General features: G+C 36.6%; 2 long non-coding RNA genes across 3 annotated transcripts; both read right to left on the reverse strand.

The window, feature by feature from the left end:
- Positions 1 to 28,388: 28,388 nt before the first annotated feature.
- On the reverse strand, positions 28,389 to 29,583 carry LOC133547378 (uncharacterized). The gene is made up of 2 exons (XR_009805475.1): positions 29,322 to 29,583; positions 28,389 to 29,227 (listed from the first exon to the last, which is right to left on the reverse strand). It is a non-coding gene; the product is annotated as an uncharacterized LOC133547378 (long non-coding RNA).
- An 8,173-nt stretch (positions 29,584 to 37,756) lies between these two features.
- LOC133547374 (uncharacterized) lies at positions 37,757 to 55,279 on the reverse strand. Of its 2 annotated transcripts, none has more exons than XR_009805468.1 (4): positions 55,190 to 55,279; positions 49,173 to 49,239; positions 47,406 to 47,579; positions 37,757 to 39,656 (listed from the first exon to the last, which is right to left on the reverse strand). It is a non-coding gene; the product is annotated as an uncharacterized LOC133547374 (long non-coding RNA). The 2 variants fall into 2 exon arrangements; XR_009805470.1 differs by lacking the exon at positions 37,757 to 39,656 and adding an exon at positions 47,154 to 47,336.
- Positions 55,280 to 72,089: the final 16,810 nt, after the last annotated feature.

Here is a 72,089-nt window from a genome sequence, read left to right on the forward strand (position 1 = left end):
TCACACATCATGTATCACACATCATGTATCAAACATCATGTATCACACATCATGTATCACACATCACGTATCACACATCATATATCACACATCATGTATAAAACATCATGTATCACACATCATGTGTCACACATCATGTATCACACGTCATGTATCACACATCATAAATCACACATCATGTATCACACATCATATATCACACATCAGGTATCACACATCATGTATCAAACATCATGTATCACACATCACGTATCACACATCATGTATCACACGTCATGTATCAAACATCATGTATCACACATCACGTATCACACATCATGTATCACACATCATGTATCACACATCATGTATCACACATCATGTATCACACATCATGTATCACACATCATATATCACACATCATGTATCACACATCATGTAGCACACATCATGTATCACACATCATGTATCACACATCATGTATCACACATCATGTATCACACGTCATGTATCACACATCATGTATCACACATCATGTATCACACATCATGTATCACACATCATGTATCACACGTCATGTATCACACATCATGCATCACACATCATGTATCACACATCATGTATCACACATCATGTATCACACATCATGTATCACTCATCATGTATCAAACATCATGTATCACACATCACGTATCACACATCATATATCAAACATCATGTATCACACATCACGTATCACACATCATGTATCACACGTCATGTATCACACATCATGTATCACACATCACGTATCACACATCATGTATCACACATCATGTATCACACATCATGTATCACACATCATGTGTCACACATCATGTATCACACATCATGTATCACACATCATGTATCACACATCACGTATCACACATCATGTATCACACATCATGTGTCACACATCATGTATCACACATCATGTATCACACGTCATGTATCACACATCATGTATCACACATCATGTATCACACATCATATATCACACATCGTGTATCACACATCATGTATCACACATCATGTATCACACATCATGTGTCACACATCATGTATCACACGTCATGTATCACACATCATGTATCACACATCATGTATCACACATCATGTATCACACATCATATATCACACATATATCACACGTCATGTATCACACATCATGTATCACACATCATGTATCACACATCATGTATCACACATCATATATCACACATCATGTATCAACCATCATGTATCACACATCATATATCACACATCATGTATCAAACATCATGTATCACACATCATGTATCACACATCACGTATCACACATCATGTATCACACATCATGATGTATCACACATCATGTATCAAACATCATGTATCACACATCATGTATCACACATCATATATCACACATCATGTATCACACGTCATGTATCACACATCATATATCACACATCATGTATCACACATCATGTATCACACATCATATATCACACATCATGTATCACACATCATGTAGCACACATCATGTATCACACATCATGTATCACATATCATGTATCACACATCATGTATCACACGTCATGTATCACACATCATGTATCACACATCATGTATCACACATCATGTATCACACATCACGTATCACACATCATGTATCACACATCATGATGTATCACACATCATGTATCAAACATCATGTATCACACATCATGTATCACACATCATATATCACACATCATGTATCACACGTCATGTATCACACATCATATATCACACATCATGTATCACACATCATGTATCACACATCATATATCACACATCATGTATCACACATCATGTAGCACACATCATGTATCACACATCATGTATCACACATCATGTATCACACATCATGTATCACACGTCATGTATCACACATCATGTATCACACATCATGTATCACACATCATGTATCACACGTCATGTATCACACATCATGTATCACACATCATGTATCACACATCATGTATCACACATCATGTATCACACGTCATGTATCACACATCATGCATCACACATCATGTATCACACATCATGTATCACACATCATGTATCACACATCATGTATCACTCATCATGTATCAAACATCATGTATCACACATCACGTATCACACATCATATATCAAACATCATGTATCACACATCACGTATCACACATCATGTATCACACGTCATGTATCACACATCATGTATCACACATCACGTATCACACATCATGTATCACACATCATGTATCACACATCATGTATCACACATCATGTGTCACACATCATGTATCACACATCATGTATCACACATCATGTATCACACATCACGTATCACACATCATGTATCACACATCATGTGTCACACATCATGTATCACACATCATGTATCACACGTCATGTATCACACATCATGTATCACACATCATGTATCACACATCATATATCACACATCGTGTATCACACATCATGTATCACACATCATGTATCACACATCATGTGTCACACATCATGTATCACACGTCATGTATCACACATCATGTATCACACATCATGTATCACACATCATGTATCACACATCATATATCACACATATATCACACGTCATGTATCACACATCATGTATCACACATCATGTATCACACATCATGTATCACACATCATATATCACACATCATGTATCAAACATCATGTATCACACATCATATATCACACATCATGTATCAAACATCATGTATCACACATCATGTATCACACATCACGTATCACACATCATGTATCACACATCATGATGTATCACACATCATGTATCAAACATCATGTATCACACATCATGTATCACACATCATATATCACACATCATGTATCACACGTCATGTATCACACATCATGTATCACACATCATGTATCAAACATCATGTATCACACATCATGTATCACACATCACGTATCACACATCATGTATCACACATCATGTATATCACATCATGTATCACACATCATGTATCAAACATCATGTATCACACATCATGTATCACACATCACGTATCACACATCATGTATCACACATCATGTATCACACATCATATATCACACATCATGTATCAAACATCATGTATCACACATCATGTATCACACATCATATATCACACATCATGTATCACACATCATGTATCACACATCATGTATCACACGTCATGTATCACACATCATGTATCACACATCATGTATCACACATCATGTATCACACATCATATATCACACATCATGTATCACACATCATGTATCACACATCATGTATCACACATCATGTATCAAACATCATGTATCACACATCATGTATCACACATCATGTATCACACATCATGTGTGAAACATCATGTATCACACATCATGTATCACACATCATGTATCACACATCATGTATCACACATCATATATCACACATCATATATCACACATCATGTATCACACATCATGTATCACACATCATGTGTCACACATCATATATCACACATCATTTATCACACATCATGTATCAAACATCATGTATCACACATCACGTATCACACATCACGTATCAAACATCATGTATCACACATCATGTATCACACATCATGTATCACACATCATGTATCAAACATCATGTATCACACATCATGTATCACACATCATGTATCACACATCATGTATCACACATCATGTATACCACATCATGTATCACACATCATATATCACACATCATGTATCACACATCATGTATCACACATCATGTATCACACATCATGTATCATACATCGTGTATACCACATCATGTATCACACATCATATATCACACATCATGTATCACACATCATGTATCACACGTCATGTATCAAACATCATGTATCACACATCACGTATCACACATCATGTATCACACATCATGTATCACACATCATGTATCACACATCATGTATCACACATCATGTATCACACATCATATATCACACATCATGTATCACACATCATGTAGCACACATCATGTATCACACATCATGTATCACACATCATGTATCACACGTCATGTATCACACATCATGTATCACACATCATGTATCACACATCATGTATAACACATCATGTATCACACATCATGTATCACACATCATGTATCACACATCATGTATCAAACATCATGTATCACACATCACGTATCACACATCATATATCACACATCATGTATAAAACATCATGTATCACACATCATGTGTCACACATCATGTATCACACGTCATGTATCACACATCATATATCACACATCATGTATCACACATCATATATCACACATCATGTATCACACATCATGTATCAAACATCATGTATCACACATCACGTATCACACATCATGTATCACACGTCATGTATCAAACATCATGTATCACACATCACGTATCACACATCATGTATCACACATCATGTATCACACATCATGTATCACACATCATGTATCACACATCATGTATCACACATCATATATCACACATAATGTATCACACATCATGTAGCACACATCATGTATCACACATCATGTATCACACATCATGTATCACACATCATGTATCACACGTCATGTATCACACATCATGTATCACACATCATGTATCACACATCATGTATCACACATCATGTATCACACATCATGTATCACACGTCATGTATCACACATCATGCATCACACATCATGTATCACACATCATGTATCACACATCATGTATCACACATCATGTATCACACATTGTGTATCAAACATCATGTATCACACATCACGTATCACACATCATGTATCACACATCATGTGTCACACATCATGAATCACACATCATGTATCACACGTCATGTATCACACATCATGTATCACACATCATGTATCACACATCATATATCACACATCATGTATCACACATCATGTGTCACACATCATGTATCACACGTCATGTATCACACATCATGTATCACACATCATGTATCACACATCATATATCACACATCATGTATCACACATCATGTATCAAACATCATGTATCACACATCACGTATCACACATCATGTATCACACATCATGTATCACACATCATGTATCACACATCATATATCACACATCATATATCACACGTCATGTATCACACATCATGTATCACACATCATGTATCACACATCATGTATCACACATCATATATCACACATCATGTATCAAACATCATGTATCACACATCATATATCACACATCATATATCACACATCATGAATCACACATCATGTATCACACGTCATGTATCACACATCATGTATCACACATCATGTATCACACATCATATATCACACATCATGTATCACACATCATGTGTCACACATCATGTATCACACGTCATGTATCACACATCATGTATCACACATCATGTATCACACATCATGTATCACACATCATGTGTCACACATCATGTATCACACGTCATGTATCACACATCATGTATCACACATCATGTATCACACATCATATATCACACATCGTGTATCACACATCATGTATCACACATCATGTATCACACGTCATGTATCACACATCATGTATCACACATCATATATCACACATCATATATCACACGTCATGTATCACACATCATGTATCACACATCATGTATCACACATCATGTATCACACATCATGTATCACACATCATGTATCACACATCATGTATCACACATTATGTATCACACATCATGTGTCACACATCATCTATCACACGTCATGTATCACATATCATATATCACACATCATGTATCACACATCATGTATCAAACATCATGTATCACACATCACGTATCACACATCATGTATCACACGTCATGTATCAAACATCATGTATCACACATCACTTATCACACATCATGTATCACACATCATGTGTCACACATCATGTATCACACATCATATATCACACATCATGTATCACACATCATGTGTCACACATCATGTATCACACGTCATGTATCACACATCATGTATCACACATCATGTATCACACATCATATATCACACATCGTGTATCACACATCATGTATCACACATCATGTATCACACGTCATGTATCACACATCATGTATCACACATCATGTATCACACATCATGTATCACACATCATATATCACACATCATATATCACACGTCATGTATCACACATCATGTATCACACATCATGTATCACACATCATGTATCACACATCATATATCACACATCATGTATCAAACATCATGTATCACACATCATATATCACACATCATATATCACACATCATGTATCACACATCATGTATCACACATCATATATCACACATCATGTATCACACATCATATATCACACATCATGTATCAAACATCATGTATCACACATCATGTATCACACATCATGTATCACACATTATGTATCACACATCATGTGTCACACATCATCTATCACACGTCATGTATCACATATCATATATCACACATCATGTATCACACATCATATATCACACATCATGTATCACACATCATGTATCAAACATCATGTATCACACATCACGTATCACACATCATGTATCACACGTCATGTATCAAACATCATGTATCACTCATCACTTATCACACATCATGTATCACACATCATGTATCACACATCATGTATCACACATCATGTATCACACATCATGTATCACACATCATATATCACACATCATGTATCACACATCATGTAGCACACATCATGTATCACACATCATGTATCACACATCATGTATCACACATCATGTATCACACATCATGTATCACACATCATGTATCACACATCATGTATCACACATCATGTATCACACATCATGTATCACACATCATGTATCACACATCATGTATCACACATCATGTATCAAACATCATGTATCACACATCACGTATCATACATCATGTATCACACATCATGTATCACACATCACGTATCACACATCATGTATCACACATCATGTGTCACACATCATGAATCACACATCATGTATCACACGTCATGTATCACACATCATGTATCACACATCATGTATCACACATCATATATCACACATCATGTATCACACATCATGTGTCACACATCATGTATCACACGTCATGTATCACACATCATGTATCACACATCATGTATCACACATCATATATCACACATCATGTATCACACATCATGTATCAAACATCATGTATCACACATCACGTATCACACATCATGTATCAAACATCATGTATCACACATCATGTATCACACATCACGTATGACACATCATGTATCACACATCATGTATCACACATCATGTATCACACATCATGTATCAAACATCATGTATCACACATCATGTATCACACATCATATATCACACATCATGTATCACACATCATGTATCACACATCATGTATCACACTTCATGTATCACACATCATGTATCACACATCATGTATCACACATCATGTATCACACATCATGTATCACACTTCATGTATCACACATCATGTATCACACATCATGTATCACACATCATGTATCACACATCATGTATCACACATCATGTATCACACATCATGTATCACACATCATGTATCACACTTCATGTATCACACATCATGTATCACACATCATGTATCACACATCATGTATCACACATCATGTATCAAACATCATGTATCACACATCATGTATCACACATCATGTATCACACATCATGTATCACACATAATGTGTGAAACATCATGTATCACACGTCATGTATCACACATCATGTATCACACATCATGTATCACACATCATACATCACACATCATATATCACACATCATGTATCACACATCATGTATCACACATCATGTGTCACACATCATATATCACACATCATGTATAACACATCATGTATCAAACATCATGTATCACACATCACGTATCACACATCATGTATCAAACATCATGTATCACACATCATGTATCACACATCATGTATCACACATCATGTATCAAACATCATGTATCACACATCATGTATCACACATCATGTATCACACATCATGTATACCGCATCATGTATCACACATCATGTATCAAACATCATGTATAACACATCATGTATCACACATCATGTATCACACATCATGTATCAAACATCATGTATCACACATCATGTATAACACATCATGTATCACACATCATGTATACCACATCATGTATCACACATCATATATCACACATCATGTATCACACATCATGTATCACACATCATGTATCACACATCATGTATCATACATCGTGTATACCACATCATGTATCACACATCATATATCACACATCATGTATCACACATCATGTATCACACGTCATGTATCAAACATCATGTATCACACATCACGTATCACACATCTTGTATCACACGTCATGTATCACACATCATGTATCACACATCATATATCACACATCATGTATCACACATCATGTATCACACGTCATGTATCAAACATCATGTATCACACATCACGTATCACACATCATGTATCACACATCATGTATCACACGTCATGTATCACACATCATGTATCACACGTCATGTATCACACATCATGTATCACACATCATATATCACACATCATGTATCACACATCATGTATCACACGTCATGTATCAAACATCATGTATCACACATCACGTATCACACATCATGTATCACACATCATGTATCACACATCATGTATCACACATCATGTATCACACATCATGAATCACACATCATGTATCACACGTCATGTATCACACATCATGTATCACACATCATGTATCACACATCATATATCACACATCATGTATCACACATCATGTGTCACACATCATGTATCACACGTCATGTATCACACATCATGTATCACACATCATGTATCACACATCATATATAACACATCAAGTATCACACATCATGTGTCACACATCATGTATCACACGTCATGTATCACACATCATGTATCACACATCATGTATCACACATCATATATCACACATCATGTATCACACATCATGTATCAAACATCATGTATCACACATCACGTATCACACATCATGTATCACACATCATGTGTCACACATCATGTATCACACATCATGTATCACACGTCATGTATCACACATCATGTATCACACATCATGTATCACACATCATATATCACACATCGTGTATCACACATCATGTATCACACATCATGTATCACACATCATGTGTCACACATCATGTATCACACGTCATGTATCACACATCATGTATCACACATCATGTGTCACACATCATGTATCACACGTCATGTATCACACATCATGTATCACACATCATGTATCACACATCATGTATCACACATCATATATCACACATCATATATCACACGTCATGTATCACACATCATGTATCACACATCATGTATCACACATCATGTATCACACATCATATATCACACATCATGTATCAAACATCATGTATCACACATCATATATCACACATCATATATCACACATCATGTATCACACATCATGTATCACACATCATATATCACACATCATGTATCACACATCATATATCACACATCATGTATCAAACATCATGTATCACACATCATGTATCACACATCATGTATCACACATCATGTATCACACATCATGTATCAAACATCATGTATCACACATCATGTATCACACATCATGTATCACACATCATATATCACACATCATATATCACACATCATGTATCACACATCATGTATCACACATCATATATCACATATCATGTATCACACATCATATATCACACATCATGTATCAAACATCATGTATCACACATCATGTATCACACATCATGTATCACACATCATGTATCACACATCATGTGTCACACATCATATATCACACATCATGTATCACACATCATATATCACACATCATGTATCACACATCATGTATCAAACATCATGTATCACACATCACGTATCACACATCATGTATCACACGTCATGTATCAAACATCATGTATCACACATCACGTATCACACATCACGTATCACACATCATGTATCACACATCATGTATCACACATCATGTATCACACATCATATATCACACATCATGTATCACACATCATGTAGCACACATCATGTATCACACATCATGTATCACACATCATGTATCACACATCATGTATCACACATCATGTATCACACATCATGTAACACACGTCATGTATCACACATCATGTATCACACATCATGTATCACACATCATGTATCACACATCATGTATCACACATCATGTATCAAACATCATGTATCACACATCACGTATCACACATCATGTATCACACATCATGTATCACACATCACGTATCACACATCATGTATCACACATCATGTGTCACACATCATGAATCACACATCATGTATCACACGTCATGTATCACACATCATGTATCACACATCATGTATCACACATCATATATCACACATCATGTATCACACATCATGTGTTACACATCATGTATCACACGTCATGTATCACACATCATGTATCACACATCATGTATTACACATCATATATCACACATCATGTATCACACATCATGTATCAAACATCATGTATCACACATCACGTATCACACATCATGTATCAAACATCATGTATCACACATCATGTATCACACATCACGTATCACACATCATGTATCACACATCATGTATCACACATCATGTATCACACATCATGTATCAAACATCATGTATCACACATCATGTATCACACATCATATATCACACATCATGTATCACACATCATGTATCACACATCATGTATCACACATCATGTATCACACGTCATGTATCACACATCATGTATCACACATCATGTATCACACATCATGTATCACACATCATATATCACACATCATGTATCACACATCATGTATCACACATCATGTATCACACATCATGTATCAAACATCATTTATCACACATCATGTATCACACATCATGTATCACACATCATGTGTGAAACATCATGTATCACACATCATGTATCACACATCATGTATCACACATCATGTATCACACATCATATATCACACATCATATATCACACATCATGTATCACACATCATGTATCACACATCATGTGTCACACATCATATATCACACATCATGTATAACACATCATGTATCAAACATCATGTATCACACATCACGTATCACACATCATGTATCAAACATCATGTATCACACATCATGTATCACACATCATGTATCAAACATCATGTATCACACATCATGTATCACACATCATGTATCACACATCATGTATACCACATCATGTATCACACATCATGTATCAAACATCATGTATCACACATCATGTATCACACATCATGTATCACACATCATGTATCAAACATCATGTATCACACATCATGTATCACACATCATGTATCACACATCATGTATACCACATCATGTATCACACATCATATATCACACATCATGTATCACACATCATGTATCACACATCATGTATCACACATCATGTATCATACATCGTGTATACCACATCATGTATCACACATCATATATCACACATCATGTATCACACATCATGTATCACACGTCATGTATCAAACATCATGTATCACACGTCATGTATCACACATCATGTATCACACGTCATGTATCACACATCATGTATCACACGTCATGTATCACACATCATGTATCACACATCATATATCACACATCATGTATCACACATCATGTATCACACGTCATGTATCAAACATCATGTATCACACATCACGTATCACACATCATGTGTCACACATCATGTATCACACATCATGTATCACACATCATGTATCACACATCATGAATCACACATCATGTATCACACGTCATGTATCACACATCATGTATCACACATCATGTATCACACATCATATATCACACATCATGTATCACACATCATGTGTCACACATCATGTATCACACGTCATGTATCACACATCATGTATCACACATCATGTATCACACATCATATATCACACATCATGTATCACACATCATGTATCAAACATCATGTATCACACATCACGTATCACACATCATGTATCACACATCATGTGTCACACATCATGTATCACACATCATGTATCACACGTCATGTATCACACATCATGTATCACACATCATGTATCACACATCATGTATCACACATCATGTGTCACACATCATGTATCACACGTCATGTATCACACATCATGTATCACACATCATGTATCACACATCATATATCACACATCATGTATCACACATCATGTATCAAACATCATGTATCACACATCACGTATCACACATCATGTATCACACATCATGTGTCACACATCATGTATCACACATCATGTATCACACGTCATGTATCACACATCATGTATCACACATCATGTATCACACATCATATATCACACATCGTGTATCACACATCATGTATCACACATCATGTATCACACATCATGTGTCACACATCATGTATCACACGTCATGTATCACACATCATGTATCACACATCATGTATCACACATCATGTATCACACATCATATATCACACATCATATATCACACGTCATGTATCACACATCATGTATCACACATCATGTATCACACATCATGTATCACACATCATATATCACACATCATGTATCAAACATCATGTATCACACATCATATATCACACATCATATATCACACATCATGTATCACACATCATGTATCACACATCATATATCACACATCATGTATCACACATCATATATCACACATCATGTATCAAACATCATGTATCACACATCATGTATCACACATCATGTATCACACATCATGTATCACACATCATGTGTCACACATCATCTATCACACGTCATGTATCACACATCATATATCACACATCATGTATCACACATCATATATCAAACATCATGTATCACACATCATGTATCAAACATCATGTATCACACATCACGTATCACACATCATGTATCACACGTCATGTATCAAACATCATGTATCACACATCACGTATCACACATCACGTATCACACATCATGTATCACACATCATGTATCACACATCATGTATCACACATCATGTATCACACATCATATATCACACATCATGTATCACACATCATGTAGCACACATCATGTATCACACATCATGTATCACACATCATGTATCACACATCATGTATCACACATCATGTATCACACATCATGTAACACACGTCATGTATCACACATCATGTATCACACATCATGTATCACACATCATGTATCACACATCATGTATCAAACATCATGTATCACACATCACGTATCACACATCATGTATCACACATCATGTATCACACATCACGTATCACACATCATGTATCACACATCATGTGTCACACATCATGAATCACACATCATGTATCACACGTCATGTATCACACATCATGTATCACACATCATGTATCACACATCATATATCACACATCATGTATCACACATCATGTGTCACACATCATGTATCACACGTCATGTATCACACATCATGTATCACACATCATGTATCACACATCATATATCACACATCATGTATCACACATCATGTATCAAACATCATGTATCACACATCACGTATCACACATCATGTATCAAACATCATGTATCACACATCATGTATCACACATCACGTATCACACATCATGTATCACACATCATGTATCACACATCATGTATCACACATCATGTATCAAACATCATGTATCACACATCATGTATCACACATCATATATCACACATCATGTATCACACATCATGTATCACACATCATGTATCACACATCATGTATCACACGTCATGTATCACACATCATGTATCACACATCATGTATCACACATCATGTATCACACATCATATATCACACATCATGTATCACACATCATGTATCACACATCATGTATCACACATCATGTATCAAACATCATGTATCACACATCATGTATCACACATCATGTATCACACATCATGTATCACACATCATGTGTGAAACATCATGTATCACACATCATGTATCACACATCATGTATCACACATCATGTATCACACATCATATATCACACATCATATATCACACATCATGTATCACACATCATGTATCACACATCATGTGTCACACATCATATATCACACATCATGTATAACACATCATGTATCAAACATCATGTATCACACATCACGTATCACACATCATGTATCAAACATCATGTATCACACATCATGTATCACACATCATGTATCACACATCATGTATCAAACATCATGTATCACACATCATGTATCACACATCATGTATCACACATCATGTATCACACATCATGTATACCACATCATGTATCACACATCATATATCACACATCATGTATCACACATCATGTATCACACATCATGTATCACACATCATGTATCATACATCGTGTATACCACATCATGTATCCCACATCATATATCACACATCATGTATCACACATCATGTATCACACGTCATGTATCAAACATCATGTATCACACATCACGTATCACACACCTTTTATCACACGTCATGTATCACACATCATGTATCACACGTCATGTATCACACATCATGTATCACACGTCATGTATCACACGTCATGTATCACACATCATGTATCACACGTCATGTATCACACATCATGTATCACACGTCATGTATCACACATCATGTATCACACATCATATATCACACATCATGTATCACACATCATGTATCACACGTCATGTATCAAACATCATGTATCACACATCACGTATCACACATCATGTATCACACATCATGTATCACACATCATGTATCACACATCATGTATCACACATCATGTATCACACATCATATATCACACATCATGTATCACACATCATGTAGCACACATCATGTATCACACATCATGTATCACACATCATGTATCACACGTCATGTATCACACATCATGTATCACACATCATGTATCACACATCATGTATAACACATCATGTATCACACATCATGTATCACACATCAAGTATCACACATCATGTATCACACATCATATATCACACATCATGTATCACACATCATGTATCACACATCATGTATCACACGTCATGTATCACACATCATGTATCACACATCATGTATCACATATCATGTATCACACATCATGTATCACACATCATGTATCACACGTCATGTATCACACATCATGTATCACACATCATGTATCACATATCATGTATCACACATCATATATCACACATCATGTATCACACATCATGTATCACACATCATGTATCACACATCATGTATCAAACATCATGTATCACACATCATGTATCACACATCATGTATCACACATCATGTATCACACATCATGTATCACACATCATGTGTGAAACATCATGTATCACACATCATGTATCACACATCATGTATCACACATCATGTATCACACATCATATATCACACATCATATATCACACATCATGTATCACACATCATGTATCACACATCATGTGTCACACATCATATATCACACATCATGTATAACACATCATGTATCAAACATCATGTATCACACATCACGTATCACACATCATGTATCAAACATCATGTATCACACATCATGTATCACACATCATGTATCACACATCATGTATCAAACATCATGTATCACACATCATGTATCACACATCATGTATCACACATCATGTATCACACATCATGTATACCACATCATGTATCACACATCATATATCACACATCATGTATCACACATCATGTATCACACATCATGTATCACACATCATGTATTATACATCGTGTATACCACATCATGTATCACACATCATATATCACACATCATGTATCACACATCATGTATCACACGTCATGTATCAAACATCATGTATCACACATCACGTATCACACATCTTGTATCACACGTCATGTATCACACATCATGTATCACACGTCATGTATCACACATCATGTATCACACGTCATGTATCACACGTCATGTATCACACATCATGTATCACACGTCATGTATCACACATCATGTATCACACGTCATGTATCACACATCATGTATCACACATCATATATCACACATCATGTATCACACATCATGTATCACACGTCATGTATCAAACATCATGTATCACACATCACGTATCACACATCATGTATCACACATCATGTATCACACATCATGTATCACACATCATGTATCACACATCATGTATCACACATCATATATCACACATCATGTATCACACATCATGTAGCACACATCATGTATCACACATCATGTATCACACATCATGTATCACACGTCATGTATCACACATCATGTATCACACATCATGTATCACACATCATGTATAACACATCATGTATCACACATCATGTATCACACATCATGTATCACACATCATGTATCACACATCATGTATCACACATCATGTATCAAACATCATGTATCACACATCACGTATCACACATCATATATCACACATCATGTATAAAACATCATGTATCACACATCATGTGTCACACATCATGTATCACACGTCATGTATCACACATCATATATCACACATCATGTATCACACATCATATATCACACATCATGTATCACACATCATGTATCAAACATCATGTATCACACATCACGTATCACACATCATGTATCACACGTCATGTATCAAACATCATGTATCACACATCACGTATCACACATCATGTATCACACATCATGTATCACACATCATGTATCACACATCATGTATCACACATCATGTATCACACATCATATATCACACATCATGTATCACACATCATGTAGCACACATCATGTATCACACATCATGTATCACACATCATGTATCACACATCATGTATCACACGTCATGTATCACACATCATGTATCACACATCATGTATCACACATCATGTATCACACATCATGTATCACACATCATGTATCACACGTCATGTATCACACATCATGCATCACACATCATGTATCACACATCATGTATCACACATCATGTATCACACATCATGTATCACACATCATGTATCAAACATCATGTATCACACATCACGTATCACACATCATGTATCACACATCATGTGTCACACATCATGAATCACACATCATGTATCACACGTCATGTATCACACATCATGTATCACACATCATGTATCACACATCATATATCACACATCATGTATCACACATCATGTGTCACACATCATGTATCACACGTCATGTATCACACATCATGTATCACACATCATGTATCACACATCATATATCACACATCATGTATCACACATCATGTATCAAACATCATGTATCACACATCACATATCACACATCATGTATCACACATCATGTGTCACACATCATGTATCACACATCATGTATCACACGTCATGTATCACACATCATGTATCACACATCATGTATCACACATCATATATCACACATCGTTTATCACACATCATGTATCACACATCATGTATCACACATCATGTGTCACACATCATGTATCACACGTCATGTATCACACATCATGTATCACATATCATGTATCACACATCATGTATCACACATCATATATCACACATCATATATCACACGTCATGTATCACACATCATGTATCACACATCATGTATCACACATCATGTATCACACATCATATATCACACATCATGTATCAAACATCATGTATCACACATCATATATCACACATCATGTATCACACATCATGTATCACACATCATATATCACACATCATGTATCACACATCATATATCACACATCATGTATCAAACATCATGTATCACACATCATGTATCACACATCATGTATCACACATCATGTATCACACATCATGTGTCACACATCATCTATCACACGTCATGTATCACACATCATATATCACACATCATGTATCAAACATCATGTATCACACATCACATATCACACATCATGTATCACACATCATGTGTCACACATCATGTATCACACATCATGTATCACACATCATGTATCACACATCATGTATCACACATCATGTATCACACATCATATATCACACATCATGTATCACACATCATATATCACACATCATGTATCACACGTCATGTATCACACATCATGTATCACACATCATGTATCACACATCATGTATCACACATCATGTATCACACATCATGTATCACACATCATGTATCACACATCACGTATCACACATCATATATCACACATCATGTATAAAACATCACGTATCACACATCATGTGTCACACATCATGTATCACACGTCATGTATCACACATCATATATCACACATCATGTATCACACATCATATATCACACATCATGTATCACACATCATGTATCAAACATCATGTATCACACATCACGTATCACACATCATGTATCACACGTCATGTATCAAACATCATGTATCACACATCACGTATCACACATCATGTATCACACATCATGTATCACACATCATGTATCACACATCATATATCACACATCATGTATCACACATCATGTAGCACACATCATGTATCACACATCATGTATCACACATCATGTATCACACATCATGTATCACACGTCATGTATCACACATCATGTATCACACATCATGTATCACACATCATGTATCACACATCATGTATCACACATCATGTATCACACATCACGTATCATACATCATGTATCACACATCATGTGTCACACATCATGTATCACACATCATGTATCACACGTCATGTATCACACATCATGTATCACACATCATGTATCACACATCATATATCACACATCATGTATCACACATCATGTGTCACACATCATGTATCACACGTCATGTATCACACATCATGTATCACACATCATGTATCACACATCATATATCACACATCATGTATCACACATCATGTATCAAACATCATGTATCACACATCACGTATCACACATCATGTATCACACATCATGTGTCACACATCATGTATCACACATCATGTATCACACGTCATGTATCACACATCATGTATCACACATCATGTATCACACATCATATATCATACATCATGTATCACACATCATGTATCACACATCATGTATCACACATCATGTGTCACACATCATGTATCACACGTCATGTATCACACATCATGTATCACACATCATGTGTCATACATCATATATCACACATCATATATCACACATCATGTATCACACATCATGTATCAAACATCGTGTATCACACATCATGTGTCACACATCATGTATCACACATCATGTATCACACATCATATATCACACATCATGTATCACACATCATGTATCACACATCATATATCACACATCATATATCACACATCATGTGTCACACATCATGTATCACACATCATATATCACAAATCATGTATCACACATCATGTATCACACGTCATGTATCACAAATCATGTATCACACATCATGTATCACACATCATATATCACACATCATGTATCACACATCATGTATCAAACATCATGTATCACACATCATGTATCACACATCATGTATCACACATCATGTATCACACATCATGTATCACACATCATGTATCACACGTCATGTATCACAAATCATGTATCACACATCATGTATCACACATCATATATCACAAATCATGTATCACACATCATGTATCACACGTCATGTATCACAAATCATATATCATACATCATATATCACACATCATGTATCACACATCATGTATCAAACATCGTGTATCACACATCATGTGTCACACATCATGTATCACACATCATGTATCACACATCATATATCACACATCATGTATCACACATCATGTATCACACATCATATATCACACATCATATATCACACATCATGTGTCACACATCATGTATCACACATCATATATCACAAATCATGTATCACACATCATGTATCACACGTCATGTATCACAAATCATGTATCACACATCATGTATCACACATCATATATCACACATCATGTATCACACATCATGTATCAAACATCATGTATCACACATCATGTATCACACATCATATATCACACATCATATATCACACATCATGTGTCACACATCATGTATCACACATCATATATCACAAATCATGTATCACACATCATGTATCACACGTCATGTATCACAAATCATGTATCACACATCATGTATCACACATCATATATCACACATCATGTATCACACATCATGTATCAAACATCATGTATCACACATCATGTATCACACATCATGTATCACACATCATATATCATGTATGACCACATGGTGGCGATAGTTTCAAAGAACTATGAAGTTGTTGCAGGTATGACCACATGGTGGCGATAGAGTGCAGTGGGCGAACTGCAGATGGGAACTACTTCAACATGAGAGGAATAAACATCAAACATGTTGTGAACTCAATTGATGACTTGTTTATTGCTGCAGACAAGCTGGCAGGTATGACAACAACAGGTATGTCACACCTGAGAGACATGGCACACACCAACAACAGGTATGTCACACCTGAGAGACATGGCACACACCAACAACAGGTATGTCACACCTGAGAGACATGGCACACACCAACAACAGGTATGTCACACCTGAGAGACATGGCACACACCAACAACAGGTATGTCACACCTGAGAGACATGGCACACACCAACAACAGGTATGTCACACCTGAGAGACATGGCACACACCAACAACAGGTATGTCACACCTGAGAGACATGGCACACACCAACAACAGGTATGTCACACCTGAGAGACATGGCACACACCAACAACAGGTATGTCACACCTGAGAGACATGGCACACACCAACAACAGGTATGTCACACCTGAGAGACGTGGCACACACCAATAACAGGTATGTCACACCTGAGAGACATGGCACACACCAACAACAGGTATGTCACACCTGAGAGACATGGCACACACCAACAACAGGTATGTCACACCTGAGAGACATGGCACACACCAACAACAGGTATGTCACACCTGAGAGACGTGGCACACACCAATAACAGGTATGTCACACCTGAGAGACATGGCACACACCAACAACAGGTATGTCACACCTGAGAGACATGGCACACACCAACAACAGGTATGTCACACCTGAGAGACATGGCACACACCAACAACAGGTATGTCACACCTGAGAGACGTGGCACACACCAACAACAGGTATGTCACACCTGAGAGACATGGCACACACCAACAACAGGTATGTCACACCTGAGAGACATGGCACACACCAACTACTCAACAACAGGTATGTAACATTGGTATATTGATCCAGATCATGTAGCAACATAACCCAAATAGCCCAATGGTTAAGGCTGCTGCCTCTCACACGGTACTACTGGGTTCAAATCCACAAGATCTTTTTTTTTTGTTTCATCTCTATCATTGTTAAATGATTGCATTTGTATATGAGTGAAAATCATGTCTTGATGGAACCCAGGATACCTCAATGGTCAACACTGTGAGCTTCAAATATGGGGGTACTGGGTTTGAATCCCAATTGGTTTGATATGTAACTTCAGTTCAAAATTGAGCTCCACCTCAATCGTAGTTTACTGGGACAGATGTCACGATTCCATTAATGAAGGAGCCAGACTACACTTCCAACAAGACTCAGGATAGCTCAATGGTTAACACTGCTGCCTCTCATGCAGAACTACTGGGTTCAAATCCATTTGTAGGAAGAGCTAGTTTTTTGTTTTGCCTTGATCATAGTTCACTGATTACATTTGTATATGAGTGAAAAACAATACTTAGTGGGACCTGTGATAGCTCAATGGTTAACACTGCTGCCTCACACGCAGTACTACTGGGTTCAAATCCACATCTGGGAAGTTCTTGTTCTTTGTTTTGCCTGATCATAGTTCACTGATAAAATTTGTATATGAGCGAAAACCAAACTTTGTTGGGACCCAGGATAGCTCAATGGTCAACACTGTGGGCTCCTAATACAGGAGTAGTGAGTTCAAATCCCATACATGGAGTCAGTAATTTGGCAGTATGGCGTCAAGACGACATACATTGTGGGCTGCTTCTTCTCCCCCACACAGACTAATGTTATGTGCTACTTCTTTGACTAACATATAGTTGAAAAATTAAGTCAACACTAAAGCTAATAATAATCCAAAATAAAATGTCAAATAGTCAATGATGACACCTCAGGGGTTACCTGTGTGTGTGTGTGTGTGTGTGTGTGAGAATGAGTGCGCGTGTGTGTGTGTGTGTGTGTGTGTGCGAGTGAGTGTAACTCCTGAGGTGGGTGGGAATAGGATAAATAAAGAGCGTTGACCAATGAGCTCTCCTGGGTACAAATAAAATAAAATAGGTTAATTGTAATTGGAAAAAAAAAAAGTAAATTAAATTATTATTTCTAACATTACATGGGAGAAATGACACAGTTACAATGTTTGTCAACTTGCAGCCTCCAGCTGATCTTTTAAATTACACATTGACCCAGGCAGGAGTCGAACCCCACACTCTTCAACAAGAGTCAGCAGTCTCAACCACTGGGCTATCCTGGGTCTTGATGACACAATTTTTTTTCATACACAAATGTAATCGAGGACTGATGGCCCAGTAAAGTTTGATGAGGTAGAACAAAATACAGTCAACCTGAGTGGGATTTGAACCTAGTACCTTCCATTCCGAGTCAGATGTCTTAACCCCTGGTCTATCCTGGGTCTTGTGAATACAAGATTGTGTTCTATACACAAATGTAATCGAGGACTCCTGGCTCAGTAAAGTATGACAAGCTTAAACAATATTTTGTCAACATGAGTGGGATTCGAACCCAGTACCTGTCATTCAGAGTCAGCAGTCTTAACCACTGGGCTATCCTGGGTCTTGATGAGACAATTTATTTTCATACACAAATGTAATCGAGGACTGTGGCCCAGTAAAGTTTGATGAGGTAAAACAAAATACAGTCAACCTGAGTGGGACTTGAACCCAGTACATTTCATTCCTAGTCAGATGTCTTAACCCCTGGTCTATCCTGGGTCTTGTGAAGAGAAGATTGTGTTCTATACACAAATGTAATCGAGGACTCCTGGCTCAGTAAAGTATGACAAGCTTAAACAATATTTTGTCAACATGAGTGGGATTCGAACCCAGTACCTGTCATTCAGAGTCAGCAGTCTTAACCACTGGGCTATCCTGGGTCTTGATGAGACAATTTATTTTCATACACAAATGTAATCGAGGACTGTGGCCCAGTAAAGTTTGATGAGGTAAAACAAAATACAGTCAACCTGAGTGGGACTTGAACCCAGTACATTTCATTCCTAGTCAGATGTCTTAACCCCTGGTCTATCCTGGGTCTCTTGAAGAGAAGATTGTGTTCTATACACAAATGTAATCGAGGACTCCTGGCTCAGTAAAGTATGACAAGCTTAAACAAAATTTGGTCAACATGAGTGGGATTTGAACCCAGTACCTGTCATTCAGAGTCAGCGGTCTTAACCACTGCGCTATCCTGGGTCTTGATGAGATATTTTTTTTTTCATACACAAATGTAATCGAGGACTGATGGCCCAGTAAAGTTTGATGAGGTAGAACAAAATGCAGTCAACCTGAGTGGGACTTGAACCCAGTACTTTTCATTCCGAGTCAGATGTCTTAACACCTGGTCTATCCTGGGTCTCGTGAAGAGGAGATTATGTTCTATACACAAATGTAATCGAGGACTCCTGGCTCAGTAAAGTATGACAAGCTTAAACTAAATTTTGTCAACATGAGTGGGATTCGAACCCAGTACCTGTCATTCAGAGTCAGCAGTCTTAACCACTGCGCTATCCTGGGTCTTGATGAGATATTTTTTTTTCATACACAAATGTAATCGAGGACTGATGGCCCAGTAAAGTTTGATGAGGTAGAACAAAATGCAGTCAACCTGAGTGGGACTTGAACCCAGTACTTTTCATTCCGAGTCAGATGTCTTAACACCTGGTCTATCCTGGGTCTCGTGAAGAGGAGATTATGTTCTATACACAAATGTCATCGAGGACTCCTGGCTCGATAAAGTATGACAAGCTTAAACTAAATTTTGTCAACATGAGTGGGATTCGAACCCAGTACCTGTCATTCAGAGTCAGCAGTCTTAAACACTGGGCTATCCCTGGTCCTGTGAAGAGAGGATTTATTTCCATACACAAATGTTATCTACGACCCCTGACTCACTGGAGTAAGATGAGGTGGAAAAAATACTGCTGACCGGAGTGGGGTTTGAACTCTGTACAGTTTGTTCCCATGCAACAGTCTTAACCACTAGGCTACTTTCAGTCTTGTAAAGGTAGGATTTTAGTCCATACACAAATGTAATCGACGACTCCCGGCCTTAGTAAAGTATGATGAGGTAAAAAAAAAAATACTATCAACCAGAGTGAGGTTTGAACTCGGTACTTTTCATTCAAAGTCAGCAGACTCAACCCCTAGTCTACCCTGGGTCTTGTGACAATAAGATTGTGTTCCATACATACATGTAATCGAGGACTCCTGGCTCTGTAAAGTATAATGAGGTTGGGAATGGGTGAAAAAAATAGAATATTAATATAAAATAAAATATACTAAAAAAAAAATGGTCTAAACCTGGGCCCTGGAGAAGGGGTCCAGACTGAGGCCAAGGGAAAAAACAACAACAACTCATAGCCATAGTACACATCCCTCTCACATGTGTGTAAGAGGTAAACATCAAAGAAGACAAAGGACATGAAAGACATTAAAGCAGCGGATACAAGCAGACACTTCTACATCCAGCTATGAATAACAACTAAAAGAAACATAGACACTGTGGTGGTCTCTGCGCTGTTCCACACCATCGTCCACTGGGGTGGAGGGAGCGTGGCCACAGCAAAAATGTGCTTGCTCATCTGTTGCTTAATCTCGAATCTTGAGAACGTTTTGAGCTTCTCATATCTGTCTCATTTTGTGATCAATTGCTTCTCCTTTATTGCTCCTAAGGGACCCTTAGGAGCAATAAAGAAGCTAAAAAGAGACAAGACGTCACTGAGACAAAGGAGGTTGATTTGAGACAACCCTTTGAGCAATATTTGAGAAGTGGGATACACTGACGAGAGCTCCATTGTTCTCAATCATGTCTCATTTATTTGGAAGGATGATCAAAAGAGAAAGAAATGAGATGTGTGAGCAATAAAAGAGATCTTATGTATGTCTTTTTCATGTCTTGATTATTTCTCTTCAATTTATTATCATATCTCAAATTTGAGAATCATGAGAACAAATTGAGAGTGCAATTTAAATATTCATCTGACTTCATTAGAAATAACACTAAACAAATACTCAAATATTGAAAGGTGTATCACTTTATTTTAAAATATAATTTAAAAATAGATGAAATAACAAAATGTAAATGTAGTAAATTAGTACATACATCATGTACATATTGTCATTAACAATACTTAAAACAACATAGAAAACAATATAGAGAAAAGAAAACAAATACAAAAATAAATGAATTTGACCTGAAGTACTCACTTTGTTATTGTGAAAAAGTCAGGTGTAGTTTTTTGAACTCCTTGTTGAGCAAAGCAGGTACCTTAGTTCAAAAAACACTTGACTTCATCTCAGTAAGAAGGTGAGTAAATGACAACATTTCCATTTTTGAAATATTCCAAGCAAAAACTGAAATACATTTATAAAATTGTAACCGTGCTGTCTGGAACTGGTCTACATACCAAAAAATAATCACACATTGAAAAGCAGGGATTCTTAACATTTTTAACCTTGGGGCACGACCAACTTTTCCACCACAGAGGGGTCTCAGAATGTTCCACTACAGAGGGGTCTGGGGCCAAATGAAATATAAACACTGAATGAGTCCTTCTACACTAAAGTGGATTACAAGCGAGTACCATTGCGGCCCATATGGACGGACCACAGCTAAGAAACAGATATTTATTGGCGGCTTCCAAGGGGTACTCGCAGCCAAACAGTGGGCCCCAGCCCTAGGATTAAGAAACACTGTTGTAAACAATAGAACAGCCTCCTGCCATAACAATAGAACATTTGCTACACAAATGATCATTGAAACATGTTGAAATTGGTTACAAAAGCTACTAATATACCTGATTATGTAAGCAGTAACGTACTGCGTCATTTTTTGGGGGATTTGGAAACAACTTTGAACTGTAAAAGGATATTAGCCGCTAGCTTGTTAGTGAGGTTGCATCACTGCCAAATTTGCTTGGCACAGCACAGCTCAATATGCATTATCACAGTATAACCTGGTACTAAAAGCTACATCATAGGGCCATTTTTGACAACATATACTGCGCAAACCTAGACCAAAATATTGAACATCCTACCATAGAATGAACTTGACAGGTACAAGGGCCTACTTCAAACCCTCTCTGGCCTGACTTTTGTTTACCAAAGCTTTCTTGAGCTTGACCTCCTCAATATCGTCCCAATCAGGAAGGGTACTGCATCTCAGGACATACGCTGCAAGGCAAGAACATAATCATCAGCCATTCGTCATTTTGCCACATCAGTTTCTACAGCTATCAATCAATCAATGTTTATTTATATAGCCCCAAATCACCAATGTCTCAAAGGACTGCACAAATCATTACGACTACAACATCCTCGGAAGAACCCACAAAAGGGCAAGGAAAACTCACACCCAGTGGGCAGGGAGAATTCACATCCAGTGGGACGCCAGTGACAATGCTGACTATGAGAAACCTTGGAGAGGACCGAAAGCAATGGATGTGGAGCGGGTCTAACATGATACTGTGAAAGTTCAATCCATAGTGGCTCCAACACAGCCGCGAGAGTCCCGTCCACAGGAAACCATCTCAAGCGGATCAGCAGCGTAGAGATGTCCCCAACCGATACACAGGCGAGCGGTCCATCCTGGGTCTCGACTCTGGACAGCCAGTACTTCATCCATGGTCATCGGACCGGACCCCCTGTGGAGGGGGGGACATAGGAGAAAGAAAAGAAGCGGCAGATCAACTGGTCTAAAAAGGAGGTCTATTTAAAGGCTAGAGTATACAGATGAGTTTTAAGGTGAGACTTAAATGCTTCTACTGTATCAAATCTATGCAATGCAATAACAATAATAATGCAAATCAAATGTAATGCTTTTTAATGCCATTTTGTTGCTACTTCAAAAAATGTAATGCCCATGTGCGACTGCATTTAGTTGTTTTTTTTACATCATCAAAAGCTTCCAATGATCTGTATACACACAGTTGCAAGCATTAGACAAGTAAATGAGTTGAAAAGTTGACATGAACTGTTACTATCTAGTGTATTAGAATTGGATTACAAAGCTGTTTCATTGGAGAATGTATTTTTATTGATTTATTTTTGTGGAGTAGCATCTGGTGTTTTGACTGTGTGCGTGGCCGTAGACAATCGCTCATTAAAAGGTTCGACTATCCAAAATATTAAAGGAGAACTGCACTTAAAGCCTCTAAACAAACATCCCATTCTGCATCAGATGATCAATATAATATACCCATTAGCCATTTATTTAGTTGTGTCTGTTTGAAACATGCTGTAAGTATATATATATATATATATATATATATATATATATATATATTCTCTGAAATGATGACTTATAACAGCCACAAAGCATTTTTAATCAGGATACAATTTGTTTTCAAATAGTTCAAAGGTTTTATGGAAAAATAAATGAACATCATACTAGGATTGCAAATGATGCATGTGTTTGGAAATGGATGATGGATTTAAACATTTGAGAAAAATACAGAATAATATTGGTAAAAATGCCAATCAAATGCATTTGAAAAAAGCTATAGCAATGAAACATATTGCATTTCTTGTATTTACACCCTCTCTGTTGTTTCAAATGTTTACAGTAAACAGCAAGTATGTATCAAGTGTCCGGCAGCTGAAGGAACTTGTATTCATTTATTGTGGGAATGTCAGAGAATGAAATAGTTGTGGTCTGCTGTGAAAATGGCCTCTTTTGTCCATCCTAGGCTAGCGTAGATCACTTGAGGGAATTGCGTCACAACAGTTGCTAATGTTAGGCAAGTTAGCTCATATGTGTTGAAGTGGAGATGATTGAAATAAACGACTCCGTGTCGGCTCAGCTTCTCCATTATCCTGACATGGTGTCACAGTTAAGGACTACACGCCTACAGTGACCAAAGAATGGAAAAGTTGATGTTTCATTTTGCTTGATTGAAGCAGTGCTTTTGTCGTGTTCCCACCTTACAATACCTCTTGTATGCAGTTCAAAAAAGAAACGACTGTAACCTTCTTAAGTTCATTTTCCTTTACCGTTTGACATATTGACTGTCCGCCATGTCCTACAATCATATTCCCTTTTTTAAATGCCTCATTTAATGCTTTTTTATTGCCCTTTAAAGCCTTCATTTAGGCAAAACCATTAATACACACAACCACACTTCAAGTTGATGGACATCAGACTATATTGCTCATCATAACGCTAGTTTGGAGTGGATAACAAATTGTAATGATGTAACATTCAGTTATGCTTCCAGTCTGCTGTAATCGAAAAGGGATCAACATTTCTCATATTGAACTTCTATTTCATTATTGTGACCCAATTTTGGCCTGAAAACACCCTCTGTTTGGGAAAACTTACTAAGGATTCCTTCCACTTTTTTCCGCTTAAGGATGCGCTTTGGTGTTCCTGCAGGTTTGTTTCCAGGGCGTCAAAAAGGGACAGCATTTTGACACGTAGAAAAAAGAGGTCCAAATAAAGGCATACATTTGGGCTCTGCAGCATGTCTCATGGCAGCAAGGCGGAACAATGATATGAATACGCCGCTCTCAGGAAAGAGCTCTTGCTGGCCCGATTGTTGAGGAGGGCCGTCGCTGTATTTGTCTCCAACCAAGTCGCAGAGAGTTTGAAGTACTCTGACTTGGACCGGATCTGAAAGGGAAAAAAGAGCACAAACAATAGCAGAAGGAGAAAATGTGTTCAAAGTTGAAGTCAACAAAACAATGACATCATGAATGCTACTTACCTATTTTCAAGAGGACTTCTTCAATTCCTTCTTTTTCTGCCCACATTTTTTCCATCACATGGCGTCCATGATTTTTCTGCCTGTGGTTGATAACAGATAGTGTCCTCAATAGATGGGTTGCCTGCATCTCTCCTGTCTGGTGCCAGGAAAGCTGCCTTTTTATTCTCAGGTGGATTCAGGTAGCAAGCTATTGTGTACGCCGGGTGAAGGACCATAGGTGTGGACATTTGGTGATGGGCCAGCGGTGTGGGGATGGGAGGGGTGTACATGCATGGGCTGCCCGGCGGCCGGGCAGACCCTCGCTGCTGTTGCCCGGAGGGCAACAGCATGCATGGGCTGCCCGGCGGCCGGGCAGACCCTCGCTGCTGTTGCCCGGAGGGCAACAGCATGCATGGGCTGCCCGGCGGCCGGGCAGACCCTCGCTGCTGTTGCCCGGAGGGCAACAGCATGCATGGGCTGCCCGGCGGCCGGGCAGACCTTCGCTGCTGTTGCCCGGGCTCCTTGTGTTTTCTTTCTACTTACTAAATATATCATTTCTGTTCCAAACAGCATCCCTGATGTCAACGGCGACATTTGATGATTATTTGAAAAATTAAAAATCCTTCGGTATAGGCATCTTTGGCAGGAGGTGTCTTCTGCCAAGGCATTTACTCTCCTGAAAGAATAAATAAAGTAGTATCTAATCTAAATTTATTGATGTCTTGGACAATTTTTCAATCGGTGGAGAATTATTGAAGTAATAACAGGTTGAAATGACAAATTGTAATACGGAATTTCGGGAAAACAGAGAATTTTTCCACTTCTTATGCAGAAGAAAGCTTCGACGGTGGAACAGTTAAAACGCGTTGAAAAATGTGGAAGGTGTAGTCGCCAGAAAAAGCTATAGCACAAGTATTGTGCGGCTGAATCAAGTTCGTTTTTGGGAATTTTTGCGTAAGGCCCCCCCCTTACGACATTCTCGAGAATTTTTTTTTTCCAAAAATATGCATTTTCTGCCCTTTTTGGGTTTTATCGGCACTTCTGAAGAGGTTTTGAGACATTTCCTACAACTATAGCACAAGTATTGTGCGGCTGAAGCAAGTTCGTTTTTGGGGATTTTTGCGTAAGGCCCCCCCCCCCCCCCCTTACGACATTTTCGAGAAAAAACGTTTTCCAAAAATATGCATTTTCTGCCCTTTTTGGATTTTGTCGGCACTTCTGAAGAGGTTTTGAGACATTTCCTACAACTATAGCACAAGTATTGTGCGGCTGAAGAAAGTTCGAAGGTGGAATGGTTTGAATAGGTTAAAACTTCGAAATGTTGTATTGTTGTATCTTTATTTGTCATTATTTATTTTTTATTAAACATTAAAAACTAGATGAGGCGATTCCTGAAGGAATTGCGTGTGATTGCTCCAATGCTGATGATGAACTGAAATCCCGGAATTATTTTAGCATTGTTGAAATCAAGCACACAATTCCTGAAGAGTCTGAAAATGTTGAAGTTGGAACAGTTGGAGTCAGACGGAATAAGAGGAACTTTGAAGGATGTCCCATTGATTTCAATAGGAATTTCCCCAAAACTTAGTCCATGAGTACTGTGCTTACCAGCAACATTAGCAATGACCTGCTAGTCGTTATAGTTGTTCAACCAACCCTTTTAAGTTACGGTTTGGTAGTTAACATGGACTACGATTGAAACCGTGATTCAGGATGGTGTGTGGAAAAGTTAAATTCCTGTGTCAAATGTCCAGACCACAAACAACAAGATTAAATAAATGTCTGTTGAAAAGTAATACTGAATTTGTCATTTGACTGGGGGATCTGTTTGATTGATTTGTCAAAAAGTCTTTGACAGTAAAGAAGACTGCCTATGTCCAGTGTAGATTAAAGTCTTGACATTACCTGACCTGTGTGATTGTTAGTGATGGGTTGATGAGGCGTTGCACAGCCTTTTGACACATTTATAGACAGTATTGATCCTGTGTCACTAAATACTGACATCTGCTGGACATTAAAATTCCCTACAGGAAATCTATGGACCAACTCAACTGACACTGATTTTATGACCTAGTATATACAATAATATAAACCAAGTCATTGAATTTCATTTAGGATTATTTCATAAAAAAACTGTAGTAGTTAACATAAAAACTATAGTAGTTAATAACATAAAATTGTTGTAGTTAACATAAAAACGATAGTAATTAACATAAGAAACGATAGTAGTTAACATAAAACTATAGTAAACATAAAAACAATAGGAGTTAACTTCAAAAGTCTAGTAGTTAATAACAAAACTATAGTAGTTAACATAAAACTATTATTTCACACAAAACTATAGTAGTTAAAAACTATCATAGTTAGCATAACTAATAGTTAATAACAAAACTATAGTAATTAATAACATACTGTCAAGCTATAGTAGTTAATAACATAAAATGTATAATAGTTAACATAAAACTATAGTAGTTAAAAACAAAACTATTCAATAGTAGTTGATATAAAAACGATAGTAGTTTACAGAAAAACGATAGTAGTTAACATAAAAAAATGTAATAGTTAACATAAAAACTATGAGTTAACTTAAAAAGTCTATAATTAATAACAAAACTCTAGTAGTTAACATAAAAACTATAGTAGTTAATAACATAAAATGTACAATAGTTAACATAAAACTATAGTAGTTAAAAACAAAACTATACAATATTAGTTGATATAAAACGATAGTAGTTAAGATAAAAACGATAGTAGTTAACATAAAAAATGTAATAGTTAACATAAAAACTATAGGAGTTAACTTAAAAAGTCTAGTAGTTAATAACAAAACTATAGTAGTTAACATAAAAACTATAGTAGTTAATAACATAAAATTGTTGTAGTTAACATAGAAACGATAGTAATTAACATAAAAACGATAGTAGTTAACATAAAACTATAGTAAACATAAAAACTATAGGAGTTAACTTCAAATGTCTAGTAGTTAATAACAAAACTATAGTAGTTAACATAAAACTATATTATTTCACACAAAACTATAGTAGTTAACAAAAACTATCATAGTTAGCAAAACTAATAGTTAATAACAAAACTATAGTAAATAATAACATACTGTCAAGCTATAGTAGTTAATAACATAAAATGTATAATAGTTAACATAAAACTATAGTAGTTAAAAACAAAACTATACAATAGTAGTTGATATAAAAACGATAGTAGTTAACAAAAACGATAGTAGTTAAAATAAAAAAAATTTAATAGTTAACATAAAAACTATAGGAGTTAACTTAAAAAGTCTAGTAGTTAATAACAAAACTATAGTAGCTAACATAAAAACTATAGTAGTTAATATAAAATGTAAAATAGTTAACATAAAACTATAGTAGTTAAAAACAAAACTATACAATAGTAGTTGATATAAAAACGATAGTAGTTAACATAAAAACGATAGTAGTTAACATAAAAAATGTAATAGTTAACATAAAAACTATAGGAGTTAACTTAAAAAGTCTAGTAGTTAATAACAAACCTATAGTACTTAACATAAAAACTATAGTAGTTAATAACATAAAATTGTTGTAGTTAACATAAAAACGATAGTAATTAACACAAAAAACGATAGCAGTTAACATAAAACTATAGTAAACATAAAAACTTGGAGTCAACTCAAAAAATATTTTAGTTAATAACAAAACTGTAGTAGTTAACATAAAACTATATTATTTCACATAAAACTATAGTAGTTAACAAAAACTATAGTAGTTAACATAAAAACAATAGTAGTTGAAAACAAAATTTTAGTAGTTAAAACTATAGCAGTTAACATAAAAACTATAACAATTAATAAAACTAGAGTAGTTAATAACAAAACTGTAGTAGTTAACATAAAACTACAGTAGTTATTAACATAAAAACTATAGTAGTAAACATAAATCTATAGTAGTTAACATAAAAACTATAGTAGTTAATAACATAAAAACTATAGTAGTTAATCACATAAAAACGATAGTAGTTAACATAAAACTACAGTAGTTATTAACATAAAAACTATAGTAGTAAACATAAATCTATAGTAGTTAACATAAAAACTATAGTAGTTAATAACAAAAAACTATAGTAGTTAACATAAAAGCTATTGCAATTAATAACATAAAGCTATAGTAGTTAATAACCAGAGGTGGGTAGAGGAGCCAGAAATTGTACTCAAGTAAGAGTACTGTTACTTTACAGATGTATTACTCAAGTAAAAGTAAGGAGTAGTCACCCAAATATTTACTTGAGTAAAAGTAAAAAGTATGTTGTGAAAAAACTACTCAAGTACTGAGTAACTGATGAGTAACCTGTTCCTTTAATGATGACGGCAACAAGTAATGCACAAAAACATAAAAATAGCAATAAGCAAATTCAGAGCCAGGAATATCTCTTAAGCAACTAAAACAATGATATATATTAAATAATAGTACATTAAAATAAGGCACAATAAATTAACATTGATTGAGACTTTTATTATTAGATAGCACAGTACAGTACATATTTTGTACAATTGAGCACTAAATGGTAACACCCCAATAAGTTTTTCAAGGTGTTTAAGTCGGGTCATGTGACCGCCTGGCTCTGTTTGATTGGTCCAAGGTCACCAGTGACTGCATGTGATTGGTGAAACGCTGGCATGTGTAGATTCTACTTGGAAAAACCAAAACAAACATTAACAGATCCATTCCAAAAAAGTAGCGAGTAGCGAGCTGAATGTAGATAAATGGATTGGAGTAAAAGTAGCCTTTCTTCTCTATAAATATACTCAAGTAAAAGTAAAAGTATGTTGGTAGAAGTACAATGGATCCCAAAAGTTACTCAAGTAGATGTAACGGAGTAAATGTAGCGCGTTACTACCCACCTCTGATTATATTAGACTACAATTATTTAACATCAGATATTCTACTCAGAAATATTTATGGAGGAACATTTTGTGTGTTTTCCCTTGAACAAAAAGTTGTTTTAATGACAAAAAATACAATCGAATGAAAATCTATAATTAACTAACTATAATTACATCTGAAGTTGATTTAGATGTGTGTATTTTATATATATATCAAATAGAATGGACTTTGTCATTTTATTTGCATATAAAGAGATGAAGGACTCCAACATAAGGTACAGTAGTGAGAACAAATATGGGCAGAAGAGGTAATAAAGGAAGAACTAACAATTGAAATAAACAGACTACTATCCAATCAAAATAATGAGCAATCCTGTACAATATACAACATTTTATAGGAATACAAAATACTGTACAATACACAGAACAAGACAAGAGTACCCAAGTAATAAATAACAATCATTGTCGGACATATTGCACTGGAAAGGTAGTATTGTAGGATATTGGATAGGGCTGATTTATTATTATTATTATTATAAGTTAGAGTTCAACATGGTGAAAGCTCTGGTAAAGAAGCTGTCTCTAAGCCTGTTTGTTCTGCATCTGATCATGTGGAAGCCATACATCCATATATATATATATATATATATATATATATATATATATATATATTAGGACTGGGCAACGATTAAAAATGTTAATTGAAGTTAATCGCACTATTTCTCAGATTAATCGCGATTAACTGCATTGTATACGCAAAGCCCAATAATGAATTCAAAAGTAGTGTGTAGTGCACCTTTATTGGAATATTCTCCCACATGAACAAAAGCGCCAAAAATGTTGTTGTGCAAACACAATTTAAATCAGTCCTTGTTAAACAGTAGCAGTTAAATAGCATATTTGATGAAAATCAACTCCAAAAATGTCAATACAAACATTTAAGCTTATTGCCACTGCCAGGGTATTTAAGTTATCCTGTTTGTTATGGAAAATAAATATAATCTACATACAAATCTCTGAGCCACAATCATAACATCTGAACAGGCAATTTCTGAGGTAACAGCAGAAACATTTTTTTTTATCAGGGATCTTATGTTTAAAAAACCTATATTATAGGTAGTGGGCTGTTTTAGGGAATTTTGGATCAAATGATCCGTAGTAGCAATATTAATAATGTTGTGTTTATTCTGCGTAGTGCACTTAAAATAATTATGACCATATCTAGGAATTGATATGATGGGAATTTTGCTTGGTGCTTTGATAAACTGAAGGCATCATATACATGGTACTATATTGTGATGTTATGAGCCAGGGAATAAAAGAACTACCCTACCCAGCATGCAACAGGAGTGAGGAGCATGTATAGGTTGTGTCGCCATGACGGCATCTTGTATGTTGTGATATGCACGCTCTGAAAGCAAACGTTAAGAACTCAGCCAACACTCCTGGTCTGCATTATTCATAAATAGACAGACAACACATATACTCCGCTGCTTCACAGGCCGCTGGATGTAGCCGGCAAAGTATTCCCATGCTAGCTAGCCGCTCTAGCAAGCACGCCTCATTCAGTCCAAAACGGCCCGATCTATCCACATCCAGAATTGTCTGGCGGTCGTAAGTGATCCCGGAGTGACCACGCTGTAAGCCAGCCAGGACATTTGCAGAATTGTCCGGTATTTTTGCCAAATGTTCCATCTTTACCAAGAGCCCCTCCACGCCGAAGTACATCCGGGAGATGCCATCTTGTGAAGAAAAGGCGTTAACAAAATAAAAGCATGTAAACAACATACGCTAATGTGCGATAAAATAATTGTCGGCATTAATAGATTGAGGAGTTAACGCGTAATTAACGCATTAATTTGCCCACCCCTAATATATATATATATATATATATATATATATATATATATATATATATATATATATATATAAAGATGATTTGTAGCTGGTTCACTAAAATGATCAGGGATTCAAATCAAATATTCCATCTTAAATATATTTGGAGGAACATTTTGCGTATTTTTGTGTGTTTCCTGTAAAATGAATTACAAATTAAATATTCCCCTCAAGGTGATATATATAATGCATATTTCTTCCATGAACAAAACATAAAAGGCATAAAGCAAAAATATTAAAACCTTATATTGACGGAGCCAACGTTAGATAAGAATTTAAGCATTAAAAAAACACTTTAATGACTGAGACACCTTTGGGTCCTCGGGGCAAAACTTGAGGGAAGCCTTGAAGCTTACAAAAAAAAATAATAATAATAAATAAAAAACATTGGTTTTGAAAATGAAAAAGTTTGAGATGCTTTGATTTCTAAAAAGGTTTAGAGAGCCCTAGTTTAAGTTCCTGTTTCTATGAGCCAACATTTGACTTCCTGGCATAAACAACACATGACTACTGCTGTTATTAGCATCATTATTAATATTATTATCATGATCTATTTCATTCTTTTCTCCCTTCCTTGCACACAAACTGTAGCATCATGTGTGCACACTTCCTGCTCGCACTCTAAATGTTGTTTTACACTTAAGCAGACACCCGCGGGATCATTAGTCTGATTAGCAACAAATAAACTCACAGCCACAACAACCAATTGACTTGTGCTGCACACACACACACACACACACACACACACACACACACACACACACACACACACACACACACACACACACACACAGGAGGTGTGGCGAAATTATTATTAATTATTTTAAAAAATAATTATATAATGGAACCATTGAAATAAGCTTAGATTATATTAAATTAATCAAATAGTTAAATCAATCATAAATAATTATTTGAATCATTAAATAATTTGATTCACTAAATTAAATATTAGATCATTGAATCAATACTTAAATGAATCAATAAATAATCAAAGTATTCATTAAACAAGTATTTGAATCATAAATTAAATATTAATACTTAAATAATTAAATATTGATACTTAAATAATTAATATTAATAATATTTAATACTTACTTAAATCATTAAAATAAGTGATTTAATTGTGAAATTTAATTAAATACATAACGCATTAAAATAATCATTATTTGATCATTAAATTAAATGTAAAAATGTAATGTAATCATTACTTGAATCATTAAATGATTAATTATTTAAATCATAATAAATAAATGAAATCGTGAAATATGCTTCAATTTTTAATTTAATCAAAGAGTTAAAGCATGTTTGAATCATTAAATAATTTGACCCATTAAATTAAATATGACATCATTGAATCAATACTTAATTTGATCAATAAATAATTAAATTAAACAATTTGAATCATTAAATTAAATATTACACCATTAAATCATTAAATAATTAATTAAATTGTGAAAATACATATCACATTAAATTAATCATTATTTGTATCATTAAATATTAAAACCATAATTTAATCATTACTTCAACCATTAAATAATTAAATCAATAATTTCTTAAATCATTACATAAATAAATCATTAAATTGTAATTCATAATTAAATAAATTAATGTTTCCTATGATACAATTTATTTAATAACAATAATTAATGACACATTTAACAAATTATTTAAATGTGTTCAGATTTATTCAACATTTAGATTATTTTGTCTCTTCTTTTGCAGTTTTTCAGCCATGAATATTATTCCTTTAAGACTAGTTGTCCTTCTTCTTGTCTCCGAGACATCTTTCATTGCATGTCACTCATTTAAACGGGTGTACTGTCGCTTTAAGACAAGTCACCTCTTTCACAGTTTGCACTCACCTCAGGTATGACGTCACTTCTAGTCCTTCTTCTTGTTGGAAGTGCTGCCTCAAACATGTCCTCATCTTCTTCTTGTTGGAAGTGCTGCCTCAAACATGTCCTCATCTTCTTCTTGTTGGAAGTGCTGCCTCAAACATGTCCTCATCTTCTTCTTCTTGTTGGAAGTGCTGCCTCAAACATGTCCTCATCTTCTTCTTGTTGGAAGTGCTGCCTCAAACATGTCCTCATCTTCTTCTTGTTGGAAGTGCTGCCTCAAACATGTCCTCTTCTTCTTCTTGTTGGAAGTGCTGCCTCAAACATGTCCTCATCTTCTTCTTCTTGTTGGAAGTGCTGCCTCAAACATGTCCTCATCTTCTTCTTCTTGTTGGAAGTGCTGCCTCAAACATGTCCTCATCTTCTTCTTGTTGGAAGTGCTGCCTCAAACATGTCCTCATCTTCTTCTTGTTGGAAGTGCTGCCTCAAACATGTCCTCATCTTCTTCTTCTTGTTGGAAGTGCTGCCTCAAACATGTCCTCATCTTCTTCTTGTTGGAAGTGCTGCCTCAAACATGTCCTCATCTTCTTCTTGTTGGAAGTGCTGCCTCAAACATGTCCTCATCTTCTTCTTGTTGTTGGAAGTGCTGCCTCAAACATGTCCTCATCTTCTTCTTCTTGTTGGAAGTGCTGCCTCAAACATGTCCTCATCTTCTTCTTGTTGTTGGAAGTGCTGCCTCAAACATGTCCTCATCTTCTTCTTCTTGTTGGAAGTGCTGCCTCAAACATGTCCTCATCTTCTTCTTGTTGGAAGTGCTGCCTCAAACATGTCCTCATCTTCTTCTTGGTGGAAGTGCTGCCTCAAACATGTCCTCATCTTCTTCTTGTTGTTGGAAGTGCTGCCTCAAACATGTCCTCATCTTCTTCTTCTTGTTGGAAGTGCTGCCTCAAACATGTCCTCATCTTCTTCTTGTTGTTGGAAGTGCTGCCTCAAACATGTCCTCATCTTCTTCTTCTTGTTGGAAGTGCTGCCTCAAACATGTCCTCATCTTCTTCTTGTTGGAAGTGCTGCCTCAAACATGTCCTCATCTTCTTCTTGGTGGAAGTGCTGCCTCAAACATGTCCTCATCTTCTTCTTGTTGGAAGTGCTGCCTCAAACATGTCCTCATCTTCTTCTTGTTGGAAGTGCTGCCTCAAACATGTCCTCATCTTCTTCTTGTTGGAAGTGCTGCCTCAAACATGTCCTCATCTTCTTCTTCTTGTTGGAAGTGCTGCCTCAAACATGTCCTCATCTTCTTCTTGTTGGAAGTGCTGCCTCAAACATGTCCTCATCTTCTTCTTCTTGTTGGAAGTGCTGCCTCAAACATGTCCTCATCTTCTTCTTCTTGTTGGAAGTGCTGCCTCAAACATGTCCTCATCTTCTTCTTGTTGGAAGTGCTGCCTCAAACATGTCCTCATCTTCTTCTTGTTGGAAGTGCTGCCTCAAACATGTCCTCATCTTCTTCTTGTTGGAAGTGCTGCCTCAAACATGTCCTCATCTTCTTCTTGTTGGAAGTGCTGCCTCAAACATGTCCTCATCTTCTTCTTGTTGGAAGTGCTGCCTTAAAAAAAGTCCTCATCTTGTCATGCAGGTGGAACACAAACACTTCTTAAACGCCACCAAATATTTACTTCTCTTTCTCCTCAATAAATCCACATTATTCTTCCCTTCTTTCCTTCTTTTCCAAGGGGATGGAGCTTTTTTTCCCTTGTAAAACAAACACAAAAGCAAACACATGAACTCCCAGCTAATACCTGTAATCCCCCACACCTGTGCGTGTGTGACCAACACTACACTGCCCCCTGTGGACACATGATGTAATAACATCAACACACACACAATCATCTGCATTTTTTTGTACTCAATCAACAAAGAATTATATATTCAGTGTAAAAAAATGCAATGTATAAAAATTCAGTGTAAAAAAATTCAGTACAAAAAATTGGTGTAAAAAAATTCAGTGTATTAAAATTCAGAGTATAAAAATGTAGCGTCAAAAAAATTCAGTGTAAAAATATTCAACATAAAAAAAATCAGTGCAAAAAATTCAGCGTAAAACAATTCAGTGGTAAAAATTTCAGTGCACAAAAATTCAGTGTGTAAAAAATCAGGGTAAAAAAATGCAATGTAAAAAAAAAGTATTTGTAAAGAAATTCAGTGTATAAATATTTGATGTAAAAAATATCAGTATATAAAAATTTAGTGTATGATTTCTGCGTAAAGAAAATTAGGTGTGAAAAATTTCAGCGTAAAAAATGTTTTGTCTATAAATACTCATAGTAAAAATTTCAGCGTATAAAATTTTGGTGTATAAAAATTCAGCGTAAAAAAAATCAGTGTAAAAGAATAAATGTGAAAAAAATTCAGTGCAAAAAAAAATTCTGTGTGTAAAAATTGACTGTAAATAATTTCAGTGCATAAAAATTCAGTGAAAAAAATGTCAGCGTATAAAAGTGTTGTGTTATAAAAATTCAGGGTGTAAAAATTCAGCATAAAAAAAATTCAGTGTAAAAAAATTCAGCTTGATAAAAATTTAGTGTAAAAAAATTTAGTGAATAAAAAGTCAGTGTGAAAAATTTCAGCGTAAAAAATGTTTTGTCTATAAATACTCATAGTAAAAAATTCAGCGTAAAAAAAATCAGTATATAAAAATTTAGTGTATGATTTCAGCGTAAAGAAAATTAGGTGTGAAAAATTTCAGCGTAAAAAATTCTGTGTATAAAAATTTGGTGTATAAAAATTCAGCGTAAAAAAAAATCAGTGTGAAAAAACGAATGTGAAAAAAATTCAGTGCAAAAAAAAATTCTGTGTAGAAATTGAGTGTAAAAAATTTCAGTGCATAAAAATTCAGTGAAAACAATTTCGGCGTATAAAAGTGTTGTGTATAAAGATTTAGGGTATAAAAATTCAGCATAAAAAAAATTCTGTGTAAAAAAATTCAGTGTAAAAAAATTCAGCTTGAAAAAAATTCAGTGTAAAAAATTTCAGTGCATAAAAATGATGACAACGGCAACATTTGATGATCATTTGAAAAATTAAAAATCCTGCGGTATAGGCATCTTTGGCAGGAGGTGTCTTCTGCCAAGGCATTTACTCTCCTGAAGGAATAAATAAAGTAGTATCTAATCTAAATTTATTGATGTCTTGGACAATTTTTCAATCGGTGGAGAATTGTTGAAGTAATAACATGTTGAAATGACAAATGGTAATACGGAATTTCGGGAAAACAGAGAATTTTTCCACTTCTTATGCAGAAGAAAGCTTCGACGGTGGAAAAGTTAAAACGCGTTGAAAAATGTGGAAGGTGTAGTCGCCAGAAAAAGGGTGGAAATAGGGCTTCGGAAAAGCAGGAATTCTGGAAAATCCTCAACTTTTTTTGACAAGGAAAAGCGGAAGTTTGAATTTCCAGAATGGTGCAATGAGTCGAAGGTGGAATGGTTTGAATAGGTTAAAACTTCGAAATGTTGTATTGTTGTATCTTTATTTGTCGTTATTTAGTTTTTTATTAAACATTAAAAACTAGATGAGGCAATTCCTGAAGGAATTGCGTGTGATTGCTCCAATGCTGATGATGAACTGAAATCTCAGAATTATTTTAGCATTGTTGAAATCAAGCACACAACTCCTGAAGTTGGAACAGTTGGAATCAGACGGAATAAGTGGAACTTTGAAGAATGTCCCATTGATTTCAATAGGAATTTCCCCAAAACTTAGTCCATGGGTACTGTGCCTATTAGCAACATTAGCAATGACCTGCTAGTCCTTATACTTGTTCAACCAACCCTTTTAAGTTACGGTTTGGTAGTTAACATGGACTACGATTGAAACCGTGATTCAGGATGGTGTGTGGAAAAGTTAAATTCCTGTGTCAAATGTCCAGACCACAAACAACAAGATTAAATAAATGTCTGTTGAGAAGTGATACTGAATTTGTCATTTGACTGGGGGCTCTGTTTGATTGATTTGTCAAAAAGTCTTTGACAGTAAAGAAGACTGCCTATGTCCAGTGTAGATTAAAGTCTTGACATTACCTGACCTGTGTGATTGTTAGTGATGGGTTGATGAGGCGTTGCACAGCCTTTTGACACATTTATAAACTGTATTGATCCTGTGTCACTAAATACTGACATCTGCTGGACATTAAAATTCCCTACAGGAAATCTATGGAGCAACTCAACTGACACTGATTTTATGACCGAGTATATCCAATAATATAAACCAAGTCATTGAATTTCATTTAGGATTATTTCATATCTTCATTTAAATAATACCATATTTTTTAAAATACTTTTTAGATACAGTCAATAAATAATGTGAACATGTATCATAACATGGAAATCTAAGAGAACGTGTTGTGAATGAGGATAGTTGTGGACTGGGAATTTTTTTTTTTTTTTTTTTACACATGCGCTCTGAATACGCACTATTGATTGATTGATTGAAACTTTTATTAGTAGATTGCACAGTTCAGTACATATTCTGTACAACTGACCACTAAATGGTAACACCCGAATAAGTTTTTCAACTTAAGTCGGGGTCGGATTCCACGTTAATCAATTCATGGTAAAAACGTAATGAGTGATCCATCGAGCTGGATTTGAACCAGTGCCCTAAAGAACTCAGCATAAGCTAATACAGCTTTCCACTTTATCAACTGAGCTATCGAAAGGATTAGCTGTTACTGCACACCGACACAGTGTTTGGTTCATTGAGCTCGACGCAGATGTCGATGCATCAGTGTTGTCGGGTCTCCCACTAATTATCATTCAGAATAACCAGGAATTGAGATATTGCACAGGCAGCCCATGCATACTGTGCCCTCTGGGCAACAGTAGCAATGAAATGCCCAGTCACCTGGGAATCTGGCCGCATAGTCGTTATACCTGCTCAACCAACCTTTTTAAGTTACGGTTGGGTAGTTAACATGGGCGCCTATTGCATCGAACCTTGATAGCTGTTCAGCAAACCATTTTAAGTTACAGTTTTAACAAGTACCAATCGTTGAAACCGTGAGTCAGGATGGTGTGTGGAAAAGCTAAATGCCCTTGTCAGTCTCCCTGATAGTAAAATTGTGAAAGCAAACTTTTTGACAAATGCTCTATTAAAATGTGACATTCGATATTGGTTTTAACATCGACTGGTGATTTTGATGAGCTGCCCAAACAGTGAAGTAGACCGTCAATGTTCTATTAATAGCAAAACCCTCGGACTCTGAAAGTTGTAACATGTTGAAAACTGTGAAAAGAGTAATCGCTGCAAAGAAGACTTTGTAGAAGCAAGAATTTTGGAAAATCCAGGACTTTCCAAAATGGTAATAGGTTAAAAAATGTGATACCATTGTATTGTTGTATCTTTATTTATGGTTATTTTCCTTTTTAATTAAACATTTAAAAGTAAATGAGGCCATTCCTGAAGGAATTGTATACGAACGCTCCAATGCTGGGAGACTGACACAGGCATTTTGCTTTTACACACACCATTCTGACCCACGGTTTCAACACTTGGTACTTCTTAAAACCGTAACTTAAAAGGGTTGGCTAAACAGCTACTAAGGTACGAGGCAATTGGCACCCATGTTAACTACCCAACCGTTACTTAAAAAGGTTGGTAGAACAGCTATAAGGACTACGCAGTCAGTCTGCGGCCGGGCAGACCTTCGCTGCTGTTGCCCGGAGGGCACAGCATGCATGGGCGGCCCGGCGGCCGGGCAGACCTTCGCTGCTGTTGCCCGGAGGGCACAGCATGCATGGGCGGCCCGGCGGCCGGGCAGACCTTCGCTGCTGTTGCCCGGAGGGCACAGCATGCATGGGCGGCCCGGCACAGGAAAACAGTCAAACTCGTTTGCACTTGCACTTGCATGGCTTAATCTTTGAGACAAGCATATGCTACTGGCACAGCATATGCCCGGCACAGCATGCATGGGCGGCCCGGCGGCCGGGCAGACCTTCGCTGCTGTTGCCCGGGCTCCTTGTGTTTTCTTTCTACTTACTAAATATATCATTTCTGTTCCAAACAGCATCACTGATGTCAACGGCAACATTTGATGATCATTTGAAAAATTTAAAATCCTGCGGTATAGGCATCTTTGGCAGGAGGTGTCTTCTGCCAAGGCATTTACTCTCCTGAAGGAATAAATAAAGTAGTATCTAATCTAAATTTATTGATGTCTTGGACAATATTTCAATCGCTGGAGAATTGTTGAAGTAATAACATGTTGAAATGACAAATGGTAATACGGAATTTCGGGAAAACAGACAATTTTTCCACTTCTTATGCAGAAGAAAGCTTCGACGGTGGAACAGTTAAAACACGTTGAAAAATGTGGAAGGTGTAGTCGCCAGAAAAAGGGTGGAAATAGGGCTTCGGAAAAGCAGGAATTCTGGAAAATCCTCAACTTTTTTTGACAAGGAAAAGGTGAAGTTTAAATTTCCAGAATGGTGCAATGAGTCTAAGGTGGAATGGTTTGAATAGGTTAAAACTTCGAAATGTTGTATTGTATCTTTTTTTATCATTATTTTTATTTTTTATTAAACATTAAAAACTAGATGAGGCAATTCCTGAAGGAATTGCGTGTGATTGCTCCAATGCTGATGATGAACTGGAATCCCGGAATTATTTTAGCATTGTTGAAATCAAGCACACAATTCCTGAAGAGTCTGAAAACTTTGAAGTTGGAACAGTTGGAGTCAGATGGAATAAGTGCAACTTTGAAGGATGTCCCATTGATTTCAATAGGAATTTCCCCAAAACTTAGTCCATGAGTACTGTGCCTATTAGCAACATTAGCAATGACCTGCTAGTCCTTATAGTTGTTCAACCAACCCTTTTAAGTTACGGTTTGGTAGTTAACATGGACTACGATTGAAATCGTGATTCAGGATGGTGTGTGGAAAAGTTAAATTCCTGTGTCAAATGTCCAGACCACAAACAACAAGATGAAATAAATGTCTGTTGAAAAGTAATACTGAATTTGTCATTTGACTGGGGGTTCTGTTTGATTGATTTGTCAAGAAGTCTTTGACAGTAAAGAAGACTGCCTATGTCCAGTGTAGATTAAAGTCTTGACATTACCTGACCTGTGTGATTGTTAGTGATGGGTTGATGAGGCGTTGCACAGCCTTTTGACACATTTATAGACAGTATTGATCCTGTGTCACTAAATACTGACATCTGCTGGACATTAAAATTCCCTACAGGAAAGGGAAGGGCAGGGCAGGGCAGCTGTTGCCCGGTCTCCTTCTTTATTCTCTCTACTTACTAAATATATAATTTCTGGTCCGAATAGCATCACTGATGTCAACGGCGACATTTGATGATTATTTGAAAAATAAGAAATCCTGCGGTATAGGCATCTTTGGCAGTCTGCTCTTTGTAGTTTTACATTTAATCAGGAGGTGTCTTCTGCCAAGGCATTTACTCTCCTGAAGGAATAAAGAAAGTAGTATCTAATCTAAATTTATTGATGTCTTGGACAATTTCTCAATCGGTGGAGAATTGTTGAAGTAATAACATGTTGAAATGACAAATGGTAATACGGAATTTCGGGAAAACAGAGAATTTTTCCACTTCTTATGCAGAAGAAAGCTTCGACGGTGGTGTTTTTCGGTCAGACGCTGGCAGCGGTGGCGCAGCCGCTCATCATCTTCACGCCCACCAAGATGGCGGCGTTGTGGTTCCCCGATCACCAGCGAGCCACGGCCAACATGATGGCCTCCATGGGTGAGTGAGAAATGTGGAAGTGTTTCCCCCACAGGACTGCAATCTACACTATATTGCCAAAAGTATTTGGCCAGCCATCCAAATGATGAGAATCAGGTGTCCTAATCACTTGGCCCGGCCGCAGGTGTATAGAATCAAGCACTTAGGCATGGAGACTGTTTTTACAAACATTTGTGAAAGAATGGGCCGCTCTCAGTGATTTCCAGCGTGGAACTGTCATTGGACGCCACCTTTGCAACAAATCCAGTGGCAAAATTTCCTCGCTCCTAAATATTCCAAAGTCAACTGTCGGCTTTATTATAAGAAAATGGAAGAGTTTGGGAACAACATCAACTCAGCCACCAATTAGTAGACCATGTAAACTGACAGAGAGGGGTCAGCGGAGAAATGACGGTGTGGTGTTGGTTTTCAGGAGTTGGGCTTGGCCCCTTAGTTCCAGTGAAAGGAACTTTGAATACTCCAGGATACCAAAACCTTTTGGACAATTCCACATGATTGTGCACCACTGCACAAAGCAAGGGCCATAAAGGCATGGATGACAGAGTCTGATGCAGCTGAACTTGACTGGCCTGCACAGAGTCCTGACCTGAACCCAATAGAACACCTTTGGGATGAATTAGAATGGAGACTGAGAGCCAGGCCTTCTCCACCAACATCAGTGTGTGACCTCCCCAATGCGCTTTTGGAAGAATGGTGGAAAATTCCTATAAAGACACTCGGCAACCTTGTGGACAGCCTTCCCAGAAAAGTTGAAGCTGTAATAGCTGCAAAAGGTGGACCCACATCATATTGAACGCTATGGGTTAGGAATGATATGGCCCTTTAAGTTCATATGTGAGTCAAGGCAGGTGGCCAGATACTTTTGGCAATATAGTGTATTTGTTGGCGGCGGTGGTTTGCCTTGGAATAATCCACTATTTTGCATAAATGGCTGTAAAAAAACATGAAATGCAAAACATTCATGTTTAGAATGAGTGTTGTCACAGTTCCACAATTAACGAATGTACTTTTAAATTCACTATAAATTTACAAGAATATTGGTCAATATTATTACATATGTAAATATATATTGTAAAACATTAATTCATTATTGAATTCACTACTTCTATTGAAAACTGCTTCAAACTGTCAAGTATTTAAAGAGGTCCTATTATTTGAGAACCACTGGACCAGGATGGCGCAAGCGGGGATCGAACCTGGAACCCTCAAGTTGCTGGCACGGCCGCTCTACCAACCAAGCTGTACCGCCCTTTAAAATGGTAATACTAACTGTGGGGTGTTTTACCGCGGTTATCATTAATACCATTCATGGTTACATCCCTAGAGTGATTTTAGATGTGGGAGGGGCCCACAGATGCACTCGCTGGTCACATGCATTCATGGTCTACAAAAGTCTTTCCAATGGATGAGTCACTTTTTGGAAAAAGAGGTCTGATTACGCAATATAGCAAGACAGTGGTTACGTTGGCAACACTGATCCCTTCCTGCTACATGGTCTTATGCTCTGGCAGACCAAGTGAGTTACAAGGTGTCTATGAGCAATTTTATGGGAGACACTTGACATGGAGGTGATCATCTTTAGCCCGCTGTTCCTCCACAGCCAACCCGCTGGGCATCCTCATCGCCAACATGGCGTCTCCAAAGATCGCTCGCACGGCACAACTCCCACTTTTGGTGAGTTATATAGAATTACTGAATAGCTGATTAAAGGATCTCAAGGTAAAAATAAATGTTCACCTGTCATCCTTCAGATGTTGGTCTATGCCGTTGTTGCCTGCGTCAGCTGTTTCCTCGTCACCATGGGCATGCGGTGCAGTGCCCCCCCCCCCCGACGCCGCCATCGGCCAGCGCAGAACATTCCACCTCGGAACCCTTCAGACATGGCTTCAAACTGGTAGGAAACATCCTGCACTGCAAAAAGTCAGTGTTCAAAAACGAGAAAAAAACAAACTAAAATTAGGGGTATTTAGCAATATTATCTGCCAATAAAAGAAGAAGGTTTATCTTGTCAAGACTTTCCAAAACAGGTCAAATTAGCAAACCTCTATGGACCAAAAAATACCTTAAAATAAGTATATTCTCACTAATAACAAGTGCACTTTTCTTGGTAGAAAAAAAGAGACCTTTTTCCTCAATATGTTGAAGAGTATTCTTACATGAAGTAAACGCTAAGGCCATTATCTTGACGTAACGATATGCGTTCGGCATCATGATTTTTTTTTTCATGCTTGAAGTAAGACATTTTTTACTTTAAAAAAGCAGTTTTCTACTTGTGCTGATGACACAGATTTGCAACAGTTGATATTCTAGTTTCAAGCATGTTTTACTCAATATAGGTCATAAGAGTGTGGTACGCCAGCTGCACCGAAGCAGACAAACAGGCGATTCAGAGGGTCATAAAGTCTCCACAAAAAATCATCGGCTGCCCCCTGCCCTCCTTGAAGGATTGACATAACTCCCGGTACCTCAACAAAGCAAAAAGCATCACCAAGGACAGCACACACCCCGGCTTCCACCTGTTCCACCTGCTACCATCGGGCAGGCGCTTCAGGTGCATCAGAGCCAGAACAAACAGACTCAGAGACAGCTTCTTTCCCAGAGCTGTCACCATGTTGAACTCTAACTTAATAATAATAATAATAAAAATAATAATAATAATAATAATAATTCACCCCTATACAATATCCTACCCTAATACCCTACTGTGCAATACTACCCATCCATCCATTTTCTACCGCTTATTCCCTTCAAGTGCAATACGTCCGACACTGATTATTATTTATTACTTTGGTACTCTTGTCTTGTTCTGTATATTGTACAGTATTTTGTATTTCTATAGTGTTTTGTATATTGTACAGGATTGCTTCTTATTTTTATTGGATTGTAGTCTGTTTATTTCAATTGATAGTTTTTCCTTTATTACCTCTCGTGCCCATATTTGTTTCCACTACCGCACCTTAAGTTGGAGTCCTTAATCTCGTTCTATGCAAATATAATGACAATAAAGTCCATTCTATTGTATTTCATTCTATTCTATAACATCTCAGCAACAAGCTGTAATATCTTACTGAGATCATTTAGGAGCAAAACCCTTAAAACAAGTGAAACACTAACATCAAATCTGCTTAGTGAGAAGAATGATCTTATCAGACAGAAAAGAAGCAAATATCACCCTTATTTGAAACATTTCATCTTACTTTTTTTTTGTGCAAATATATTTGATTTGATTTTACAGTTAAAATGACAAACAGTCACATCCACTCATACACACACACATACACACTTGAGGAGAGAGGTGCACATGAACTTTAACAACTCAAGGTTTACAATACAGACATTATTAGAAAATATACCCAAATATTGTATATATATATATATATATATATATACACATACACACACACATATATATATCCATACATATATATATACATATATCCATCCATCCTGCTGCGGCTCACGATCAGCAGGCTATCCAGATCACAGCAAAATGGATGAACATACCTCGGCATCAAGGATCCTCAGCAAGTGTTCACAAGATCACCTCCCGAGGGCCTGTCCACCGTACACACTTAGAGGGGAAAAAAAGGAAAAGTTACAGGGCTTGATCAATACAAAAAAAACTGAACAAAAAAGCAAGTAAACCATGACAAAACCATATCAGAAGTGACACAAGAAAAACAAGTGTAGTGTTGAATCAGTACAAAAGATAATAACAATAAAGATAAAAAAGGAATACAACTACAATAAGATGGCGGTTTAGTTTTTCTTTAAATGTCTATAAGTTATGCTTCAATATATGTCAGTAAAGGTTTCCAGGTTAATTCCCATTTGTTCATATTTGTAGAGTTTATAAATCTTATTTTTTCAAGAGTCATTACATTCACAAGTTCATTTAAGCAGTTCCTGAAGTTGGGTGCAGATAGACTATTCCAGTCTCTGAGAATGAGTCTTTTGGCCAAAACCGTCCCAAGCAGCAACACACTTCTAATATGTTTTGGAAGCTTTTGTGTTTCTGAAGACCACCCAAATAAGATCATATCCCTATCAGGGACAATTTGTCTCTGATATACCCCCGAGTAAAAAAAGAAAATGCTGGACCAAAATGATTGAATAATTGGACATCCCCAAAAGGAGTGAGACAATGATCCTTCAGCAGATTTACATTTATCACAAAGTGGAGATGTATCAGGATAAAATGTGTGTAATAAAACTTTCGAATAGTAAAAAGGATGAATCACTTTAAACTGTATGAGCCTATGTCTGCTGTTAATTGAGCACTTGTGAATTTGAGAGAGTGTCTGTTCCCATTGCTGATTGGGTATTGTTGTTCTTAGTTCCTGTTCCCATGCTCTTTTAACACTGTCTGCTGATGTCATGGACATAATGAAGCAGCTGACAAATTTAGCGATAGACTTTTTACTTGTGGGTGGTAAATTTAATACTTCTAAAAGAGGATGTTTTTCATTTACCAGCTGAGACTTTGAAATGTTTTCTTTGATAAATGTTTTTACCTGCAAATAGCAAAACCAACTGAATTGGGACAAATTAAATTTGATTCGCAAATGCTCAAATGACACAAGACTTTCCTCGACATAAATGTCTTTGATGCATTTAATTCCATTTGAGTACCAGTCAAAAAATGTTGTATCTGTTATAAATGCATGATTGTGATATATTGGTGAATACATAGTTACATTGGAAATATTCAATTGTTTTTTAATTGGAGAAAGAATTTTGATAGAATTTCGTACTACAACACTATGACGTATTGATTTAATTGAAGAGACTGGTTTAGTCAAAAGTAGCGATAGCAATGATGTATAAGGTTTCACTAATGACTGCAGTTCCAATTTCAGCCATAAGGGAGCAGAATTAAGAGATTCATTATTTGGGGACCCCATCTTCCAATAGGTCAATGCGTTCAGATTTGATGCCCAATAATAATTTTTGAACATTGGAAGATCCAGTCCCCCTTCCTCTGTAGATCTAAATAAGTGCTTTTTGGATATTCTGCGTTTTTTACATCCCCACACAAAATCTAGAACTAAAGATTCAAGTTTTTGGAAAAAATCTACAGGAATTACAATTGGTCAATTTTGAAAAAGAGAAATACATTTTGGCAAGGTGATCATTTTGATAGCATTCACCTTGCCTAACATAGAGAGAGGTAGGGTCTTCCAATACTCAATACACACTTTCAGTCTCTCAAAGGCTTCAATAAAGTTCAACTTTAGTAATGATTCATCATTTTGAGATATTTTTAAGCCAAGATAGGATATGTAATTTTCTGCGACTTTAACTGGATTTTGACTGATCTCAACATGATCTCCTAGGAACATAAGCTCACTTTTGGACCAGTTTATTTTATAACCAGATATTCTACTAAAAGAGTCTACATATTCTAAAAGAAGTGGTAGTGCAACTTCTGGCTCAGTAAGTGTAACAAGTACATCATCTGCATAAAGTGAGATGAGACTCTCTGATGAGCCCACTGAAAATCCTTTAATATTAGACTTCATTCTTAAACCAATAGCCAGTGGTTCGAGGGCCAAATTGAAGAGTAAGGGCGAGAGGCAGTCACCCTGTCTCACTCCGCGGTGTAATTCAAAACTATCCGATATTACATTATTAGTTATGACATATGATTTTGGTGCAGAATAAATGATTTGAACCCATTTTATGAAATGTTCTCCCAATCCAAATAATTTGGGAACATGAAAAAGATAAGCCCACTCAATTGAATCAAAAGCTTTATGAGCATCCAGAGTCAGGATGGCAGCCTTTTTGTTTCCTGTGCAGTCAGAGTACAATACGTTCAGTAATCTCCGTACATTGCCAAAAGAAGGTCTGTCCGGGATGAAACCCACCTGATCTGGATGAATCATTTCTGTTATGTGGTTGCGAGTACCTTAGTTAGAATCTTATGGTCTAAATTGAGCAGGGAGATAGGTCTATAATTGGCTGGATCAAGTGGATTTTTTCCCTTTTTTGGTATTATACATATATGGGCTTCATACAAAGAACTTGGAAGTTTGTTGTTCACAAAAGAATCATTTAACATTCTAAGTATTATAGGGGATAGTATTTCACTGAAAGCTTGATAAAACTCCGCACCAAATCCATCTGGACCAGGGCTTTTATTCAAGGAGAAAGATTTCAGTGCTTTTTGCAGTTCTTCAGTTGAAATAGTGTTGTCTAAAGAATTCTGATGATTTGGACTCAGTTGAGGTAAGTTTAATGTGGTAAAAAAATCATTGAAATCATTAACCGATATAGCTGAATTAGATTGATATCATTCTGAATAAAAGTCTTTGAAGACATTATTGATATCCTTTAGATCTGTACATGTTTCACCTGTTTTTGAGCATATTTTGTGAATAGCAGCTTTGGCTTAATCTCCTTTGAGCTGTCTAGATAGAAGTTTTTGTGGTTTATCGGATATTTCAAAATGTTTTTGTTTATTTTTCAGCAGGAGTTTAGATACTTCCCCATGAAGAAGAAGAGAGTTGTATTCATTTTTCAGTTCCAGCATCTTATTGTAATCAGACTGCAAAAGAGAATTTATATGAATTTTTTCCATTTCTTTTTCTAATTCTCTCTGCCTTTTTCTTGTTTCTCTTTGTTTTGAGATTTCAAATGAAATGATATATCCTCTCACAGTAGCTTTAAGAGCTTCCCACAATGTGGAGTCTGAGACCTCTCCGTTATCATTCACCTCAATAAAATCTTGGATAATCTTGTTTATATACTCTTTAAAATCTTCAGATAATAATAGTTGTGGATTAAATCTCCATTTTTGTTTGATTTTAAGGAGATCAATTTGAATCTGCAAACTCCCAGGACTGTGATCTGAGATGATTCTACTATGGTACTCAGGATTACTGACATTGGAGAGGGCAGAGGCTTCCACTAAAAAGTCATCAATTCTCGTGTAGGAATTGTGTACAGCGGAGTAAAATGAATACTCCCTTTTATTAGGGTGTTTTACTCTCCATATGTCTATGATATTTCTTGATCTCATAAGATTATTAATAGTTTTAGTTGAGTTAGCAATGACATGAGATTTAGTTGACAATCTATCTAAAGTGGGGTCCAAAAGGCAGTTAAAATCACCACCAATGTAGATATGAGAGGAGCTATCATCAGGAAGTAGACCAAAGACTCCATGATAAAAGTTTGAGTCATCAGTGTTTGGTCCATAGATATTCCAAAAAGTTACTGGCTAGGATGTAATATGACCATTCAATAAAATAAATCTTCCATTAGGGTCAATTATTTTTGATGTAAGTATGAAAGGCACATTTTTATGAAATAAAATAGCTCCACCTCTAGCTTGTGAAGTAAAGGGTGCGTGATAAACCTGAGATATCCAGCTTGTTTGAAGTTTGTGTTGGTTGTCTTTACAGAGATGTGTTTCTTGTAAGAATACAACATCTGCTTTTAATGAATTTAAATGGGAAAAAACCTTCCCTGTCAAGCTATATTTCTAACAAAGACAAATCATTATTTCTTCTAGATTTTCCAGAACAACATTTTTAAAAAGAAATTCAAGACTTTGAAATAAGATTTAAATTGGATTCTACAGATTTTCTAGATTTGCCAGAATAATTTTTGGGGAATTTCAATCATAATAAGTTTGAAGAAATATTTCACAAATATTTTTCCTTGTAAAAAACAGAAGCTAAAATGGAGAATTAAATTAAAATGTATTTATTATTATTTACAATAAAAAATAATAAATTATTTTGAACATTGATTTCAATTTTCAGGAAAGAATTTAAAAGGTATATGTGTTTAAAAATCCTAAAATCATTTTTAAGGTTGTATTTTTTCTCTAAAATCGTCTTTCAGAAAGTTATAAGAAGCAAAGTAAAAAAAATAAATGAATTTATTTAAAAGCAAAGTAAAAAAAATAAATGAATTTATAAACAAGTGAAGACCAAATCTTTAAAATATTTTCTTGGATTTTTTAATTCTATTTGAGTTTTGTCTCTCTTAGAATTAAAAATGTCGACCAAAGCGAGACCAGCTTGCTAGTAAATAAATACAATTTAAAGTATTTTTTGCCATTGCTCTAAACAAAAAATAATGACAAAAAAAAGAGCCATGTTATAATTAATTATTTTCAAAGCTACAATTAGTTCAAAATATTCACTTTAAAATGTTTTATGTGGTAAATATTGCATATATTGTGCAGTTGCCATATAAAAACCAAGTTTTCTTTGACAAAAGAGCATAAAACAAACAAAATAATAGTTCAAATGTAAAATCAACAGATATATCTGAAGTTGATCTCGTAACTTAAGTTATAAAAAAAACAACCTAATAAAAATGTATCACTTTCTGAGTGGGGCACCTTTTTGATCCCAAATATATTTATTGGTATTTTATTTATCTTTTCACTGTGATGACTCCAAAATAATAAAGAATTCAAATCAATGGTGTCCTGAATTATTGATCTTTTAGGGCTCTAATTACTAAATACTGCATATTTCTGTTTTACTATTAAAAAAACAAAGACGTTTTTGACAGAAATGCCATAAAACCTTTTTTTTTTTTTTAAATGTTGACATAAAGATTTACTGCAAGCATTAAATAAAATATAAAACTTTGACTTATTTTTAACATGTTATTAACTGAGACCCTTTATGGTCCCCGGGACCCATAAAGGTAAAATAATCTTTAAAAATCTATATACCGTATTTCCTTGAATTGCCGCAGGACATATAGTATGCGCCTGCCTTGAATTACTGCCTTCGCAAAATAATTAGTGCATGCTTAGTATTACCGCCTGGTCAAACTGGTGACACTTCCCCTGTCATCATTTTCAAAATGGAGGAGGCTGATTTCAATAACGGTCATTTGAAATCGCATAAAGGGAAGAAGATGAACAGCTATTCAGTAGGATTTAAGGTCCAAGCTTACATCACAGTCATATTTTTACTGCATGCCTTTGGTAAGTGCCGGAGTGAAAGAGGTTTTAAAATAATTAGCGCATGCTTACTTTTACCGTATGCCTTTGGTAAGCGCAGGAGTGAGAAGAGGCTTTAAATGAATTATCGCCCCGGCGGCAATTCCAGGAAATACGGTATTTTGTTATGGTTTGAAAATGACAAATATCAAAATGGCCCCCGCATACTTCTATTTTTCCCTGTGCGGCCCTCAGTGGAAAAAGTTTGGACTCCCCTGGCCTAATGGTTGATAATTCTGATGTAAGTACACGGAGGGGAAATAAAGCAGGGTTTCTTCTTCACAATACTACTCAAGTCAAAGTAAAAAGTCTTCTGTTTTCATTGAAAACAAATGCAAGACAATTATTTGATCATTCCCAAACACGCCATCAGCTAATGACATACACCTGCTGCTTTATGCTAGCGCGTCATCTAGTGGCGCCATTATGTAAGACAACTATCAGCACAAAAAGTATGTTGCAGTAAAACTACTCTGACGAGTACATTTTTGTTTTCAAAGTGACGTAAGTGCATGTAACGGAGTAAATGTCGCACGTTACTACTCACCTCCGCAGATGTGTTGGACAAAAGCAAATCAGCGTGGAAAAATGGGCTTCTTTTGCATAAATCGCGCCTGCGTGGGAACCAGCCAATGAGACGGCAGTTTTGAAATCACGTGACACGAGTGTTACCAAACCAGCATGAAAAGGACCCGACACGGGCGGAGTGGGCGGGGCTTGTTTACAGCGCAAATAAACATGATAGCAGCGTTAAAGGCAGATTTCTGCACTAGTGATATTTTTATAAATATGTGGTTGCTTTTATATATGTGTATATATATATATATATATATATATATATATATATATATATATATATATATATATATATATATATATATATATATATATATATATATATGTGTGTGTGTGTGTGTACATATATATATGTGTGTGTGTACATATGTGTCTGTATACATATATATGTATATATATACATATATATGTGTATACATATACATATCTATATATATGTGTGTGTGTATATACATATATATACGTATACATATATATATATATATACATATTTATATATATATATATATATATATATACATACGTATATATGTGTGTGTACATATATATATACACACATATATATATATATATATATATATATATGTGTATATATACATACACATGAATAAGCGATAGAAATGGATGGATGTATGTTTACACACATATATATGTGTATACATATATATATATATATATACACATGTGTATATATATATACATACAGATATGAATAAGCAGTAGAAAATGGAATGAATGGATGTATACACACACATATATATATATGTGCGTGTGTGTGTATACATATATATACATGTGTGTGTATATATATATATATATATATATATATATATATATATACACATATTTATATATGTGTGTATATACACATATGTGTATGTATATATATACACACACACACACATACACATATATGTGTATATATATATATATATATACACACACACATACACATATATACACACACATATATATATATATATATATATATACATACACACACATATAGATACACATTTATCAATCAATCAATCAATGTTTATTTATATAGCCCTAAATCAAAAGTGTCTCAAAGGGCTGCACAAACCACAACGACATCCTCTGTAGGACCCACATAAGGGCAAGGAAAACTCACCCCAGTGGGACTTCGGTGACAGTGACAATGATGACTATGAGAAACCTTGGAGAGGTTTGTCAATGTTCTATTAATAGCAAACCCCTTGGACTTTGAAAGTTATAACATGTTGAAAACTGTGAAAAGAATATTCGCTGCAAAGAAGGCTTTGTAGAAGAAAGAATTTTGGAAAATCCTGGATTTTCCAGAATGGTGTAATAGGTTAAAAAATGTGGAAACGTTATATTGTTGTATCTTTTTTTTAGTAGTTATTTTCCTTTTTTATCAAACACATTTAAAAGTAGATGAGGCAATTCCTGAAGGAGTTGTGTGCGAAGGCTCCAATGCTGTGGACTGACACAGGCATTTTGCTTTTACACACACCATCCTGACCTACGGTTTCAACATTTGGTACTTCTTAAAACCGTAACTTAAAAGGGTTGGCTAAACAGCTACTAAGGTACGAGGCAATTGGCACCCATGTTAACTACCCAACCGTTACTTAAAAAGGTTGGTAGAACAGCTATAAGGACTACGCAGCCAGTCTGCGGCCGGGCAGACCTTCGCTGCTGTTGCCCGGAGGGCACAGCATGCATGGGCTGCCCGGCTGCCCGGCGGCCGGGCAGACCTTCGCTGCTGTTGCCCGGAGGGCACAGCATGCATGGGCTGCCCGGCTGCCCGGCGGCCGGGCAGACCTTCGCTGCTGTTGCCCGGAGGGCACAGCATGCATGGGCTGCCCGGCTGCCCGGCGGCCGGGCAGACCTTCGCTGCTGTTGCCCGGAGGGCACAGCATGCATGGGCTGCCCGGCTGCCCGGCTGCCCGGCGGCCGGGCAGACCTTCGCTGCTGTTGCCCGGAGGTTCGATTAGTCTTTCGCCCCTATACCCAGGTCGTACGACCGATTTGCACGTCAGGACCGCTGCGGGCCTGACGTGCTGCTGTTGCCCGGAGGGCACAGCATGCATGGGCTGCCCGGCGGCCGGGCAGACCTTCGCTGCTGTTGCCCGGAGGGCACAGCATGCATGGGCTGCCCGGCGGCCGGGCAGACCTTCGCTGCTGTTGCCCGGGCTCCATGTGTTTTCTTTCTACTTACTAAATATATCATTTCTGTTCCAAACAGCATCACTGATGTCAACGGCAACATTTGATGATCATTTGTAAAATTAAATATCCTGCGGTATAGGCATCTTTGGCAGGAGGTGTCTTCTGCCAAGGCATTTACTCTCCTGAAGGAATAAATAAAGTAGTATCTAATCTAAATTTATTGATGTCTTGGACAATTTTTCAATCGGTGGAGAATTGTTGAAGTAATAACATGTTGAAATGACAAATGGTAATACGGAATTTCGGGAAAACAGAGAATTCTTCAACTTCTTATGCAGAAGAAAGCTTTGACGGTGGAACAGTTAAAACGCGTTGAAAAATGTGGAAGGTGTAGTCGCCAGAAAGAGGGTGGAAATAGGGCTTCGGAAAAGCAGGAATTCTGGAAAATCCTCAACTTTTTTTGACAAGGAAAAGGGGAAGTTTGAATTTCCAGAATGGTGCAATGAGTCGAAGGTGGAATGGTTTGAATAGGTTAAAACTTCGAAATGTTGTATTGTTGTATCTTTTTTTGTCGTTATTTTATTTGCTTTTTTTTATTAAACATTAAAAACTAGATGAGGCAATTCCTGAAGGAATTGCGTGTGATTGCTCCAATGCTGATGATGAACCGAAATCCTGAAATTATTTTAGCATTGTTGAAATCAAGCACACGATTCCTGAAGAGTCTGAAAATTTTGAAGTTGGAACAGTTGGAATCAGACGGAATAAGTGGAACTTTGAAGGATGTCCCATTGATTTCAATAGGAATTTCCCCAAAACTTAGTCCATGAGTACTGTGCCTATTAGCAACATTAGCAATGACCTGCTAGTCCTTATAGTTGTTCAACCAACCCTTTTAAGTTACGGTTTGGTAGTTAACATGGACTACGATTGAAACCGTGATTCAGGATGGTGTGTGGAAAAGTTAAATTCCTGTGTCAAATGTCCAGACCACAAACTACAAGATGAAATGAATGTCTGTTGAAAAGTAATACTGAATTTGTCATTTGACTGGGGGTTCTGTTTGATTGATTTGTCAAAAAGTCTTTGACAGTAAAGAAGACTGCCTATGTCCAGTGTAGATTAAAGTCTTGACATTACCTGACCTGTGTGATTGTTAGTGATGGGTTGATGAGGCGTTGCACAGCCTTTTGACACATTTATAAACTGTATTGATCCTGTGTCACTAAATACTGACATCTGCTGGACATTAAAATTCCCTACAGGAAATCTATGGACCAACTCAACTGACACTGATTTTATGACCGAGTATATCCAATAATATAAACCAAGTCATTGAATTTCATTTAGGATTATTTCATATCTTCATTTAAATAATACCATATTTTTTAAAATATTTTTTAGATACAGTCAATAAATAATGTGAACATGTATCATAACATGGAAATCTAAGAGAACGTGTTGTGAATGAGGATAGTTGTGGACTGGGAATTTTTTTTTTTTTTACACATGCGCTCTGATTACGCACTATTGATTGATTGATTGAAACTTTTATTAGTAGATTGCACAGTTCAGTACATATTCTGTACAATTGACCACTAAATGGTAACACCCCAATACGTTTTTCAACTTAAGTTTATGGATACCTTAACTGAAACTAAATCAATCAGCACAGCTGACCAAGCTGACCAACAGGTGTTATTATGTTGTACATTCCAACAGGTGTTATTATGTTGTACATTCCAACAGGTGTTATTATGTTGTACATTCCAACAGGTGTTATTATGTTGTACATTCCAACAGGTGTTATTATGTTGTACATTCCAACAGGTGTTATTATGTTGTATATTCCAACAGGTGTTATTATGTTGTACATTCCAACAGGTGTTATTATGTTGTACATTCCAACAGGTGTTATTATGTTGTACATTCCAACAGGTGTCATTATGTTGTACATTCCAACAGGTGTCATTATGTTGTACATTCCAACAGGTGTTATTATGTTGTACATTCCAACAGGTGTTATTATGTTGTACATTCCAACAGGTGTTATTATGTTGTACATTCCAACAGGTGTTATTATGTTGTACATTCCAACAGGTGTTATTATGTTGTACATTCCAACAGGTGTTATTATGTTGTACATTCCAACAGGTGTTATTATGTTGTACATCCCAACAGGTGTTATTATGTTGTACATCCCAACAGGTGTCATTATGTTGTACATTCCAACAGGTGTTATTATGTTGTACATTCCAACAGGTGTTATTATGTTGTACATTCCAACAGGTGTTATTATGTTGTACATTCCAACAGGTGTTATTATGTTGTACATTCCAACAGGTGTTATTATGTTGTACATCCCAACAGGTGTTATTATGTTGTACATTCCAACAGGTGTTATTATGTTGTACATTCCAACAGGTGTCATTATGTTGTACATTCCAACAGGTGTTATTATGTTGTACATTCCAACAGGTGTTATTATGTTGTACATTCCAACAGGTGTTATTATGTTGTACATTCCAACAGGTGTTATTATGTTGTACATTCCAACAGGTGTTATTATGTTGTACATTCCAACAGGTGTTATTATGTTGTACATTCCAACAGGTGTTATTATGTTGTACATTCCAACAGGTGTTATTATGTTGTACATGGCTTACACACCTCCTCTTTCTGCTGTAAACATTGTGAATGATCCACTTGACACTCCCGTGGGGAAACTTTGCTTTGATCAAAAAAATAACAGAAAAATCCGCAGCTTATTCCAAAATGATTGTGTGTCTGTCTCCTATGTCATTTCCTTATGGAATAATGTTGTAAATGACATCTGTTGGACCAAAACGTGGTCCCTTCCTAACAGGTATTTACTTAGCAACAAAGTCAAAGAGATATCATTTAAAATCATCCATCGCTATTACCCTGTAAAGACTGTGATGGTTAGATACAAAAAGGACATTGATGTCACCTGCACCTTTTGTAACATGCACCCAGAGACTGTTAACCACTTGTTTTATACTTGTGAAAACACTCCATCACTATGGCAGGCATCTGTCGCTTCATCCTGGACAATATTTATGACAAATTTGTGCTTTACTTTAAAGATGTGATTTTTGGTTTTACACTGTATGAACAAAAAATTGAAAAGGAATTCTACCTTTGCAAGCTCATTATTTTATTGGCTAAGTTTTATATTCATAAATGTAAGTTTCTTAATACCCGTCCTATCTTTTGTGCCTTTAAAAAAGATCTGGAACTTTACATTAAAACGCTCTCTACCTCTAACAACAAAAAAGCTGTGAAAACGATGATGCTGTGTTCCACATTTAAGTTGTTTGATGAATCTGAATAAGCCTACGGCTTTGCATTTTGTTTATTATTTATATATATATGTTTGTATTCTTTTTTTTTATTATTTTGAGCTTACAACCCCCTGGTGCTGTTTTGTACTGTTTTCATAATGTTTTATAATGTTGTATATTGTTGTTTGTCTTACTGTTTGTAATTGTTGACATTTATAAATAAACCTTTAAAAAAAACAACTAAGTGTTGGCTTTCTTCTTCTTCCTTGTTTTAGTTGAAGGTAGGCGCACTGACAACCTTCAAATGTTACGCCACCTACTGTTTCCCCGCTTCTTCTTCTTCTGACGTTAACTGATGGCAAATAACGCGTCATGTCCGCCGCCGTCTGATAGAAAGCATACATTTTCAAATCATTTGAAAATGATGTCCTAGCCAAAAAGGGCTATTTTCAGATGGACATATAAGGAGAAAATGAACTTGATGTAAATCCTGAGATCGCGAGATTTGGCACGGCACTCCATGAATCTGTCCAATCAGATTGGCTTTTCCTGAAAAACACGCATGCGCATTAAGTGGGCGGATGTAATGATTTCGATGGGAAGAAATAATATTCAGCATCGAAGGAATAACAACTGAAAGTAAGTAATACCATCCATCCATCCATTTTCTACCGCTTATTCCCTTTCGGGGTCGCGGGGGGCGCTGGCGCCTATCTCAGCTACAATCGGGCGGAAGGCAGGGTACACCCTGGACAAGTCGCCACCTCATCGCAGGGCCGTAATACCATTTATTGTTTCTCTTTTGGTATTTATATGACTTTAACACACACCAGTTATTTGTTTTAAACTACTGGAACGTCACGCAGTTACGGAAATAGAGCTATAAATGCCGCAAGCACCTTGCTAGAAGTTGTGATAGTTACCTCCACCGAGGTAAGTATAATAACAAGAAGTGAAATAACAATGAGAGAAATAAATGTTCAGAGAACATTTGAAGTGGAACAATATACATTACTGAACACATAATATAGAGTTTTACATTTACAAGAAGTTCCACCTATATTCCAGCAACCTTTGTCTGTATTTATCTTCCACCCAACTCTCTCCTTTGAGGCACACATTAAAAGCGTTACTAAAACGGCCTTCTTTCATCTCCGTAATATCGCTCAAATTCGCTCCATTTTGTCCACTAAAGACGCCGAGATCATTATCCATGCGTTTGTTACGTCTCGTCTCGATTACTGTAACCTATTATTTTGGGGTCTCCCCATGTCTAGCATTAAAAGATTACAGTTGGTACAAAATGCGGCTGCTAAACTTTTGACAAGAACAAGAAAGTTTGATCACATTACGCCTATACTCTATATACCTTTATATACATATATACATACATATATACTGTATATACCTTTATATACATATATACATACATATATACCTATACTGTATATACCTTTATATACATATATACATACATATATACTGTATATACCTTTATATACATATATACATACATATATACTGTATATACCTTTATATACGTATATACATACATATATACTGTATATACCTTTATATACGTATATACATACATATATACTGTATATACCTTTATATACATATATACATACATACATATATACTGTATATACCTTTATATACATATATACATACATATATACTGTATATACCTTTATATACATATATACATACATATATACTGTATATACCTTTATATACATATATACATACATATATACTGTATATACCTTTATATACATATATACATACATATATACTGTATATACCTTTATATACATACATATATACTGTATATACCTTTATATACATATATACATACATATATACTGTATATACCTTTATATACATATATACATACATATATACTGTATATACCTTTATATACATATATACATACATATATACTGTATATACCTTTATATACATATATACATACATATATACTGTATATACCTTTATATACGTATATACATACATATATACTGTATATACCTTTATATACGTATATACATACATATATACTGTATATACCTTTATATACGTATATACATACATATATACGGTATATACCTTTATATACATATATACATACATATATACCTATACTGTATATACCTTTATATACATATATACATACATATATACCTATACTGTATATACCTTTATATACATATATACATACATATACGTATATACAGTATGATTCCAAGATGGCGGCGCCCGAACGGGCTGCAACATTGCGGAGCTGCTGCTAAAGATGGAACATTTGGCAGAAATACCGGACAATTCCACAAACTTTATGGCTGGCTCGCATCGTGGTCACTCCGTGATCACGTACGACCGCCAGACACTTCTGGATGTGGACACATCGGGCCGTTTTGGACCGATAGACACTTGCGTGCTAGACTTGCTAACTAGCATGGGAATACATCGGCGGCTACATCCAGCGGCCTGTGAAGCAGCGGAGTCTAGTAGCAGCGGGGGCCGTCTACGGAGCAGACGCCAGCGGTGTGATCGGAAACGCGGATGCCGAGCGGGGCTAAAAACAAAACAGAAGGCTAATCCCCACAGAACACCACTTTCCTCCATCCCGAAGACGGATTTAGATGGAAAATGCGAGACTACTGGTCTGGGTAAGGAGTCAGTTAAATTAGAACACGTTTTTTCTGCTTTGAGTGTTTCAGAGTTGGACATGTGTTTTACTGAGGTGGCTAACTATGATGCGTGCAGTTTATCAAAGCAACAAACAAACAATCGGAAAATCCCCGTTACTGAGGTGGCTAACTATGATGCGTGCAGTTTATCAAAGCAACAAACAAACAATCGGAAAATCCCCGTTACTGAGGTGGCTAACCATGATGCGTGCAGTTTATCAAAGCAACAATCAAACAATCGGAAAATTCCTGTAGTATCAATTCCTAGATATGGTCGTAACTATACTAAATGCACCGGGCATAATAAACACAACATTATTAATATTGCTACTACGGATAATTTGATCAAAAATTCCCTAAAACAGCCCACTACCTATAATATAGGTTTTTTAAACATAAGATCATTGTCTCCTAAAACGTTGTTAGTTAATGATATTATCAGAGACACCAATCTTAACGTCATCGGTCTCAGCGAAACCTGGCTTAAACCAAACGACTTTTTTGCGCTAAATGAGGCATGTCCTCCTAACTTTACACATGCGCATATTGCCCGTCCGCTCAAAAGGGGTGGGGGGGTTGCACTAATATACAACGAAAACTTTAACCTTAGTCCTAACATAAATAATAAATATAAATCGTTTGAGGTGCTTACTATGAGGTCTGTCACACCGCTGCCTCTACACCTGGCTGTTATCTACCGCCCCCCAGGGCCCTATTCGGACTTTATTAATGAATTCTCAGAGTTCGTTGCTGATCTAGTGACACACGCCGATAATATAATCATAATGGGGGACTTTAATATCCATATGAATACCCCATCGGACCCACCGTGCGTAGCGCTCCAGACTGTAATTGATAGCTGTGGTCTCACACAAATAATAAATGAACCCACGCATCGCAACGGTAATACGATAAACCTAGTGCTTGTCAGGGGCATCACCGTTTCCAAAGTTACGATACTCCCGTATACTAAAGTATTGTCTGATCATTACCTTATAAAATTCGAGGTTCAGACGCATGTTCGTCAAACTAATAATAATAATAACTGCTATAGCAGCCGCAACATTAATACAGCTACAACGACAACTCTTGCTGACCTACTGCCCTCGGTAATGGCACCATTCCCAAAGTATGTGGGCTCTATTGATAACCTCACTAACAACTTTAACGACGCCCTGCGCGAAACCATTGATAACATAGCACCGCTAAAGTTAAAAAAGGCTCCAAAAAAGCGCACCCCGTGGTTTACAGAAGAAACTAGAGCTCAGAAATTATTATGTAGAAAGCTGGAACGCAAATGGCGCACGACTAAACTTGAGGTGCACCATCAAGCATGGAGTGATGGTTTAATAACTTATAAACACATGCTTACCTTAGCTAAAGCTAAATATTACTCAAATCTCATCCACCGTAATAAAAACGATCCTAAATTTTTGTTTAGTACGGTAGCATCGCTAACCCAACAAGGGACTCCTTCCAGTAGCTCAACCCACTCAGCTGATGACTTTATGCAATTCTTTAGTAAGAAAATTGAAGTCATTAGAAAGGAGATTAAAGACAATGCGTCCCAGCTACAACGGGGTTCTATTAACACTGACACGATTGTATATACGGCGGATACTGCCCTCCAAAATAGTTTCTCCCGTTTTGAGGAAATAACATTAGAGGAATTGTTACAACGTGTAAATGGAATAAAACAGACAACATGTTTACTTGACCCTCTTCCTGGGAAACTGATCAAGGAGCTCTTTGTATTATTAGGTCCATCAGTGCTAAATATTATAAACTTATCACTCTCCTCGGGCACTGTTCCCCTAGCATTCAAAAAAGCGGTTATTCATCCTCTTCTTAAAAGACCTAACCTCGATCCTGACCTCATGGTAAATTACCGACCGGTGTCTCACCTTCCCTTTATTTCAAAAATCCTTGAAAAAATTGTTGCGGAGCAGTTAAATGAACACTTAGCGTCTAACAAGCTATGTGAAACCTTTCAATCCGGTTTCAGGGCAAATCACTCCACGGAGACAGCCCTCGCAAAAATGACTAATGATCTATTGCTAACGATGGATTCTGATGCGTCATCTATGTTGCTGCTCCTCGATCTTAGCGCTGCTTTCGATACCGTCGATCATAATATTTTATTAGAACGTATCAAAACACAAATTGGTATGTCAGTATTAGCCCTGTCTTGGTTTAACTCTTATCTTACTGATAGGATGCAGTGTGTCTCCCATAACAATGTGACCTCGGACTACGTTAAGGTAACGTGTGGAGTTCCCCAGGGTTCGGTCCTTGGCCCTGCACTCTTCAGCATCTACATGCTGCCGCTAGGTGACATCATACGCAAATACGGTATTAGCTTTCACTGTTATGCTGATGACACCCAACTCTCCATGCCCCTAAAGCTGACCAACACGCCGGATTGTAGTCAGCTGGAGGCGTGTCTTAATGAAATTAAACAATGGATGTCCGCTAACTTTTTGCAACTCAACGCCAAAAAAACGGAAATGCTGATTATCGGTCCTGCTAGACACCGAACTCTATTTAATAATACAACTCTAACATTTGACAACCAAACAATTAAACAAGGCGACACGGTAAAGAATCTGGGTGTTATCTTCGACCCAACTCTCTCCTTTGAGGCACACATTAAAAGCGTTACTAAAACGGCCTTCTTTCATCTCCGTAATATCGCTAAAATTCGCTCCATTCTGTCCACTAAAGACGCTGAGATCATTATCCATGCGTTTGTTACGTCTCGCCTCGACTACTGTAACGTATTATTTTCGGGTCTCCCCATGTCTAGCATTAAAAGATTACAGTTGGTACAAAATGCGGCTGCTAGACTTTTGACAAGAACAAGAAAGTTTGATCACATTACGCCTGTACTGGCTCACCTGCACTGGCTTCCTGTGCACTTAAGATGTGACTTTAAGGTTTTACTACTTACGTATAAAATACTACACGGTCTAGCTCCATCTTATCTTGCCGATTGTATTGTACCATATGTCCCGGCAAGAAATCTGCGTTCAAAGGACTCCGGCTTATTAGTGATTCCCAAAGCCCAAAAAAAGTCTGCGGGCTATAGAGCATTTTCCGTTCGGGCTCCAGTACTCTGGAATGCCCTCCCGGTAACAGTTCGCGATGCCACCTCAGTAGAAGCATTTAAGTCTCACCTTAAAACTCATTTGTATACTCTAGCCTTTAAATAGACTCCCTTTTTAGACCAGTTGATCTGCCGTTTCTTTTCTTTTTCTTCTATGTCCCACTCTCCCGTGTGGAGGGGGTCCGGTCCGATCCGGTGGCCATGTACTGCTCGCCTGTGTATCGGCTGGGGACATCTCTGCGCTGCTAGTCCGCCTACGCTTGGGATGGTTTCCTGCTGGCTCTGCTGTGAACGGGACTCTCGCTGCTGTGTCTTGGATCCTCTTTGGACTGGACTCTCGCGACTGTGTTGGATCCATTGTGGATTGAACTTTCACAGTATCATGTTAGATCCGCTCGACATCCATTGCTTTCCTCCTCTCTAAGGTTCTCATAGTCATCATTGTCACCGACGTCCCACTGGGTGTGAGTTTTCCTTGCCCTTATGTGGGCCTACCGAGGATGTCGTGGTGGTTTGTGCAGCCCTTTGAGACACTAGTGATTTAGGGCTATATAAGCAAACATTGATTGATTGATACATATATACCTATACTGGCTCACCTGCACTGGCTTCCTGTGCACTTAAGATGTGACTTTAAGGTTTTACTACTTACGTATAAAATACTACACGGTCTAGCTCCATCCTATCTTGCCGATTGTATTGTACCATATGTCCCGGCAAGAAATCTGCGTTCAAAAGACTCCGGCTTATTAGTAATTCCTAGAGCCCAAAAAAAGTCTGCGGGCTATAGAGCGTTTTCCGTTCGGGCTCCAGTACTCTGGAATGCCCTTCCGGTAACAGTTGGAGATGCCACCTCAGTAGAAGCATTTAAGTCTCACCTTAAAACTCATCTGTATACTCTAGCCTTTAAATAGACCTCCTTTTTAGACCAGTTGATCTGCCGCTTCTTTTCTTTCTCCTATGTCCCCCCCTCCCTTGTGGAGGGGGTCCGGTCCGATGACCATGGATGAAGTACTGGCTGTCCAGAGTCGAGACCCAGGATGGACCGCTCGTCGGGACCCAGGATGGACCGCTCGCCTCTATCGGTTGGGGACATCTCTACGCTGCTGATCCGCCTCCGCTTGAGATGGTTTCCGCCTCCGCTTGAGATGGTTTCCTGTGGACGGGACTCTCGCTGCTGTCTTGGATCCGCTTGAACTGAACTCTCGCGGCTGTGTTGGAGCCACTATGGATTGAACTTTCACAGTATCATGTTAGACCCGCTCCACATCCATTGCTTTCGGTCCCCTAGAGGGGGGGGGGTTGCCCACATCTGAGGTCCTCTCCAAGGTTTCTCATAGTCAGCATTGTCACTAGCGTCCCACTGGATGTGAATTCTCCCTGCCCACTGGGTGTGAGTTTTCCTTGCCCTTTTGTGGGTTCTTCCGAGGATGTTGTAGTCGTAATGATTTGTACAGTCCTTTGAGACATTTGTGATTTGGGGCTATATAAATAAACATTGATTGATTGATTGATTTATATAGTATTGGAGTGTCGAAATGACAAAAGGAAAAGCTGGAAAACGATGAAGAAGAACTGGTAAAGAAGTGGAATCAAATAAAAGATCAAGAAGGACTGTAAAGTTGCTGAGTAGACTGGTATAGTGGTGGTGCATTAAACTGGCAGCAGATATAATATGTGATACTTTCTTTTTCTTCCTGCAGTCATCCCGTCCTGCAGCATGCACCTATGTGAATGTGGAGAATGACCAGCAATGTCCAAGTAAGTTATATGTATATGCCTGTTCTTTCTTGAAGTCAAGTAGTTCTGATTGAGATTTACAGATAAAAAGCTGTCCACAGTTTGTCAGGAACAAACATGAAAATATTGCTTTCTTTGACCCTGATTACATTAGCACATATGAAGAATGAAACTTCAAATAGGAGTTATTTCAGCATGTGTAATTCATGTTTTTGGAACCTTTCACCTCCAAGTTAAAGCTGGTAGGTAACATCAGGTCATGACTAAGGATGTAACAATATCAACATTTCACGGTATGATATCGTCATAGTGTTAAAGCCAGGGTAAGATATTGTTACAAAAATGTCAAAGTGTGTTAAATGACGTGGGAGGAATGTTTAGGATAAACACACTTACTGTAATTGAACACAAACATCATTTTCATATGTTGTAATCATATTTATCATTAAAAACAGGTATTTTAGGTGCAAAGGAATGGTGCAGAATTTCAAGTAACAAACAAAAACCAACATTTTCAAATAAGTGTCTTTAAACTGACATAAACAGTAAACATCCAGTGTAACTAATGTAGAACAATAATGTTTCTTTTGCCAAGAAACTATACTGTGTGTCCGGTATGTTTTTTTTTCAATACAACTTGGTATTATTGTGGGTTTGATGACCTTTTTAGCACATTCAACAATACTGCCATTATAATGCAAACAGTGATCATTTTGGTCACAGTAACGGTGATATGACATTTTGATATTGTTACATCACTGCTGTTTAGTTGAGTGTTTTTAAACTTTTAACTTCCTAAGAAACTGCCCTTTGCAGTCCAAATTGTATTAGTTTGTAGAATACTGATTCTTAAGAGTTAACTAATAATTTGACTTTTAATCATGTAAATACCTCACAAATGCATATTTTCCCTTGCTGACATCTTGGTTTCACATGAACGATATTTTCCAAATAACGTTTCTAACATATAACTCATTCTAATATATTACTCCTATTCCCTAACTTATTGTAGACATTGTGGTGTGTAGTGTCAGCAAATGTCTTATTTTGTGCATGTCCACATTTCCTCTGGTGAGCTGCAAGGGCTCTGGGTCGATTTGGAAATGGTCTGGATGAACGTGGCATGCTTTACCTTGCAGTATGCAGACTTTGTTTAAGGTTCAACTAACACGACAGTTATAGGCACAGAAATATTTCACAGCAACAATTCCTCGGCTAACCTAAGCACAAACGTTCCCATCACTCCTGCACACTTCCACTTTTTCGCCCTTCTATAATGTCCCGTTTGAACGTTGTTTTCCCACACGGCGGGTTTTCATGGGAGAACCAGTTTACTTCTCAGATGAGCCCACTTAATATTGTCAGAAAAAAACACAGCGACTGGTGTTCTCGTTTGATAGCGTCACACATCACGGCATTATTGTGACAATTTTGAAATCAAAATAAGGTTATATTTACAATAATGTTGCATCCCTCGTCAAGATCCTTTCTCATAGGTTTGGTTTGCTGTTGTGTATTTACTAATGATTGGCATTAGCATCCACAACTTTCTTTTCATAGTGTGTGTTGTATTGTGATGAGTTACATTTAACACTGTGGATGATGTGTTACCACAAACACAGAAGATACGTAAACATCATCATCATCATCATCATTTATTTTTATTCCTTTCATGAAAATGCATATTTACAAGCCACGTACAATTGACACTGTCATTGTTTTTTTTTGTTTTTCTTTCTTATACATTTTCATGATCAGAAAGGAGCAGATGGAAGAATTATATTCTTATATTTATCTGCCCCTTTTTTTAACACAAATTACAGTATTTTAGATGAATTATAAATGTTCCCTCCACCAACACCCGAACTCCAACATACTTTTCCATTTTCCTTTAAGCACGTTCACAATGACACGTCCAATCTAAATCAAAACTCAGTTTGATATAATTTCAGTTTTCTCTTTTTATAACTTTTTTTAAATACAAATATATTCTTACAGCTTTTTAAGTCTTTGTTTAGAGAATTCCATGCTTTCACACCAACAACAGACAAGCACATTTGTTTCAAATTTGTTCGCACTCTTGGATGTTTAAAGTCATACGGCCTTCTGTGGTTCTCATCTTCAGATGTGAACACAAATAACTTTTGTATGTCCTTCGGAAGAACTTTATTTCTCGCTTTGAACATCATTAATAGTGTATTCAATTCTACAATGTCTTTTAGTTTTAGTAATCCCGACCTAATAAAGAGTGGATTTGTGTGGTCTCTATATCCTACTTTAAAAATGATTCGAATTGCTCTTTTCTGTGAAAGAAATAAAGGCATTATGCTGCTATGATATGTATTTCCCCATATTTCTGCACAATAATTGAAATAAGGTAGAATAATTGAGCAATATAACATTCTCATTGTGTTGTATGTAAAACTATATTTAACCTTGTTCAAAATAAATAAGCTTTTAGATACCTTATTTTTCACATGCATTATATGAGCTTTCCATGTCAACTTTTCATCTAAGATGACCCCAAGAAATCTGATTTCAGACACCTTCTCAATTTTCACATTGTTTATGGATAAACTAACTTCTATCTTTCTTTTATTACCGAATACCATATACTTAGTCTTTTCCAAATTTAAAGATAATTTATTTATATCAAACCACAATTTTAGTTTAACCATTTCCTCTTTAATATTATTGGCTAAAATTTTCAAGTCCTCTCCTGAACAGTATAAATTTGTATCGTCTGCGAATAATACGCACTGTAAAATTTTCGAAACCTCACAAATATCATTTATATATAAAGTAAAAAGTTTGGGTCCTAAAATCGAACCTTGTGGAATTCCACATTCAATATTCATACATTCTGACCTATGATCATCGATCTCAACATATTGCTGTCGTTGATGTAAATAACTTGTTAACCATTCCAGTGCAACTCCTCTGACTCCATAAGTATATAATTTAGAAATGAGAATTTGATGATCTACAGTGTCAAATGCCTTCTTTAAATCAATGAACACTCCTATTGTGTATTTATTTTGATCAACTGCAGTTGTAATCTCTTCAATAATGTTCATGATGGTTCATGAACTACAATGCGCTCAAGATGTGGGGAAAAAGGAAATGCATTCCATTAGCTGGATTTGTATAATGTGTTCAATTTATGTCAACTTCCTTCTTGTTTTGCATGTTTTTGTCTGTTTTTTTTTTCAATGATTTGAATCTTTAGAGTTTTTTGGTTCCTCTTCTTTGTGTCAGGGGGTAGCAGCAGGGTAACACTGCATGAGGCGGTGCCCCCTGAAGGAGCCCAAAACACTGCTCTTCAAATGGAACACATCCAACCTTCAGGTGACCGTGCAGGATGTACCACTCTGGAACATCAAGCCTCTCCCCACCTGCCAGGTACACCCACCGTCTTCTGTGGCTGAATAATGTTTTGCTGTGAATTTTGTCACAAAGCAAATCCTGCTCAAATGTGACAAACTTTGGAGTGTAAGAATGTGAGCGATATGCTGAGATGTTATACGTTTTGCCTTGTGACAAAATGTTATCAAAAAACCTTTAGTGATTTGTATTCTATTTTAATTTCAGCACATGAAAATATTTCTACTTCTGACCATCGAAGAGAATGGAAAACCATTTTCCAGATCAGCCCTCATACATCCTCCTGATGGCCTAACAACTGAATGACATGTCGATGCTGAGTATGATCCATTTCAATCATTTGAGGAAGCTCTCCCTGATATAGGGGATTGGATGTACAATGACGGACATACGTTTAATGAAGGATTTGAAGATGGTTTGAGTGAGGAGTGTGCAGAAGAGTCCAATTTCAAGGACACAACAGACAAACCAATACATGACAAT

Source organism: Nerophis ophidion, unplaced genomic scaffold (genome assembly GCF_033978795.1).
Source record: "Nerophis ophidion isolate RoL-2023_Sa unplaced genomic scaffold, RoL_Noph_v1.0 HiC_scaffold_92, whole genome shotgun sequence".
NCBI lineage: Eukaryota > Metazoa > Chordata > Actinopteri > Syngnathiformes > Syngnathidae > Nerophis > Nerophis ophidion.